Source organism: Camellia sinensis, chromosome 10 (genome assembly GCF_055761805.1).
Source record: "Camellia sinensis isolate YWXY chromosome 10, ASM5576180v1, whole genome shotgun sequence".
In the NCBI taxonomy this organism is placed as follows: Eukaryota; Viridiplantae; Streptophyta; class Magnoliopsida; order Ericales; family Theaceae; genus Camellia; species Camellia sinensis.
The window spans coordinates 153801407-153871615 of NC_138970.1; the positions used below are offsets into that span (position 1 = coordinate 153801407).

Here is a 70209-nt window from a genome sequence, read left to right on the forward strand (position 1 = left end):
CACTAAATACAGTATAACCATCCGTACCTGAGGGTAAAGTCAAAACTGGTGCAGTCACAAGTCGAGTTTTCAACTCCTGGAAAGCAGATTCTCGTTGGTCGGTCCAGTCAAATGATGTCCCCTTTTGAGTTAACTGAGTCAATGGTAGGGCAATTTTGGAGAAATCTTTGACAAATCTTCTGTAATATCCAGCCAATCCCAAAAAGCTTCGGACTTCAGTCACATTTGTTGGTCTAGGCCAGTTCACCACAGCTTCAATTTTCTGCGGATCAACAGAAATTCCATCTTTGCTAACAACATGCCCCAAAAACATAACATGGTCAAGCCAAAATTCACATTTAGACAGTTTAGCATACAGTTTCTGTTCCCTTAAGGTTTGTAGGGCAAGTCTCAGATGATGTTCATGCTGTTCTATACTTTTGGAGTAAATCAATATGTCATCGATAAATACAACAATAAAGTCATCAAGGTACGGTTTAAAAACTCTGTTCATGAGGTCCATAAAAGCAGCTGGTGCGTTCGTGACTCCAAAAGGCATAACTAGAAATTCATAATGTCCATACCTTGTTCTAAAAGCAGTTTTATCAATGTCTTCCGGTTTAACCTTCAGTTGATGATACCCCGATCTGAGATCAATCTTAGAAAACACTTGTGCACCCTGTAACTGATCAAATAAATCATCAATGCGTGGTAATGGGTATTTGTTCTTTACAGTTACCTTATTCAGTTCACGGTAGTCGATGCACAGTCTCAGTGAGCCATCTTTCTTCTTGACAAACAAAACAGGAGCACCCCATGGCGAAGTGCTAGGTCTGATGAACTTTTTATCTAACAGTTCTTGCAATTTCACTTTCAGTTCCTTCAGTTCAGTTGGAGCCATTCTGTAAGGAGCTTTAGAAACTGGTTGTGTTCCGGGAATCACATCAACGGTAAATTCAATCTCCCTATCAGTCAAATCTCCTGGAAGATTATCTGGAAAAACATCTGGAAATTCCCTGACTATAGGAATACAATTCACATCAGTTTTAACACTATCATCAGTAGACACAGTCAGTACAGAACACAGATATCCTTTACACCCCTTTCTAATTAATTTAACAGCTTTCACTGACGAAATCAAGTACGGAGGAGGTACTACTCCACTCCCATTAAACACAAATTCAGGCAAACCAGGTGGACGGAAAACAACTTGCTTGGTCACACAGTCAATAGTGGCATGATATTTTTGTAACCAATCCATCCCCAATATTACGTCAAAATGATCAATGTTCAATGGCAGTAAATCAATAAACAGATGCATATCCCCAACAATAATTTCACATGCGGGGTACATATAAGCACATGTCATGGATCCCCCTACGGGTGATGATACGGCTAGCAGATAGTTCATGGGTTCTAAGGGTCTATCCAATTTCCGTGAAAAAGCATATGATACATAAGAATGCGTAGACCCCGAATCAATCAGTACATATGCATTTTGAGTACAGATAGAGAGAATACCTGACACAACGGTCTCGGTATTCTGCACATCTCCCGGTACTAGTGCGAACACTCGGCCTTGCCTCATAGGCTCTTTCCCGATAGCTTTAGGGTTAGGCTTTGGTGGAGCATTTGATACTGCTGCGCTTGGTGCAGCTTTACCACTGGCTTGTGGAGCAGAGGGGCAGTCTTTAACCATGTGGCCCACCTTGCCACACCTGTAACAGGCTCCAGATATTCTGTAGCAAACCCCTTTGTGCTTCTTGCCACATTCAGAACAGGGTGGTATGAAACCACTCCCTTGGCTGGGGCTAGTTGTCAACCCCGTATTCTGTTTCTTGTTGGCTGGGTTGTGCTTGCCTTTCTTAAATTTGAAACCCTGCCTTTTACCATGCCATTCAGTTGTTGGTGTCTCAGATTGTTTCACTGCTGCAATGTTCGACTCGGCCATCAATGCCCGGTCGAGAACACCCACAAAAGTCGGTAATTTCAAAACATTTATCCGGTCAAGTATTGCCACATTAAGGCCACCTTCAAATTTTCTGGCCTTCTTATATTCAGTATCCACCATGTGCGGTGCATAACGGGCAAGTTCAGTAAATTTGGTTTCATATTCTGCAACGGACATTATGCCCTGCTTCAGCTGTTCAAATTCGGTCACTTTTCTATCCCTGACACACTGAGGGAAGTACTTTTCAAAGAAGGACTCCTTGAACTGAGCCCAAGTCATAACAGTGTTTGTTTCACGGATTAACATCCACCACCTTCTAGCTTCTTCTTGTAAGGTGAAGGTAGCTAACAGTACTTTATTCGCTTCAGAGCACGGGAACACTTCAAATAATTTCTCTGTCTCAAGCACCCACGCTTCAGCTTTTAACGGTTCAAGGCCTCCCTGGAAGGATGGCGGTTTCATCTTACTGAATTTATGGGTGAGGGCAATAATATCCCCATCATCCGCATTCGCATTAGGTTCCGGCTGTACCGGAGGAGGAGGAGGTGGGGGCTGTTGGTTCTGTTGTTGTTCCAGTCTAGCAGTTATCAGTTCTATCATTCTTTCCATTCTTTCCATTCTTGCCTCAGTAGATGAGGACTCAGGTTCATTTGCATTGTCCATTTCACTATAAGCAGTTATAACAGTTTTAAACATAAGCAGTCATTTGTTTACCAGTTTAACACATTAACAGATATTCAGTCATAACATAACCACACACTTATCATGCTCATGAGATGCCCTAATCACTTTTCTAGGACACCCTATAGCTCATTTGGACACGTGTGTGCGGTATAACTCGTGGTAAGCCTGGCTCTGATACCACTCTGTCACGACCCAAACCCGGCCCTATGGGTTTAGCACCGTAACCGGCCAGTAATCCGAGATTACCGAAGGCCTGCTGAACAGTAATACAGTGAAACAGAGTACAAGGCCTGGCGGAAGCCAATACAGTAAATAAATAGTGTCCATTGAGCTGTGACAGTCTGTATGCAAAAAGGCTTTTCATACATTTTACAAAAACAGTACAGAACAGTATACACAATATTCACATCCACTTAACTAGGGACTCAATCCCACATAACAGTACAGAAAACATTCCGTCTGTAGAACACAGTATACAAAATTAACAGTCACACAGTACAGGGACCTAATCCCTGTATAACAGTACAGTAAACAGTCAGTCTATACAAAACAGTGAAACAGTACAAAAAAGGGGGAAATTCTAAAACACCCCTAAGCCTTAACAGTAGGCTCGGAACCTCGCAGTGAGGCACAAAGGCTGGCTTGACAAAACTGGAGTAACCCTGACGCCTCTAGCTGCGGTCTGGTGCCTGTACACCTACATATATATATGAGCAGTGAGCTAAAGCCCAGTGAATAACATAAAGCGTAAAGGGGTTTAGAATGAGTGTCCTTACAGTAATGAAAACAGTTCATTTCAATCAGTAATTCAGTTGCTCAGTACAGTAAACAGTCATATGTGGTACATCCATTAGCATAACAGTAACAGTAGGTCTTAAAAGACCGAACAGTAATGATGGCCATCAGTCAGCAAACAGTAGTGGTTCCACAAGGAAACCGACAGAGATCTCTGTGACAGTAACAGTAACAGTAAACCGTAGATACTAAGGATGCCACAGTACAGTTCAGAAATAAAGGACATACATTCATTCAGTAAATAATACCAGTTCAGTAAACAGTTCAGTTCAGTATTCAGAAGATAATCAGTTGAACATATCTTTACACAATTGTTACTCACTGAGTTCTGGGCTACAGTATGCTAGAGCGTGTCTCCCCAGTTGCCAACCCTACACAGTTCACAGGTTGAACACACTAAGCTACACAGTTGGGAAATCTCATAACTTAATCCCTAATTTGCCTTGGTGTGTTCTACAATGATATCCTCATCAAGGTGCCTTAAACTAGGCCTAAGAATGCCTAGGATGGGATGAGGATGCAAAAATACACTTAGAAAACATTTCGCAAAGTTTGCTGAAAATAGGAGCCTCGCTCGAGCGAGACTTTCTACGCTCGAGCGTAAGTCCAAAATCAAAGGCTTCGCTCAAGCGAGGAATCCTTCGCTCGAGCGGTCTGCAAAACAGTAAAAGTACTGGATGCTGAAATTTTACGCGCGATGGTCGCTCGATGGTCGCTCGAGCGGAGCCCTGGACAAAGGTGCTCGCTCGAGCGGGGAATCCTTCGCTCGAGCGAGGAAGCCAAATCTGGAATTTCCAGATTTGCCTCCCAAGCTCAAACCAAGCATTCAACCACTCCAAACTCGACCTCTTGGGCCCAAATTCTGGAAAACATCATTAAATTCAATGTATAACAAGTTCCAAAGCTCAATTTATGAATTCAAGCCCCAAAGGTGAGTCAATTAGAACCATATTCAAACCCATTTTCAAGAATATGAAGAACATGCAAACATGCAAGGATTTAAACCAAATCAAAGCTTCAAAGCTTGTTCAAATGAGCTCATTCTTTTCAAAACAAGATGAAAACATGGTCTACTCTTACAACATGGACATGCATGTAACCATTTACCATGAATTCAACTCAAAACTCATTAATTCAACCATGCATGCAAGAAATGAGCTTCAATTCACCATTAATGACCCAAATCATGACTTAGTTCTACAATGAAGCATGAACCATGCAAGAACTAGTTCAATAGCATCAATAAGAAGATAAGATCCTTACCTAGAGCTTGAATTAGAAGACTAGGAGCTCAAATATGCAATCTATACTTCAATTCCTTCAATTCTCCAAGCAAAACCCAAGGTAGAATTCAATTCCTCTCACTCTCTCTCCTCTCTTCCCTCTTGGTCGGCAATGAGAAGGAAAATGGCTGAGGAAATGTTGTTCTTGGCTCAAGTATGTGTGTGAGATAGTGGCCCACTCAATGGCAAAACGGTAATTAAGTCCAACTCTTCAATTGGCTTATTTTAATCTAATTTAATCACACCTAATCAGTTTTCAGATACTTATACCATAAAATCACATTAAATATGAGGGTCACGTAACATCAATCGGTTTCTAGTTCGGCCGCCGATAAGGCCTTCAAATAGCAGTTTAAACATATAAACATGAACAGATAATCAGACAATCAAACAGATAGAATGCAATTAACTAACATATACTCAGTCAATTCAGTTTCAACTTCAGTCAGTCGGTTCAGTATTTCATTCAGTTCGATTATCAGTTAGTTATCAGTCATTATCAGCTTCGTTTAACAGTAATCGGTGATTAAAGGTAATCAATCGGTCATAAATCAGTAAACAGTACGAGGGTTGTTACAAGAATGGCTAGAACACCCCATTCTGATTGAGCATCTGCCAACATGGCTTGGGCTTGGTCCAACTCAGCTTTAGTTGTCTGAATTAATGCAGAACGATGTCTAATTTGGGAGAGCATCATCCTTGCTTCTTGATTAAGCTGGTCATGTTGCTGCTGCAGATGAGCCTTTCTTTGTTGGACAGAGGCAAGTTCTGCCATGAGTTTGGTTTCCTCAAGTTCAAGTGTTGAGTGTTGCTCAAGAATGACTGCAGAGGTTTGCTGGCTGAGTTTGAGTGAATTAGATATGGTGTGGGCTTCGTTTAGGAATCTTTTTTGGTTTGAATATCCTTCGAGCAAGTCTGAACCATCTCTGAAAGGGTTGGCCATTCCGTGATGATCTTGGCCAATTGCTTTAGTTGAATGGGGTTGAAAGGATTAGGGGAGAGGTTTAGAACAGCAGAAAGACAGACCAAGGTTTCATTAGGTTTGTGGAGAATGATTTCTTCAATTGGGGTGTTAATGAGCTTGATGAAGGTGGTTAAGGTTTGTTGAGTTTCAACATGAAAGAGATGTAGCCTTTGAGGCAATGGGGATATTTCGTCTAGATGTTATTGAAGAATAGAAAGTTCGGCCCAAATACCCTGACATGGAATGATGGCCTGTGAACATTAATAGTTTGGTGAGAATATATGCTTGCAAGTAATAAAGATTAAATAGGATGAGGTTGGAAATAGTAGTACCTGTCTTGATAACGTGCGCGCAGACGGTTGGCCTTATTCGGCTGTGGCTGTGGCAGCAGGAGGAGTTGTTTCGGGTACTGATGAAATGGCAACATTAGCGCCTTCAGGCTCTTTTTCTGGTTCTGCTAACAGGGGAAAGTCATGAGGACCTTCAAGTTCTTTCTCAGACATTGGTTGTGGAGATGAGTCGTGTATTATGTCCATCCCTATAAATTGGAGAGCAATACCAGTTACTTAAAGAGAGATTTTTTTTTCAAACGAACAGTCACATTTGTATTTCTATTTACCTTGGTTGTTGTGAACTTCTGGTTGAGGGGAATTTGTATTGTCATCTGTTAGAGAGGATTGGCTGTTGATTGAAATGTCAAAATCAATCCTCTCTGATTCTTTGTTTGAAGTTTGGAAATTGGAGGGATTGGATGGTGATGGTTGAGGGCTAAAGACAGAAGGGACAATAATAGGCTCAGTACCCCCTGGGTAATCAACCTCCATTGGGACAGCCCCAACTGTGACATCTCTGAGAGCAATAGGAGGAGGTTCTAGCTATGAAGGATTGTGTGTTGCAGATTGTGTAGATTGCTGTGGCGAAGACTGTGAAGGAGGTTGTAAGGAAATTTGTTGAGATGCTTAAGGTGGTGGTGGAGTTGGTTCTACAGTGGGTTCTCTAGGTACATTGGTGATGGTGATGGGACTAGGAATTGGATCAATGTGTTAAGGAGAAGTAGAAGGATGTTGTGCTGCAAATTGGGTAGATTGCTGTGGCGAAGACTGTGAAGCAGGTTGTAAGGAAGTTTGTTGAGATGCTTCAGGTGGTGGTGGAGTTGGTTGTACAGTGGGTTCTCTGGGTACATTGCTGATGGGACTGGGAATTGGATGAACGTGTTGAGGAGAAGTGGAAGTATCCTCATCATCAGCAGTAGTAAGAAGTAATCTCCTTCTTTTTCTCTACACAAAAGTAAGCGATCAGTCGGGCGTGAATGGAAATTGAGATGATGTAAATATGTGAAGTGAAGGCATACTTGGTAGAGCTACCCTGAAGGATTTGATGTTGTTTGGCCAAACATTTGGCTGAGAGGGATATCCCAATCACTTAGGTCTGTACTTAGAGTAGGAGCAGTGGAAGGCTCTTCTCTCTTCTTCGCCGTGACCTTTGTCTCGGCAGGGGTACGGGTGGTAGTTCCTCTCTGTGCTTGTCTCTGCCAGGCTGCGAAAGAGTCTACCATCAATTTCGGAACTGAATGGGTGTTTGTCTGAGTAGTTGGATCCATTGGAGCCTTGCCTTTATGTTGGTCCCTAACCAATGGTTCAGCAGTAGGCCCAATTTTGGCTGTCAAAGGTCAAACAAGTTAGTGTTGTAGAGAAAAAAAAAATGCATGACACAGTCAGGGATATGAAGTATATGAAGAAAGGATACCTGTAGCCTTAAGCTTGGAAGGCAAGGATATGGCGCCCTGATTATGAATACAAGTATCGTGAAGGCAGGTTTCAAGTGGCTTGCAGAAAATAATGGCAGTCATAAGTCCCCACCAATGGCCAAAAGCAGTGGAGCAGTCCGAAGCAGATTTGAAGAAGAAGGAGCCAAAATCTTGGAAATTTTTGGTGTTCTCTGTCAGAATGGATTCAGCTTGCCTAGGATCTTTGAAGTAGATTCTGGACCCAATCTCCTCATGGATGGTTGGGTGGAAATAAGGATAAGGGATATCCTGGGAAAGACCTAATTGCTTGGACCATTGATTGGGACAGTATGTCTCAAAACTGCAGTTGGACATCTTGCTGGAGAATATGGAACAGCCAACCAAGACATATCTAGAGGTGAGAATGTGTCTCCAAGTCTCATTTTGTTCTTGGACTTGCTCATTGTGTAAATCAGAAGGGTTTGTGAAGAGGAAGCAAAGTCTACTGGAGGAGAATTGAAAGTTTTGAAATGGCATGTACAAGTTGGAAGGTCTCTTCGAAGGAAAGTTGTAAAACATGGTAAGATGATTTCTGAAAGTGAGGATGGGTTGACTGTTATAAGTGAGCAATTGCTCAGCATACGAGTGGAAAACTGGTTTCAAGGTGTTAGCTAGACGGGGTCATGCCTTAGGGAAATGGGCATACAACCAGGCCTGGAAGAGCCAAAAAGGGCCACCACTGTTGCCAGAAATCTTCTTGTCGACAAAGGAAAATAGGGCCTTGTAAAGGGTGGCAAGAAGATAAGGGGCTAAAGCCATAAGTTGGCCATCTTGCATACACAAGGCAAAGGGGAGGTATTCCTTCATGATCTTGTACCAAGGGACACAAAAAACAAACTCACAAAGCCAAAGTAAGTAAAAAGCAATTCTTTCTTTGTCTTGGACAGGGAAACCAAGCTCGCCTTTGTATTTTTTGGTGAAATCTGTATAGCACATGTCATTGTTTAAAGTAAAGGTCACTTTTGGAAGCTCAAGGAGAGCATGAATTAGATTGCCCAAGATTGGGAGACCAGTCAAGTGAGCTACATCTAAGATGGTAGGGAAAATCATACCAAAATTTAGGAATAGGGAGTTACAAGATTGCGACCAAAAGCATGCAGCAGCAGCAATCAGCCCTTTGTCCGTGTCATAATTTTTAGTCGACAATCTAATTGCTTCACTAATGTCCTGGTGCTTCCATACTTCAGCGTCGTGACCTTCAATTCTCCTGGCCCAGCTTCGCTAAACAGAGTCTGGTGACCTCCATGATCTGAGTGGGTTTTTGCTGACATTCCAGTTAATCCACATAAGTCCAGGTTGGTTAAGAAGAAGGTTCTCACCATTAGCAAGGAGATAGTATGGAGCTAGCTCGTCTGGGAAGTAAGACGCGAAGGTAGGGCCTAGAGTAGCCTTAGCGACAGAGCTTGTGCTGGGCAATAGGGTTACACCAAATCTTAGAGGAGCGATACGTGCTTTGATAGGGTCTGGGAAGCGGAGTAGGTCTTCATTGTTCTCCTCCGATGGAGATGGTGGAGATTTTTTCAGCGCCATGGCTTAGGGTTTTGTGGTGCTCTGGTTTTGAACGGCAATGCTTGAGAAGAAGGAGTACAGTTGGGAAGTTCGAATCAGAGGGAAATGAAGTGGTTTAAAGTTGAAAAGGTGGGTCTTTTATAGCTTATGATGAGGCCAATATATTTAAATACTCTTATATTGGGCTGTAGTTTATGTTTGTTTTGGGCCCGTATTAAGAAATTTGGTATTGGGCCCCCTTGTTGAAGTTTAATATCATATGACTTGGACCCCCACAAGGGAGGCACCCACATAACCCCATCTCTCTCTGATTGGCCAGTTTTTTAAAAAAAAAAAATTCTTCTTTTTTTTTTCCTTCTCACTGCAATCACCAACCCCCACGTGTGTGTGTGGGGGGGGTGGGGTGATGGTGCAGATAGTGATTGGAGGGGGTCTCAATAACTTCTGCAAGGTTAATTCATATGATATTTAACTTGAACAAGGGGGCCATTGTTTGCACCAAGTTTTGCCAGTCTCTGTCAACAGATGGTCCACTTAATCGAGGACACGTGGCCAAGTCTGAAGGAATGTCCACCACTTGAAAGTGGGCTCTCTGCATGTGGGTCACCTAGAAGTGATGGGGGAAGCTTTTAGCACCAGTCATGGAGTTAGTGGGCACACTTTCAGGAGAAAGCATGAGACAAAGCAGGAGCCTTGCTCTGTCGACAGAAATTTCAAACAGTTGGGGGCCATGAAGTAAACACAAGAAAAGGGAGATCGACAGATAGAAGTGGAGATTTAGTATACTTGGAAAGCCTAGAAGGGAGATCGTTGGTTTCGATATCCGTATCCTGTTTTTGTGGCCCATCATTGCATGATCCCACACGTCTACACCATAACTGCCCCCTGACTTCGAATCTTCAAGTCCCCTCTGCCAAATATTGACTCTTCCTTGTCGACCTTTCTTTTCACCATTGTGGGGCATGTCTCTCATCATTATGAGTTAGTGGGCACACTTTCAGGAGGAAGCATGAGACAAAGCAGGAGCCTTGCTCTGTCGACAGAAGTTTGAAACAGTTGGTGGCCATAAAATAAACACAAGAAAAGGGAGATCGACAGACAGAAGTGGAGGTTTAGTATACTTGGAAAGCTTAGAATGGAGATCGTTGGTTTCGATATCCGTATACTGTTTTTGTGGCCCATCATTACATGATCCCACACGTCTACACCATAACTGCCACTGTAACTGCCCCTTGACTTCGAATCTTCAAGTCCACTCTGCCAAATATTGAATCTTCCCTGTTGACCTTCCTTTTCACCATTGTGGGGCATGTCCCTCATCATTATGAGACAAAAATCGACAGAATATTGTCCACTAAACACAACCACAATCCTTGCAAACTGGGCCATTGAACCACAACACTTGGCCACTCACTGTCACTACCCCTGACTTTAAATCATCAAACTCTGGCAAATATTGAATTTTCCTTGTAATTTAATCAAAATATATTCAATGTCGGTAAACTTGAAAATATGTTTGAAATAACCTTTTTCTGTATTGTAATGACTTAAACACAATTATTGTCCTACATTTTACGTAACCAAAATACACAACTTATTTATATCAAAAACAAAATATACATCTCGGGTTTATAATCAAAAAAATGGAAACTACTTTTTTTTTTAAAAAAGTCCACTCATATTTTCAGCTAAATTATGATTGGTTATTTTTAAAAAATTCTTCTTTGCACCTATTTTTCCCACATCCTGCCAGCAGCTGCTCCATTCAATTGAGGACATATGGCAAGTCCAACTGAAGACAAGGGTTATCAACTAACATTGAATCTCGCATGCCACCTGACTTACACGCTGGAGCAGTTACTGGCAGTGCTCATGGATGTAGTGGCCAGCCTCCAAGAGGAAACATGAACGAATTGGGAGTCTGTATCTGTCGAGGAAAGGCTAAAAGGACTTGGGCACAGGTGGCAACTTCAATTATATGCACTTCGACAGGTACAAGTGAAGGTTTTATGTGGTTTCAAGACACGAAAATGACCGTGCAGTTATAGAAGTTGCACAAAAGCAGTTGCAGAATCGGCAGATCATGGGGTCGTGGGAAATAATAGCCATAAAGGGCAGAATGTTTGCAGAGAGAGAGAACATGAACAACAGCACGACAACTTACTTTCTACATTGTAACTTCTGAGTAGTTTTTTCCCTTCTACTTTCTACTTTGTTACAAACAACACAACAGCACAACAACTTACTTTCTACTTTCTACTTTCTATTTTCTACTTTGTTACTTTCTACTTTGTTACCATCAGTTCATCGAAAGAAGTCTTCATCCTTTTCAGGCATTCGAACCAATAACACAATTGCTTGATTTTCTTCTTCAACTTGTCAACTTTAAATTACTGCTTCATTGCTATCGATATAGGCCGACCATAATTTTACTAACAATAAACCCAACACTTTCATAGTTAACATGAAATAATTTCATAACTCCTGTTCGTTACTCGTAATTCATTTAGCAATCGGCATGGAGATAAAGTAACGAGTTCGTTGGGTTACTTTCTCCAAGTAACACCCAAAATTAACTGTCATTTGGATTATATACAAAATGCATGTGCTGGTATGTAATTTTGCAAACCCACAGGGACAAAATTCGTATTTTACTCGAAATATAATACTAATTTACCGAAACAAGTCATAACAAATCAATACGAAGCCAAACACATCGTTAGTTGATAAACCACACCGCAAAAAACCCTTCAATTAGATCTAACCAAATATGGAACAAAAACAAGCAACCTGCAATAGGAATCTTGGAATACAGACATAAGCCAATTTCTCACCCAAAACAATAAACAGACAACCCATATATATCTCACCTTCAATTAGTTTTCAAATCACAAGTCACTGCAAACACAAATGACAACATCACTCTAAACAATATGGGAAATTTACAACTCGTGGCCTTGTACATAAGTAACGTTGTGCCATTTCCTGGCATTGTACGTAACCAATTATTTACACGTTACGTACAGCAATCCGTGCAAAATGAAAACTACATACATTATTTACATGTGTTTTCAATAGCTAGTACTGTCTACCTAATAAATTAAGGAAATAAGTAAATCATACAGATTATACAACTACCTGATTCACCTCATCAATTGTGGTCGAATCATTTTTGCACACTGCTGCTTCAACACTAACGTATTGGCCCACGGGCTGCTTGGAATTAGGAGAAGCATCGAAAAATAGTCGCCGTTGCTTAATGTGCGGTGTACTTGGATCCACCAACCCAGTTTTGCAGCGAACGGGCAATGACTCCGCATTGTACTCACGGTCAATTATGTGGGTTGTATCTGCATCTGAGTTACTACCCACTGTTCGGCTAAACAAAACCTTAGGACACGTTCTCTTTGTGTGCCCAATGCATTTTTAATTTTCACATTTTCTTGGTCTTCGACAGTTGGACGAGGCCCGTCCCGGGTTTCCTTTTGTCTTCACAACATCAGGATCTTCTACTCCAAATTGTCAAGGGAATGAATGTTTCCCTTTGTCTCCATTCTCATCGTTCAGATTCCTCTCATATAACTCCTTCATCCGGCTCGTCATCGGAAGACGTGCATCCCTAGCCTCTTTGAAACCTTCTGTTGATTGTGAGGCATAGAAACACATTTCATTGTAGGAATAACTCAATATCCCATACCGGGCCGTCTGTGTTATAGTGCTATCAATTGAGGGTTGAGGCCATTGCTGGCCATCCTTGCTTGCAGCCCTTGTCCATCTATGTAGCACACAAGTTGGGGGAATTTGCGTTAAATTTTCGGCTTTCATAACACATATCATGTGACAGCAAGGTAGCCCCAACGACTCAAACATCATGCAAGAACATCTCATTGCAGCATCCACTAGACTGTGTGATACTATCCATTAGGGGTGTACACGGTCCGGATTGGTTCGGTTCTGAGAAAATCCAAGAACCGAACCGATCCTAACGGTTCTGTGATTTTGAGAACCTGACCAGACCGTTACACTTGTAAAACCGGACCAGAACCAAACCGAAAAAACGGTTCGGTTTCGGTTTGGTTTACGGTTCCAAAAATTTCTATTTACAAGAATAAATTGTTAATATTAGCAAAATAATTACTCAAACTAATTACATTTAACTCATGTTAAAAACTAATAATATTAAGGCATTACTTAATACTATATATCTATACTATCATAATATCATTAAAATTATAAAAAACCAATTAATAAAAATAAAACTTGATATTATATATATATATATATCTTTTAAAATTCGATTCGGTTCGGTTCGAACCACGGTTTTTTCATAAAATTCATTAACCGAACCACTTTTACGGTTTTCATATTTCTTAATCCGAAACCGAACCAATTCTTAATAGAACCGAACCAAACCGTATGATTCGGTCTGGTTCGGTCTGGATTACCGGTTTGAACAAATTTTTGAACAGCCCTACTATCCGTGATCTATCCTTCAATTTGTACTTATGAATATAGTAGCATTTCTGACCATCCGGTAAAAGGAACACGTCCTTGACATTTAACTTCCCCTCTTCTAAGATTTCATCACGGAACATCCTAAATATATTTCGGGTGAATAGCTTAGCTCCATGTCTCTCTATATCTCGCAATGGAGTAATCAATACCGGAAAAGTGTTATTTGTTTCAGCATCATCTCCAACCTCGTTATACCTTATCCTTGCAAGAGCCCGATCATAGTGCCTAACAAATTCATATAGCTTCAATTTGTGTTGGAGGAAGGGATTGAAATAACCATTCATACACTCCGAGCACTGAGTGCTCTTCATCCCAGCAAAGAAATGTCCAAGCATATATGCCTCAGCCCACATATGACGCTTCTCATATGTCTCCAACACCCAATTGTTGGTTTGAAGTCCAAATTTTTCGACCATTGTCGTCCAGCCATGCTCAAACTTTGCCTCATCCATTTCCATGTCCATGCACTGCTTGAAAGCATGTGCAAAGCCACTTATGTGAACATTTGAAATAGCATTTTTCCCAAGATGCCAATTACATAATCGATGTCTTGCGTCTGGAAATACTCTTCTGATTACCTCTCGCATCGCCTTATCCCCGTCTGTCAGTACGGACACAGGTGCTTTATTGCCCATCGCCTCCATAAATGTTCCAAAACCCATGTGTATGTCTCACTTGTCTCATTAGCTAGCAAAACACATGCAAATATCATGGTCCTAAAGTGGCTAGTCACACCAACCAACATGACAAAAGGTTTATTGTATGCATTGGTTCTGTTAGTTGAGTCAAATATCAACACATCACCAAACTTTGCGTAGTCGGCCCGTGATTTCGAATCTGCCCATAACAAATTTTGTAACTTGTTATCGTTACACACATCATACTTGTAAAAAAAACGTGCATCAACATCAAGTTTTGCACATAGGTAAACCAACGCACCCTGCGCATCACCATCCTCAACTTCTGCTCTACGTTCGGCTTGAATATGGTTGTGCAGATCCATACGGATGAAACCAACATTCTCATAAGACCCAGATTGATTTACCAGATAGTCCATGATTTGGCTAGTCTTCACACCGACGTTGCGCATAGCCATTGCTTGAGCTTTGTCAGCGCTGTTTAAACTGCGATGTGACCTCAGATACATCACGCAATGTTGTTCCGCCAATTCATGGTTGTGGTCTGCGACAAAGTGAGTCACAACATACTTTCCCCCTTCATCAGCATCAGCATCGTACCGTATGCGAAATTGGGCTTTGCAACCTACTCTTGTTAGTGCCTTAGGAGCTCTACTCTTCTCAGCAACATGGTTCAAGTATTTTGGTAATCTCTGACCTTCCCTTGAACACAACCACAGCCTACTAACGACCTTTCCCTCTTTATTTGTGTTAAATCTGGATTTTCGTATACTAAATCCCTTGGCTTTAGCATACGCATTGTAGAAAGTTTCTCCATCTTCGACCGAATCAAATTTCTATTCCAGAATAGCACGTTCAACATCACCAACCATGTCATTGCGATGAGTATCGTCAACCATTTCTTTTTTCACATCAGCTCTACCATCTTCAATGTGGTTGCTTCTTCATTGGTCGGACCACCTTCACAACCATGGTAAGGTTCCGCCCGACTTTCATTCATCAAACGAATGTCATCTGCTTCATTTGGAATGCCATAATCATCACCTTCCTTTTTAACTTCCGTTGGGGCCATACTGTACATGACATTAGTACAAACAATTACTTGATGACCGAAAAATGTTAACACAAACACAAACATGACATTTTCACACGGTTTAGTCGTTTGTGCAAACACAAACACTCGCTTGAGAAAGAGAAAGGTTAGTTGCCAATAGAGGGGTTTCCGTTTGAGCGAAGCATAGAGCGGTTGAAGTTAGGATGGGGTGTTTAGTTGAGGGAAAATAGCTGAAGTGAAGAGGCCAGAGAGACAGAGAGGGATACAGAGAGAGGGAGACAACTCCATACCTTATATCTAGTTGGAGAGAAGGGCGTCACTTCAGCAATGGAACCAACACAGGCTTGTAGTTCCGTTGTTGTTGGAAATCGCCCGTTATACTGTTCCCTACAGAGCTTCGTCAATGGAACCAACCTAGCAGGGGCTTCTCGCTGTTAATGGAAATCAAGGGTTACACTGACTCAACCTTATACAGAGAGAGATAGAGACGAAATTCAGAGAGTGAATGGGATGCAATCATGCAAATACAAGCATTAACCGGTTGCCCCAGTTTCAACTTTTTAACGATTAAACAATTCAATGGTCTTGATCAATTATTGTAATCTAACGGCTAACAATTGGGTTGCATATGGTGTGCAACCTTAAAGGGGTTGTACACTTAAACAGAACCCTATTTATTCATGTGTTTATATATCAGTTGTATTAATTTCGATCACTTTAACTTTACAGATATGATACAGACCTTTTTTTTTTTTACCCCCACAACCACCCACAGACACATGTCAGCCAGAGATAGGAGGACAAAACAAAACAAAACAAAAAATTAACTAATCACAATGCATTAGGGGTGGTGGGGTTCCCCAAAAAGGGTCCAACCTTTTTCCTTAACTCTAATACAAGGGAGATCAGCACAATTAAATCAAATTTATGGAGCTTATTCTATTTTGGGTGAATTACATTTTTGGTCTCCAAAATATTAAATTTGTGTCAATTTTTTAGTCTCCAATATTTAAATTGTAACAAATTTCTCCAATATTTTATAAGTGTTTTAATTTGATCCCCTAACCAAATCATGTCAATAAATGCCCTTAAAATCGGGGATAAGTGTGAACCCTCATTTGAAAAAAATTATATTTTTACTCTAAAAGATATTTGATTTGGGGCCATTAATGTTGAAACTCATTTAAAAAATTAAACTTCCAATTATAAAAGGAAAATATTGTAGATCTCAATTTTTTTACCAAATAAATAACTATATATCTCACATATGTGAGGTTCATAGAATTAAGAGCTTCACACTCATCTGAGACATTTGGTCATTTATTTAGTAAAAAATTTAGTATCCCTAATATTACCTATTCTAAAAATATGAGATACCCTTGAATTTAACAGCATCTATTGATGGAATTTGGTTGGGGTTCAAATTGAAACAATTTTTTTATACATTGAGAATTAAATTAACACAATTTAAATATTATGTGATTATGGGTAAAGTTTTGAAAAAAAAATACAATTACTTTCATACTTTGATATAATTATATTGACATCTCTTTTAATAAGATTAAAGCAATTAAAAATAATACAGAGGGTGTGTAGATATTGAAATAAACAAAAATAAATATACATTTCAATTAAAAAGATATAATAACATTATTTTTTTTATTCATACCACTAACAAATTAAAATCTCAAAGAGAAATTAATATAATTATATCAAAAGTACAAGACTAATAATATTTTTTTAATTGAAAAATATTTAATAGCTTGAAGTTGTGTGACTCAAATATATCAAAATGATATTTTTTTGAAGACATTCGACCTATTTGAATTATAAAAATTTGAACTACCTAAGTATTGTTGTTGTTTTTAATTTTCAGTTGAGGGTAATTTATCATAATTTAATTGTTGCAAGGCTACCAGTCTCAAACTTCCAACGGCCTTTCAAACCTTCCAATTCAACCACTCCTGTCAGTTCACCTTCATCTCCCAGTTTTTTTTTTTTTTTTGGTTACATCGGAAATACCTTTATCTCCCATCACATATACATAAATATACATATACATCACAACTACATCTTCATAGTTTCTTTTCTTTTCCTCTTTCGAAAATAAAATCTGGTACACTTTCATAACTGTTGTCTTTGGCTTTCCTATTTATCTTCTCATTTACATTTGTTAGGAAAGTGGCATACCTACTTTCCGTTTTTATACTTTTGTGATTTATATATTTTATATTTCGACCGTGCTAGGGAGCTTTTCGAGCTCCCCCGAATCCCCCTAATCTTGATTTTTTTTTTCAAAAGCAGAGAAGGAGAAGAGAAGGGAGGAGGAGGAAGGAGGAAGGAGGAGTGGATGGAGGGGGCCATAACAGTGGGAGGAGGCGGAGGCGGGGCCGGAGGCGACGGCGGAGCTGTTGCAACGATCGGAGCTGGGCGACGGGCTGGGCGACGGCGGCGACGGGCTGGGCGATCGGCGGCGACGTGTTGGGCGACGATCTCTTCTCTCTTCCCCTCTTCTTCTCTCTTTCTCTCCCTCTCCCTCCGAGCTGTTGCAGAGTCGAACATGGAAAAAAAAAAAAAAAAATCCCCAAAACGATGTCGTTTTGGGGATTAGGGGATTAGGGGGGCTAAATTCGAGCTCTCAAACATTATTCTTTATATTTATTCAATTTCAATGTATACTTTCAATAAAATCCAGCAATTTAATTGAAGGACCTATTTCATAGATTGTGGGCTCACTCTCAATCAATCTAGGTGATCTAACTTGTTTATAAAAAAAATTAAGTTGATCAAATATTTATAATTATATAATTAGATTATATATTTTTTTAATAAAAAAATTGGTCGTCTTTTTTCGAAATCATACATAATATTATTTTTTAAAAAATAAATGTAATACAATCATATGGTTATTAATGTCTAATCAAATTTTTTTTTTATTTTATTTTTGAAATGATTGAACCACTCAACAAATATAAAATGAACAATTGAGATTATTAAAATTAGCATGAGTCAACCCACAACCCACGAGCATGGAATGCCGATCCCCTTGAAAAAGAGCAATGCCAGGGTTAGGGATACAAAAAATTCAATGCTAGGGAGTGTTTAGTAAAAATTTTGGTGAAAATTTTGAAATCTCTAACATTTTTGCTTGAAAAAAGTACTTCAGAAACAAAATATATACTACAAATTTAAATATAATTTATCTATTTATTATTTAGGTATATTTTAAAATAATTTTCTAAGCATCATTTATTCAGTAGCAATATAAAATTTTAGTCCAAGTAATAAAAAAATTTCAATCAAAACTAACTCATTGATAGCACCTAAAGATATTAAACACCATTATTAAAATATAATGTTTGGTTTGTGTTTGAGAGATGTGTTTTAGAGATAAAAAGTACGAAAAGTTGTTTGGTTTGGTTTTTTTCAAAAGATGTTTTGGAAAATTATTTTGAGAGAGAGTTTTGGAAAAAGTGATTGATTTGATGTGTGTGAGAGAGAGATTTGTTTGGAAAACTTGTTTGGTTTATAAGTTTTGAGAAATTTTTTTGGGAAAATTTGTTTAGTTTGATTACTTTTAAAAACTTATTTGTAGAGAAAATTTCTCAAAAATTTTTCAGAAATACAAACCAAACGAACCCAAAATAACTAATGTTAAAATCATCATATTTATATATTATATTTGATTATCATAATATGATATATTATCACTGTAGTAGTTACAAACATGAGTGGTGAGATTTATGTTGGAAAATTTGAATTTAAATTTACTCCAATGGTTGTGTCTCTTGAGATGAAAGGGTGTGTCCTTTTAAAGGATCACAACCTTTCTAAAGAGTCACATAGATGTCTTTATATTCCATCTTCCCCACTTCATTTAGTAGGGGGAATTGCCATTCTTCTTCACTTTGCATTTATTCTTCATATTGCCTGAGTCTAATTTTCCTATAAAGTGAGTTCATGCATAGCAAAGTTCGCTAGGCTTGCAATAGTAGTGCTGCTAGTGCAAGACATTGATCGTTGTATCCTGGGAGATAGACGTCCATTGAATCCTAAGCACCGGTGGGAGGACGAATCTGTCTTAAGGAAAGAGTGTCACACACTCGACTCGATCAGGTTTTATCTGTTTACGTACTGTAAGTTTTATCACGTTATTATGTTGATATATTTGAGTTTTTGGTTTTGCCCAAAAAGCATTTATATAATTTTACATTATATTTTCCTTATAGTTTGATATGATTTATCCAACAATCTTAAGACAGATCATGTATATAATTTTTGGGCAAATATTGCTTTGTGTAGAAAAACTGTTGTTAAACAGATTTATCATTGTTAAAACTGTTCCGGTTATAACTTATAAGTAGTTTGAATCTACTAGAAATCAATTTATTTTTGGTTGGTTGCTTTAGTAACTACTTTCATACAGATTTGGAATTTTTTGAAACGGTGTTTATGAACAACAGAACATTGTTCTGGTTGTAGTTTCTGTTTTTGATAAAACTCTTATAGTACTTTGTTATGAGAACCTGTTAAAGATAGAAATTGTTTATGTTCCTTGACAAATATTATTTGCTCAATTTCTATCTGAATAAATAATTCACTTTATTTCATGTTATTTGTTTGCTACGTCGATTTTCGAACTATTTTGATTTTGTATCGAAACTCGAACAGTTCTGGTTTTAGTTCTTATGCATGTATTTTGTACAATCGCAAATGTATGAAAGTCACATCTATATATACGGTTTTGTATGTATTTATCCCATAGTTGTAATTGGAGAATCATCTTTGATATATTTGGGGTGAATCTTAAGAATTGATATGAATCTATGTATATCAAAATATGGGTTTGCAAATTTCAATTTTTGGTTAAATACACAGTAATTTCATCTCTGAAAATTTGAATTTAGATTTACTCAGGTTTTGAATTTGGGGCGTCTTCATAAACGCTTCCATATTTCTATCTCTTTCTTCTTCGTCTTTCTCAATCAATTCTTATATATTTTGGGTTTCTCTTAAAACTCAAATAAAAAAATGAGAGAGTGCGTTTCGATCCACATCGGTCAGGTCGGTATTTAGGTCGGCAATGCCTTTTGGGAACTTTACCGCCTCGAGCATGGTATTCAGAGAGGGAAAAACTGGAAAAACTCGAGTTCCGAAGAAAATGAGGGACTGAGTGTGTGATTGAATCACAACGTTGGAAATCTTGAAGAATTGTTTTTTGTTCTGATATAATATCAATTGGTTCTCAGTAGCCAAGCAGAGCTTTCAAGATTAATGCCACGAACTGGGTTTTTTTTTTGTGTCTATTGCTTGTATGTAGATATCTTTATTGCAGTATTGGAAGTTCCAGGGTCAGTTGGGTGTTTGTTTTTTAAGGCTTCGAAGGTCTTTTTGGAAGAGGATTTGGAATTTTTTGTTTCAAATTTCTTTTGTTTCTTTACCCAAATCTTTGAATGACTTGACTTCTTTTTTGTCCTCTTCCATTTTTAAACATCTAATCTCTTCTAGAGCGGTGTGGCCGAGCGCCGTTGGTGGAGCGGTATCGCTGTCAGGGAGAGAGAGAGAGGCCGATTGGTTAAAGGGTTTGACCATTTATGCACTTTTTATAATACTTTGATCAACATGTATTGCAAGTTTGGAAAACAAACCTGCCCAGTACTTGTTTGATCGAATGCCTGAAAGGAATGGAGTTTTTTGAAACACCATGTGTCTGGGTATGTTCTAGTGGGTTTATACCATATGCAGTTAGTTTGTTTTCCCGAATGTGCAGTCAAGGAATTGAGCCAAGTGGGTATGGCAATAATGATCTATGTAGAAAACCTTTTATATATAGAAGTTTTTATTTATTTTTATTTAGTTTATTTATTAGAAAGTTGGTTTTTTGGTTAAATAAGATCAATCTGTATAACAGTTTTTCTGTTTATCCAAAACTTGTTTTGTTTATATAAACTATGCTGAAAAAGTTTATTTAAAACTGGTTTTTTTTTTTTTTTTAACAAAAAAAAATAAAAAAAAAAACTGGTTTTTTATTTTTTTTTAAATCCATGCACCATCTATAATAAACCTATGAAAGAGTGGGCATAGGAGGCACTCAGTGCACTGATAGAAATAAATTGACTTCAATGATACATTATCATTAGTAGTAGTTATATGTGGTTGCTTTAAGTTGGTAATTTGTTTGCTGCAATTCCATTTTAAATAATTAATTGCAAAAATGTTTCTATGCATGTGTATATATATATATATATATATATGTAATTTGTTATATCTATCATGTTTATGATTGGTGAGGTGAGGGAATTAAAGGCAAATTGTAAGTGTTGTGATTGCCGTTGTGTATAACGTCTCGTTCAACGTTTCGTTGTAATTCCGTTTGGTTCTGTTCGCCGTATGTTGGTCGTATAGAATTTGTTAAAGACAGATTTCCCTTCGATCTTTGGTTATGTTTTCTAGAAAATGTTTATTCTGTATTAAATTTCCATCCATATATGACTTTTTGGTTTTGTTTTATTATAAAAAAAAAAAAAGGAAAAAAAAACAGATTGTGTTATTCAGAAATTACAAATTGATGAGGAACTGTTGATTTGATTAATGTTCATGTATGGATATGATGAAGAGATGTCATTTATAGGCATTATTGATTTTATAATTGTTAGAATTTCAATTATGTATTTTTGTTTATAAGTGGGTATCTCAAGTTCCTTTTAAGGAAAGACACAAATATTTGACAACTATTTTGTGGAAATGTGTTTTTAAAATCAAGATATGATTTTAATTACTAAAATCTGATATGATTTTTGGTTTGTAAATTCTTCAAAATTGAGAAAATATAGAGTATATGTTATATACTTGGGTAAATTTTCTGAATAAATAAATTAGAATTTCTAATTTATGTAATTTGTATTTGAATGGAAATTCTATATTGATTGGTCAATCTATGATTCAAAACAAATACAATCACAATTTAATTGGAAGTAGTTTGAGACATCTTTTGTGTTGATTATTATTTTTTAATAATTAATTGAAAGTTATTTTTCAAGTAACTTTAAATTTTGTGAGATAGGATGTCTTCAATCTTTATTTCCCTTGTGTAGTAGATTTGGTTAGCCTTGTATCATGTTCTTACTGTGGGAATTTGTCTTTTGAATTAAAAGAGATAATTCCATTTTTGTCCCATATATATATATATATATATATTTTATGAGTTATTTTTTGTGACTGTGTCACTTGTCTGGGAATGAATCATATTGTTTGTGCTAATTTATGTATTATCACAAATGTGGGGGAAGAGAGTTTCCATGTCTACATATGTTGTAGAGATTCCATGTCTACATATGTTGTAGAGTTGACAATCAATTTATGATGTCATTAATATCAATTTGGTATGCGGTGTATTATAAATGGATTATTTATCAAAGTATTGATATATTATAAATGGATGTTAATTATTTATCAAAGTATTGATAAAAATGTGAACTTATGTGTTTTTACATAAGAGGAATTCTAATTATTCTTTGGAATAAAGACTAAAATTGGTGTGGTGACTGATAACTCCATAATGAAATATTATAAGTTAAAATATTTCATGGGTGAAAGACACTTTGGTAATTGTTGACGTAGTCACCAATACTGGATAAGACAAATAAGATGTAAATGTATTTATTCAGTGATATTTATATTCCATGTTGAGATTGGAATTAAGGGTTGCAGTAAACAAAAAGAAATTAATCATAGCTAAAGAAATGTTATTTGACAAAGTGTTGTGGCCACAACCGGGTTTAGTGGTTTCTTCTTTGTACTGCAAAAGCAAGTTATGAAGTCTAATTGTTTTTAGACAAATTAGTATTGTGATTATATTCACAAAATAGTTTACATCATGTTATTTAGTTCAAGCACGTCAATTAATGATATATTCTGATTTATCTCAGAATTGTGGGGGTGTATTAATATTTTGTATAATTATACATCAACAAGAGGAATTAAGTTTCCTTAGAATGCTTAAAATGTGGGGGTGCTTGGAGGATTTTACCAAAGTAACGGTTCCGATAATAGGTCCCCAAAGAATCTCAATTCTTTATATAGGACAAAGTTGGAGTAAAAACAAACAATGGTTTCATTAACTCCGAAGGAACAACTCTATGTTTATTATTTAAATGGGAGTAACATAGAGTAACGATAAGTCTCAATGTAATCAAAGACTTGACAACGTATGACATTTGCTTTTAGTTGTGAATATTGTCTAATGATAATATAATGGATTCACTAACAACTCAATGATATCTAACTGAGAAGGTCAAACGGAAAAATAGCGGCCGCTAAACAAAAAGTTTGACCAAAAAGCAAATGAGGGAAAGTTTATCGAGGGGAATGTGATTAAAGCCTATTATATCAGAGTCATCATAATGGTAACCCTACTTAGATGACTGGAGATCCCAAGAACTAAGTTCAAAGGGACAACTAAGTTATGTGTGGCTCGCCAGAAATCACTAAAGGAGTCTAACTCCTATCCATTCCTATGATGAGAGTGATATCTGCAACATGTGTTGTATGCAGGGAACTTAGGGTAAGCTATGCTTTTAATGATTACTTATATCTTGGAAATCCTAGAGGGGTATCTTTCAAGAAGAGTATTTAAGAGACTCGAAATAAGGATCACCTATATGAGTGTGAAGGGGCCGCTTCTATGAGAATTAATAAGGCTAAATTCTCTAAAGCACTCAAGAAACACCAGGACTTGCCCAAGGCCAAAACGGGCACAACCGTGAGAACTAAGCTATGTTTGAAGATATTCTGTGTGAATTCTATTGTCTTGGCTTACACAAACGGCTGAACAGTTCAAGGCATCACGTCCACTGATTAGCTAGTAAGTCCGATAGGCTTTTACTAGGGAAGGTTCAAAGCCGAAAGCTACCTATCCCAATGCAGGATATTTCCATAATGTACTCTCTCTTTGTCTGCATGTTGTTGCATGTCCTTTCCGTAAATTTCATTCATGTGGGGGATTGTTGGAAAATTTGAATTTAAATTTACTCCAATGGTTGTGTCTCTTGAGATGAAAGGGTGTGTCCTTTTAAAGGATCACAACCTTTCTAAAGAGTCACATAGATGTCTTTATATTCCATCTTCCCCACTTCATTTAGTAGGGGGAATTGCCATTCTTCTTCACTTTGCATTTATTCTTCATATTGTCTGAGTCTAATTTTCCTATAAAGTGAGTTCATGCATAGCAAAGTTCGCTAGGCTTGCAATAGTAGTGCTGCTAGTGCAAGACATTGATCGTTGTATCTTGGGAGATAGACGTCCATTGAATCCTAAGCACCGGTGGGAGGACGAATCTGTCTTAAGGAAAGAGTGTCACACACTCGACTCGATCAGGTTTTATCTGTTTACGTACTGTAAGTTTTATCACGTTATTATGTTGATATATTTGAGTTTTTGGTTTTGCCCAAAAAGCATTTATATAATTTTACATTATATTTTCCTTATAGTTTGATACGATTTATCCAACAATTTATTCGACCAATATAATTATAGCAAATAAGATGATAAATTTAATATAATATATAAATATGATCATTGTAATATTATTCATATAAAATTAGTCAATTTTATATGTTAAGGTATCACAATGATTCTACGAAATTCACAAATAGTTCATTTCTAATATTATTTTATTTAAAATTTTATCAAAATAACATCTCGTGTATAAATTTTCTATAAATAGATATCTTTAGAAAATTGTGTCATTTTTCATTTGAATTCCCTCTATATGTGCATATTATATAGAGCACATAGGTTTTGATTAATATAAATGATTGTAATATCAATTTTTTAACTAATTAATCCATCACCTTTTGGGATGAGATTTTAAGCTAGAGACATGGCCCACGAAACTTGACCTTACATAGTTTTATCAAACATAAATAAATCTAATATTCATTTAATCCATACTATGTATATTTTAGGTAAAATATTATTTTACTGAAGGGTTAATCATTTTTATTTTCATCATAAAATATAGAAAAATATATTTGCCAATTTTACAAATATAAATACAAAAGTTTGTCAAGTGGCTCAGGATTGTACATACATAATGAGGCAATTATTCAGAGACTATAAGCATAGTAATGATATTATTGAATTTTTTTTATTATTTTATTTTTTTGATTTGATAGAAATTGACCCGATTTAATTTTTATGTCGTTTTTAATGTTTAATTTAATTCTAACTTACTCGAACAACCAATATGTATTTCTATCAAAAAACTATAATATAATTTAAATATAAAGTTTAAAATGATAATTACCAAATGTTTTGCTATTTGAGCAATCACTTTTTAGGCTAAAGTCATAGGCACTCAATTTAACATTGGATAATTTTTTTAGACACTAATATTCTTTAGCAAAAAAATTTCCTTCTTAAATGTTCCTAAATGAATCATTATAGTATATTAAATATGATGCATGTATGCGTGTACAATTATTTTCAAGTGAAAAAAAATAGAAAAGATTGAAAGTGATGTGGTGTGAAAGAATTTGAGAAATACTATTGTTAAAAAATAAAAATGTAATGAATAAAAAAAATTGAATATTGACTAACTTTTAACATCCTTGGAAAAAAAAGATAATAAAAGTGTTGTGGTGTTTTGTTACACAATATAACCTCTTTAGGGGTAAGCAAGTTGCACATGACATTAAAAAAAATTGGTTTTGTGTAAGGGAGTTAGATTTTTTTGATTAGAGAGATAGTTTTTGATTAGAGAGATAGTGTGGAGAGACAGCACAAAGGAAAGGGAGTTAGGATTTTTTTTATTAGAGAGACAGTTTCGGAAGAGAGAAGAAATGTGGATTTTAATATTTTCTTTTAAAAATCGATAGGAGAGATTAGGACGAAGAGATTATAGAATATTTTTGTTATATTTTCATTTGAAATCCATAAATTAAGGAATAATTATTATTTCTAAAATAATTATTATTTCTAAAATAATTAAATAAATAAATCAACTAATATTTTTTTATTCCATTTTGTAAATTGAAAAATTAATAATTTTATAATGAGAATTTGAAATTCTTAAAAGGTTTTTCATTAAAAATCTCATTTTTCTTAATATATAATACAGACGACATTTGGTTCAAGGATTAATGAAATTATTTGATAAGAATAATAAACTATTTGTTTTGATTTTATTTTTTTATTTTTACTTTTATTCTACTATCGCTATATCACCATTGGATTACCATTGGTGCCGGGAAAGTCACCGGCAGTGATAACGGGTGGTGATGTGACAGATAGATAGATTATAAGGATAGATAGATGACTCGTGAAAACATAAGAAAATGACACAAAGACATATAAATAATATAAATGACATAGACAAACAGGAATTTCGGGTGGTTGTTGTGCATCTCACACAGCGGCCACTGTTGTGCATTTCAATGGGTTCATTTCGGGGTCCATTTCGATAATCCGAACCGTTTATATTTTAGAATACATCAAGCAGAACATATCTGTAAAAAATCAAGTTAATCGAATATCGTTTACCCTTTCATCCACTCACATTTGTATCTACAAAAATAAATAACAATTTGATTTAAAGTATTAAAATGAATATAAATGTGAATGGATGAAAGGGTAAACGATATTCGATTAACTTGATTTTTTACAAGTATGTTCTGTTTAATGTATTTTAAAATGTGAACGGTTCAGCTTATGGAAATGAGCCCTGAAATGGGCCAATTTAGGTGCACAACAGTAGCTGCTGTGCGGGGTGCACATCAGCCGCCCCAAATCGGACAAATAGATGGATAGATAGATATAAATAATATGATATTGTCAAATTATTTTACCCTTTTTAACATCAAAAGAATAGACTTTGAGCCTATTGTTTTAAAAAAAATAAAATTAAACTTATGTCCCAAACATCTTATAAATATTACCAAATAAAGTCATAATTATTTCTGAAGATATATATAATTTTCGTGACTTGAAAAAAAAAAAAAAAAAAAAAAAGAGAGAGAGAGAGAAAGAAAGTTACCAAAATTGCGCACTAACTGCCAAATGGAAATGTCACAGTTACGGTTGTGCTTCGTGAAAATTTTCCAGTTGCGACAAGCATTGAATTTAGCATTTCTTTTTCAAAGTAAGCGTTCACGCAAAACCCACATTTTTCTCGAAACTCCTTTACAACCCAGAAGCATCTTCATCCATCCAAACAGAGATGTCGCTTTTTCATTAAAGTTTTAAGGCCATGCTTGTTTCGCGGGTTGTGTGGTCAGATTGAATTATTATGGCTGTAGATTTCAGACATAGCATATTTAGGGTTTGTTTGGAATGATCTAAATAAGTGTATTTTTTGTCTTTTTACGAAAAGATGTGCAGAAAAGTAGAGAAATAATGTGATGGAAAAAAGATAAAAAATGTGTACTTATTTAGGATAGCCAAACTTGGCCTTAGTAGTAAAATAGGAGGATAGATTGATAGTTTAAGAGGCTTAATAATCCTTTTTAGTAAGGAGATTAGCTTGATTGAATTTTGGATAGGATTAGAAAAATAGTGAAAGAAAAATAATTGAATCTATCTTATATAAAAAAAAAAAAAAATTTTACCAAGTGCACCTGTTTGTTTTAAAATTTGTTTTAGTTTTTTTTAATATAAAAATATTTTTTTTTATTTATTTATTTTATATAAAAATAATTTAATAATTCCATCATTAACTATCACCTATACCATCATCAAAACAAATGCACTTTTACTTAATCTTTCACTAACAATCCCTACATGAACAATATTTTTACTAACCATCCTATCACTAACAATCGCATCCAACTTAATTCACCAAACAAACGTGACCTAAGAGTAAATTATAAATATATCTTGAAATTTGCTAAAATATTAATCACTCAGTTTGGTTTTGATTTCCAGAATTTACCTTTCATAAAATTCTACTTTTTGTTTTTCGTATTTTTTTTTATTTTCACTGAATTTTTTTAATATTTTAAGTATTTTTTTAATTTTTAGATACACGTAACATAAATACACTTAAAAAGTATAATATTTGTGAAAAAAATCACTAAATACCAAAAATATAAAATATTATAAAAAATAAATACATTTTTCATATTTTGTGTATTTATTAATTTTTTAAAATATTTTTTTACAAACATTTTACTTTTTATATACATCTAAGTAAGGTGAATATAAAAAAGTAAAAAAAATTGCTTAAAATTTTAAAAATATTCAGTAAAAACAAAAAAAAGGCTAAAAATAAATATAAAAAAAAAAACTCAATTTCTAGAAAATTGAATTCAGAAAATTGAAATCAAACACACTGAATTATTTTCTTATAATTTAAAAAATTACATCTCATTTTTAAAAAAAAAATTAATTTCATAACAAATGATTTATTTTATTAATAAATTATTAAGTCAATTGATAATATTTAATGATGTTAGAAATATATTTTAATTAATAATTCAAGTAATTTTATTAGAAAGATTTGGTCAAAACACCCTCATAATAAACTTTAATGCATTAAGGATAAACACAAAAAAAAAAAAAAATCTTAAAAAGTCCAGCACATATCATTATTGTCAAAATATCATTAGTGACTAATTTAATATTTTAAACTTTAAAATGATATAACTTTCGATCTGGATGTCGGTTTTTAAGAAAATTTATGGTAGTGTTTGGTAGAGTTTTGTAAGCCTTCGTTTGGGAAGTGGGTTAGTTTTTTGACTTTTTGGTTTTTTTGGCTATTTTAGCTTGGGCTAAAAAACTTAGTTTGGGAAAGGCTTTTTGACTTTTTGGTTTTTTTTTTTTTTTTTTTGTGAGAGAAGAGTGTAATAATTATGGGTTGGATGTGATATTTTGTTTGTTATGACTAAAATAGCATGTTTTGTCTTTTGTGGCTAAAATAGCCACAAAAGCCCTTGCCAAACGGAGCCTAAATGTGATTTGAGAGTATGAGTTGTATTTTGAATTTGTGTGTTGTGGAATTATGATTTGAGTATAAAAAAATTGTTTAGTTATGATTTTTAAATAGAGTGTTGAAATATGTTTTTAAGATGTATTTTGAATTAAGTTTTGAAAGTTTGATGTGACATGTGAAATAAGAAAATTTGTTTGGTGATGTGTTTTGAAAATAGTTTTCAAAACTTAATTCAATCAATAATTTATAATCAAACACACAACTCATATATCGATATCCGTATTTTTTATCAGCAGTAATAACCAAACTATTTTTAAAATACTGAAATTAAAAATTAATTTTTTTTCAATTAATTTTTTTTGAATAATTTTTTTTTCCAAATTTTTTTTTCATTTTAAAATAAATCTATGTCAATTATTTTGTGTCAATTAAATTTTCTATCAATTCATTTTTTACGCCTGTACAAACATCTTCTACAATACGTTTTTTTATTTTTTTTCTAAAATTTATTTAAAGTCAACAACTTTTGAGAATACATATTAATAAAAATTAGCATAAATACACTAAGTTTAATATTTTAAAATAGAAATCATAACGTAAACCTTATAAAACATTATCAATTTTTTTCTCATTTATCACACGTTATTAATTTAGTAATAAAGTCGTAACAGATTGTTCAATATTTGTTCAGTATACGGATTTAATATTATTAAAAAATTATTAATATTATAAAAAAATAATAGATAAGAAATAAAAAGTAAAATAAAAAATAAAAAACAACCTGAACCTTCTGAACCTCAGATAGTCGAACACCAAGAAGTCGGATCGGGACAACCGGGGGTCAATCGGCCGGTCATCCCATCTCACACCAATTCCCACTTAGTGGAAGCTTTTCAGAGAAGAAATATGAGGTTCACGTGATACAGAGAAGAAATATGAGATTCACGTGAAATTTCCAGAGACGATGGAGAAGGACATGGAAGCTTTTCAAATCAAAAGACAAAGAAAGATGAGGTTCATGTGAAATTTTCAAAGACGATGGAGAAGGACATAGAAACTTTTCAGATCAAAAGAGGAAGAAGACAGAAACGTTAAAAGTGAAGAACTGAAGTACAAGCTGCCAAACAGGTTTTCAAACTGTAATTTGAATTAACACGCGGAATTGTATTTTGAATGTCCTATCCAAACGTGAAGCGGGAGTTCACGTGTTGAAAGTTAATTTGAAAATACAAACAAACAGAGCCTATATTTTTTGAATTCTTTCATTAAGATATATCAAACAAAATCTAGGTTGAGTATAAAATTTTTTACAAAAAAAAAAATACCATTGAAATTGACATAGACAGCAAAATTTTAGTCTGTCATTACTAGAATAGGCAAAATCGCAGCATCATTCAGAGTAAAATTTTACTATGTTTCATAGTAAAATTTATTATCATTAAGCATATCAGCAATCATAGTTTATTGTTATTAACCAGAATAAAACTTTACTTTACAAAAAACAAAGTACATATATTAAATGAACGACGGAAAACACAGATACACAATATTTCTAAACTTGTAAAATAAAATAAAAGTGGAAAATTATTGAATTGATAAACAAGAATGTTAGCACAAGCCTAGTTTAAGGGACATTAGGAGAAACAAACAATGATTACCTTCTCTTCTTACATATTTCTTCAAACCCAAACAATTAAATTATGGCTTACGAGCTTCGCCTTCGGTAATTGATGAATGAAGACGACCATAGATTTAGAGACTTTCAAAAGTAATTCGATGATCCCAAACATAGAAGGATTTCTCAGATAATTACAAACTAAGGAATCCTGCAAAAAATAAATTGGGCTGTATTTTTCACCAAAGAAGGGCTCAATGGAGGGATTTTGGCCAAATTTTCCGTTTTATTACTATATAGAAGAGCAGTTAAGAATTTCATTTTTTTAGTTAATTTTATTAAATAAAAAATTCTGATAATGAATTATTTTCAATTTTTCAAACTATGAGAAACAATTCATATTTTAAGCAAATCTCAAAAGCTGTATTTGTAATTTGCACAAAATATAAATAATTTTATAATTTTGATATAATGATATTGACTTTTCTTTTACTAAAGTTAAAATGATCGAAACTATTATAAATAGTATAAAATCACAAGGATAAAAAAGAAAGATGGTAAATTTACACTAACCTCCTTCGAAGTTTAAAAAAAATATAGTAAGTCAATACTTTTGACACAATTGCATAGACTCAGTAAGGCTAAAATGATCGAAATTAATATAAATGGTAGGTAGACATTAACATAAATAAAGATAAGTATATATATTTTAATAAAAAAGACACGACAATATAATTTTTTCATTTATATAACTAATGAATTATTAATGAAAAATAGCCTAAATTGTCACGTGAATTAAAATTCAAAGGGATAATAGTGTAATTATGTCAAAAGTGTGGGATTAACTGTATTTTTTTTAAAATCTCAAGGGAGATGAGTGTAATGTAAAAAAAAAATATGCATTTCAATGACAATATCATTTTTTTCATTCACATGATTAACAAATTATTAATAAAAATGAGTTAAATGTTGCGTGAATTAAAATCTTAAAGAAGTCTAAGGTGGTAGTTCATCTAAACTACATGCATTAATGGTGTAATTTGCTCTTTTAATTACTTTGGATTCTTTCAAAGTTTGTAATTTACATTACACTTTCTATTTCATAAATAATTTATTAATCATATGGATAACAAAATAATATTGTCATCTATTTTAGCATATATATATATATATATATCCTTATTTATTCATGTATTTATATATTATTTGTATTAATTTCAATCACTTTAACTTTACAGAAATGATACAGATCCTTTTTTTTATACCTCCACAACCACTCACAGACACATGTTAGCCAGAGATAGGAAAAAATAAAATAAAACAAAACAAAAAATTAGCCAATCACAATGTATTAGGGGGTGGTAGGGGTTCCCAAAAAGGGGGTCCAACCTTTTTCTTTAACCCTAATATGAGGGAGATCAGCACAATTAAATCAAATTATGGAGCTTATTCTATTTTGGATTAATTACATTTTTGGTCTCCAAAATATTAAATTTGTGTCAATTTAGTCTTCAATATTTAAATTATAACAAATTTTCCCCAATATTTTAAAAGTGTTTTAATTTTATCCCCTAACCAAATCATGTCAATAAATGCCCTTAAAATCGGGGATAAGTGTGAACCTCATTTTAAAAAAATATATATTTTTAGTCTAAAAGATATGTGATTTGGGGCCATTAATGTTGAAACTCATTTAAAAAATTAAACTTTTAATTATAACAGGAAAATATTATAGATTTCAATTTGTTTACTAAATAAATGATCAAATGTTTCATAGGTGTGAGGTTCATAGAATTAAGGACTCCACGCCCATGTGAGACATTTGATAATTTATTTGATAAAAAATTTAGTATCCCTAACATTACCTATTCTAAAAATATGAGATACCCTTGAATTTAACAGCATCTATTGATGGAATTTGGTTGGGGTTCAAATTGAAAAAAAAAATTATATATTGAGAATTAAATTAACACAATTTAAATATTATGTGATTATGGGTAAAGTTTTGAAAAAAAAAATACAATTAATTTCACATTCTGATATAATTACATTAACCTATCTTTTAGTAAGATTAAAGCAATTAAAAATAATGCGGAGGGTGTGTAGATATTGAAATAAACAAAAATAAATAGACATTTCAATTAAAAAGTTATAATAACATTATTTTTTTCATTCATACCATTCATTAACAAATTAAAATCTCAAAAAGAAATTAATATAATTATATCAAAAGTACAAGATTAATAATATTTTTTTAATTAAAAAATATTTAATAACTCTAATTTATGTAGCTCAAATATATCAAAATGATATTATTTTGAGTCATCTAAATTATTCAAATCATAAAAATTTGAACTATCTAGGATTGTTGTTTTTAATTTTCAGTTGAGTGTAATTTATCATAATTTAATTGTTGCAAGGCTCTGTATCAAAAAAAAAAAAATTGTTGCAAGGCTACCAGTCTCAAACTTCCAACGGCCTTTCAAATCAAACCTTCCAATTCAACCACTCCTGTCAATTCAACTTTATCTCCCATCACATATACATAAATTACAACTACATCTTCAGGTCTCTTTTGTTTTCCGACATTGAAGGGAAGGAATTAAGGAAAATGAGTTGGACCCTCCGCGGGGCGGGCGCGGGGGGGGGGGGGGGTTTTGTTGGGGTCATCTCTGATTTGGCTGAAAAATTGATTTTGTTTTTTTTTGTTTTTTTAACCAGTGGACAGTTGTCAATTGTCACTCAGGTGCTGGGGGTCGCCCCCAGGAGTTCCCAGCATTGCCTAGGAATTAATAGTGAGAAAATTGGTAGAGAAGGAATTAAGTAAAATTATATTTATTTTGATAATAGTTGTTAGTATGGAGATTGTTAAATTATTTTTATATAAAATAATTAAACAAATAAAAAAAATACAAAAACATTAAACATTAATGTTTTAAAAAAAATGCCTAACATGTAAAAAAATTTTAAAAAATAAAAATAAAATTCAAAAAATTCAAAAAAATAAAATAAATAAAATAATGATTTTTACTTAACAAAAAAATACAAAAAATTAAACATTAATGTTCAAAAAAAATACCCGACAGGTAAAAAATAAAATAATAAATAAACAAAAATGAAAAATTTTTAGTCGGCCGGACTATTTTTCTAATACCAAGTCCTACAGGCCTATCCTAATCCCCTCCCCAAGGGGATTCGTAGTCCGGAGGAGATTACAAATTCCCTCTCCATCCCTCAAAACAAACATAATATTAATGAATTTTACTTCATTATAAATTTCAATTCCCTCCCTATAATCCAAAACAAACAGGCCTCATAGTTTCTTTTCTTTTCCCCTTTCGAAAAATAAAATCTGGTATACTTTCATAACTGTTATCTTTGGCTTTCCTATTTATCTTCTCATTTAAATTTGTTAGAAAAGTGGCATTCCCACTTTCCTTTTTTATACTTTTATGATTTATAAATTTTATATTTATTCAATTTCAATGTATACTTTCAATAAATTCCAGCAATTTAATTGGAGGACCTATTTCATAGGTTGTGGGCTTATTCTCAATCAATCTAGGTGATCTAACTTGTTTATAAAAAAATTAAGTTGATTAAGTATTTATAATTATATAATTAGATAAATATTTTTTTAATAAAAAAATTAATGGTCTTTTTTCGAAATCATACATAATATTATTTTTAAAAAAATAAATGTAATACAATCATATAGTTATTAATGTTTAATCAATTTTTTTTTATTTTTTTTATTTTTGAAATGATTGAACCACTCAACAAATATAAAGTGAAGAATTAAAATTATTAAAATTAGCATGAGTCAACCCACAACCCATGAGCATGGAATGTCGATTCCCTTGAAAAAGAGCAATGCTAGGGTTTGGGATACAAAAAATTTTGCCAAAAATTCTACTATCCATTCGAGTGCTTAGGAAAAATTTTGATAGAAAATTTGAAAACTCTATGGTGTGTTTGGTTGGGGGATTTGGGAAGGGAATTGGAAAGGAAAAGGAAAAATGTGTGTGAAATTATGTGAAATGTAAGTATATTTTATTTATATTTCACCTAACTTTTCTTTTTCTCTTTCCAAATCTCTCCTCAAATCCCCTAACCAAAAACAGCGTAACATTTTTACTTGAAAAAAGTACTCTAAAAACAAAATATATACAACAAATTCAAATTTAATATGGTGTCAGTTATATTTAGAATAAATATGATTTATCTATTTATTATTTAGGTATATTTTAAAATAATTTTCTAAGCATATAATATTATTTTTTTTGGTGAGTATATAAGATTATGAGTGCTATATATAAATTTCTTATTTTGTTGCGTTTTTAATTGTTTCTTGGTAAATTATACATCACCATCAAGATAAATAAAGCACAAAAAAATTATAAATTTGGTATAATTATATTGATTAATCTTTTATTAAGGTTAAAATAATCAAAATGAATGTAAATAGTTTTAAAATATAAATATAAAGACGGATAGAATACACGTCTCAGTGTAAAGATATGCTAATCTAATTTTTTTTCATTCATACAATTAATGGTTATTAATATATGAATTAAAATTATAAAGGAGGGTAATGTAATTATGTCAAATTTGTAAGACACGATACATTTTTTCTAATTTTTTTTTTTTTTCATGCAGTTTGTTTGTATCTTTGAAATATGTAGATCTGTTGTGGAACTAGCTCATAAACTAATCAAATCTGTACATACTCTTCGCTAATATCTATATATATAAGAACCGCTTAGTTGCTTGAGGTTTGCCTTTTCTTTTCGATTTTGCCTTTTATTTTGAATAATTTACTAATGGTGACCTATATGTTGAGAGAATGTTTTTTTTTGTAATTACGCAAACATTCTTAGTCAATTATGCAATAGGTTTTTTCGTAATTACACGAACGTTCTTGGTCAATCATGAAACAGATTTTTTTGTAATTATGCAAACATTCTTGGTCAATTATGAAACATAAATTTTTATTTTTTAACAAATTACAGATACATCCATAAGATTTGTTTAAAAAATGAATCGATCTTATAATACTAGAAATTACAACTACCATTTGTTATAAATTTTCATTTAACGCAATATTTAGGAGAAAAAAAAAATTAATTCTCCTATGCAATAATAAATTATCAAAATTGTTTATTAAAAAATATTTATCATATCATTAAAAATTGTTAATTGACTTAATGATTTATTTATTAAGAAAATGGTTAATTGAAAAATAATTTTCATATCATTAAAAATTGTTAATTTACTTAATGATTTACTTTTTAATAAAATTGGTCATTTGTTATGCGAGTATAATTAATGTATTAATAAAATTAGTTGTTTGTATATATATGTATTTTCTTTTACTTTTTTATTAGTCCAGTGAATTATCTTAATAATTTCTTTTAAATGAGAGAATTATCTTAGTATTTATTTTATATTTATTTGTTGAGAAAAGCTACACACCACAATTTCTTTTTCACAAATTCGGAAGAAATGTTAAAGACTCTTAAATTCATCCAAAATGATATAGTAATAGAATTGGAGTCTACATCATTGGTGTATAATAAATCAAAAAAAGATACATATCATACCACATAATTCTATTATATTTTTAATGATTTATTCTATTCAATTGAATAATATTTTAATTTTTAAAAAATTATCAAAAAACTGTTATATACATATCTAAGGTTTTGTTGTTGCACAAAAAAATGTAATTCATCATTCTTTCTTGGGGTTTTTTTTTAAGGTCCCTCGTATTAAGATTTTATAACATAAAGAACATCTAATATTTTCATAATGTCTAAGGTCCCTCAAGTTGATCCAGAGAAAATTGGTCCAGAGAAAATTACTCCAGAGAAAATTCACGTCACAGAGAAAATTGGTCCAGAGAAATTTTGAAAATTTCTCCAGACAACGTAGCAATCCTTTCTTCAAGCAACCTACTGGAAATCCAGAGAAAGTTGGAAAAGAAGAGGTTGCCAAACTTCTCTGGACAACATTGAGGACTAGTTCAATCCAAACCAGAGAATTTCTCTGGATCAACCCAGAGAAATTTTAGTTCAAACCATAGAATTTCTCTGGACCAATAGAGAAAAAATTCAGTTTAAACCCGAGAATTTTTCTGGACCAACCCAGAGAAATTTCAGTTCAAACAAAAAAATTTCTCTTCACCAATCCAAAAAAATTTCAGTTCAAAGCAGAGAGAGAAGATCATTTCATTGAGTGAATAAGCAACAAATAGCAACCTATATATATATATATTAAACAAATTTCTCTGAGTTTGTTTTTTTGAAATTTCACTGACTTGTCAAGATATTTCCATGGCATCATTAAAGACATCAAACCCTAACCCTACACTTGATGATCCTCTTTCATGATGTAACCCAGGCAACACCCCTGTGTATCTCTCATTTATTAAGCCAATCTTAATCCCAAAATGAAAATATACTTATGAACCTCCATTTTCATTCACCTCCAAAACCCTTTAACCCAATAACGAGAACGAGGAAAAGAAGCAAGAAAATAGTCAAAACAAGGCTTCATTGAAATCAGTGAAAGTCTTAGATTTTTCATTGAAATCAAATCTACCCTTTGATTTCAGGTACTTATTCTCTAAGACTAACCCTTCGATTGAACCCATTGGGTATTGTGAACCACCGAGATTCTCTCCCTTTGGACCTGAATAGCTCGACCGGAAATGGACTGGCACTTATGCTTTGGCTGAAGAAGCAGTTGATTTGCTATAGGTAGGAGAACAATGACGCGAGGTTCTTGGTGGACCACTCTCCGAAGAAGAAGTTGTTGTGCTTGTGGAATGGTTTCGTCATAATGATTGTTCTCAACAGATTAATTTGGGTACTCTATGTCTCTCTCTCTCCTCTATATTCCCTCTCTCTCTCTATATATATGTATATATATCACTCACTCATCAGATTTGAGAGTGAGTGCTATAGTGTAATGGTAATCTCAAACACACACAGATCGATTGACTGTGTATTTTTGGTGTTTGATTTGGCATTTTGTTGAGGATCTGGGAGAGAAGGAAAAAAAATGGGCTTGTGAAATCAACAGATAGATAGAGAAAGAGATGAGGAAGAGAGAGAGGAAATACAGCGGAGAGAGAGAGAGAGAAAGAGAGAGAGGAAGTGCTGCTTTGCCATTTCTTCTCTCTAGGGTTTCGGAGAGAATGAGGGGAAGTGCTGCTCTGTAGTAGAGGAGGGGAGACAAAGAGTCAAATTTCTCTGATACATGTTTAGGGACCTTAGACATCAAAAAATAATTTTGTAGATCTCTTCCATTACGAAAAGTGGGAAAGGAACCCTAGACTAATTTTCCTTTGTTTCTTTCATTGGGCTGGTTTAGTACAACTAAAATTTAATAATAAGAAAGCATCTCTCTCCGACTTTCAACTAATTAACTTTTTTTATTTTTCTTTATTATTTAAGTTATTTCTATCTAATAAATAATAAACAGAAGATACACTAAATAATTTAAGACAAATTTTTTAAAAAATAATATATAAATAAGGTAATTATTGATAAAACTGAAAATTAAATATTGAAAGTTGAATATTTAATTTTTTAAGTTGAAAAGTTATTTAATATGTATAATATTAAAGTTGAAAATTACTATTTTTTAATTTTATATTGTGATAGTGAATTGATTGTGGTGGTAGAGGCAACAATGGTGCCTATAACCCAATGGCAATGGTGATTGAGATAAATATAAAGTAGTTGTGAGTGCTCATTTGGGAAGTTGAGGTTTGAGACTTTTTGGCTAAAATAGTCACACACAAAAAAAGAAAAAAAAGGTTTTTTAGTCCAATAATACAAAACATCATGTCCAACTCATAATCATTACATTCTTTCTCTCACAAAAGTCAAGAAAGCCAAAAAGCTCATCCCAAACGAGACTTTTTAGCCCTAGACTAAAATAGCAAAAAAATCAAAAAGCCAACCCATTTCCCAAACGAACAGTGAGTGTGCTGACGGTGGAGTGATAATGGTTATGGAAGTGAATGATTATAGTAGTTTTTTATGGTGACGGTAATATGGTATTAAAATGATAGTGATGTTTATAAAACAATGACAATAATGATGAAGGTGATGGTAGTTGTGGAAGGTTGGTGGTAGTATCAATGGCGATAATGGTAGTAGTAGTGGTGATGGCGGCGATTGTGAGGTTATAATTGTGTACGTTGATACTTATGTATAAGTATTTATAAATTTAGTCAAAATTAAATAAATTTTTTATCATTTGCAATTTTTTTTAAAAAAATTTTAACCTATATTTTAATAGCTACTTAAATTTTTTTTTGAACGAATTATCAATTGGTTTAATTAATTTTCACTTCATACATTTAATTTTAAGTATGCTGAATTAGATTATTAAATTGAGTAATGTCAGAGATATCAAATTTTCTACCAAATAAATGACTAAATATCTTACATAAGTATGGGATCCGCAATTTTGTGGACCTCACAACCATATAAGACATTTGATCATTTATTTGGTAATATATAGTATAGATTAAAGTGTAATATTTTGATAATAATCATATGTGTTGGACTTTCAAGAAATTCATATGTGTTGTACTTTTCAAGAAATTTTTTTTATGATTGTTCTTAATGTATTAAAGTGTTATTATGAGGGATAATAATCGTGTGTGTTGGGACTTTTCAAGGAATTTATATGTGTTGGACTTTTTAAAGAATTTTTTTTATACTTGGGGGTTAAGAGAAGTTAATAAATGCTAAGGTTTTTTTTTTTTTTAAATAAAAAATCAAGAAATTTAGATTGGGATATTGGAGCTCCCATAAGACTTAGGGGGTTAGAAACCCCATTTTTCTTAATATATATAGATAAATAGATAGATAGATAGATATATCTTTTTATTTTTATTTTTATTTTTATTTTTGTGTGGTTTCTATTCGGGTATTTTTTTTTTCAATTTATTTAAGATGGAGTTGTGGGTATCTTTTTTTTTCAATTTAATTTATCTGTGGTTTCCATTTGTTTCTAATTATTATTATTTAGGTAAGTTATGATGTGAGTTAGGTATGTGATAGACATGTGAGTTTTATTGATTTAAAGTTTATTTAGATAAACTTTTAATAAAAAAAATTTTAGTTTTTTAGTTTTTTTTGTTATGTTATAATATAATATATAAAATATAGGTAGATATCTACAACTTTAATAAAAAATATTATCTGATTTTTTTGGGAAGAGAAAAATAATGCAAGCTTTAATATTTTTTTTTGAAAATTTGTGAGAGAGATTAGGAGGGAGAGATTATGAAATATTTTTGTTATTAAATAAATAAATCAGTCAATAGTTTTTTTTAATCTATTTTGTAAATTAAAAATCAATAATTTTGGAAAATTGATTAATTTTTCCCATTAAGTGATTTTAAATTTTGATAGATATACATAAAAAAAAATACATAATTATATTATTAAATCATAATTCAAATTTAGATGTTATATCGTTTTGAGATTTATAGCTAAATTCTTATCTTTTTTATTTTTATTTTTGTGTGTAACTATAGTGTATAGGAGAAATTAAAAATGATGTTGCAATAATTATGAGAGAAGTGAAAAGGGATTATGGGTTGGGAGATGTCAATAAATGTTGAGGTTGGATTGGGAGAAGTCAATAAATGCTGAGGTTTTTTTTTTAAATTAAAAAATTAGAAAATTAAGATTAAGAAATTGGAACTCCCACATGCCTTGGGATTAAAAATTCCCTTTTGCTTAATATATAGTATTTTAAAGTGTAATATTTTGATAATAATCATATGTGTTGGACTTTCAAGAAATTCATAAGTGTCGGACTTTTCAAGGAATTTTTTTTATGATTGTTCTTAATGTATTAAAGTGTTATTATGAGGGATAATAATCGTGTGTGTTGGGACTTTTCAAGGAATTTATATGTGTTGGACTTTTTAAAGAATTTTTTTTATACTTGGGGGTTAAGAGGGTTGGTTTGGCAAGGGCTCATTGGGCTTTTTTGGCTCAATGAGCCATAAAAGACAGAATAGGCTCATGAGCCACAACAGACAAAACATCCCATCCAACCCCATAGTCATTACACTCTTCTCTCACAAAAAAATCAAAAAAGCCAAAAAGCCAAAAGCCCTTCCCAAACTAAGCTTTTGAGCCTAGGCTCATATAGTCAAAAAAGCCAAAAAGCCGAAAAGCCAACCCACTTCCCAAACGGAGGCTTAAATGCTAAGGTTTTTTTTTTTAAAAAAAATAAAAAATCAAGAAATTTAGATTGGGATATTGGAGCTCCCATAAGACTTGGGGGGTTAGAAACCCCATTTTTCTTAATATAGATAGATAGATAGATAGATAGATAGATAGATATATCTTTTTATTTTTATTTTTATTTTTGTGTGGTTTCTATTCGGGTATTTTTTTTTCAATTTATTTAAGATGAAGTTGTGGGTATCTTTTTTTTAAAATTTAATTTATCTGTGGTTTCTATTTTTTTCTAATTATTATTATTTAGGTAAGTTATGATGTGAATTAAATATGTGATAGACATGTGAGTTTTATTGATTTAAAGTTTATTTAGATAAACTTTAAAAAAAAAAAATTAGTTTTTTAGTTTTTTTTGTTATGTTATAACATAATATATAAAATATAGGTAGATATCTACAACTTTAATAAAAAAATATTATCTGATTTTTTGGGAAAGAGAAAAGAATGCAAGTTTTAATATTTTTTTTTGAAAATTTGTGAGACAGATTAGGATGGAGAGATTATAAAATATTTTTGTTATTAAATAAATAAATCAGTCAATAGTTTTTTTTAATCTATTTTGTAAATTAAAAATCAATAATTTTGAAAAATTAATTAATTTTTCCCATTAAGTGATTTTAAATTTTGATAGATATACATAAAAAAAATACATAATTATATTAATAAATCATAATTCAAATTTAGATGTTATATCGTTTTGAGATTTATAGCTAAATTTTTATCTTCTTTTTTGTTTTTATTTTTGTGTGTAATTATAGTGTATAAGAGAAATTAAAAATGGTGTTGCAATAATTATGAGAGAAGTCAAAAGGGATTGTGGGTTGGGAGATGTCAATAAATATTGAGATTGAATTGGAAAAAATTAATAAATACTGAGATTTTTTTTTTAAATTAAAAAATTAAAATTAAGAAATTTGAGTTTCCATAGGTCTTTGGATTAAAAATTCACTTTTACTTAGGCCTCGTTTGGGAACATGCTAATTTAGTAACTTTTTGGCTATTTGGCTAAAATATGAGTTAAAAAAAACTAGTATGTTTGGGATGACTTTTTAACTTTTTATGAAAAAATGTGCAAAAAGTAGAGAGAAAAGAGAATCTTTGACTTTTTGGTATGAGTTGTTGACTTTTTGGCTAATTTAGTAACTTTTTGACTTTTTAACTAAAAATGATGGTTCCCAAACGAGGCCTTAATATAGTGTATAGATAGAAGAGTGAGAATATAACACTCCCAATTTTCATCCATCATTTAAAATATTTTTTGGGTTTCCAAAACTTCAAATTTTCAATCTAAAACCAAACTACACGATAAAATGAAATGAATCAATCAACATCTTGGATTGGGTTTTTCTGATCATCATCAAATCGTCACTTGCTTTCTGTTTCTTTTGAAGAATCAAATGGCAACAAAAATTGGTTCATTCAGACACAGCTTCGCAGAGAGGAGCAAAGAAAGGCTTCTCTCTCGAAAAGGCTACTCAGAGCTCGGCTACGGAAGCTCTGATGGCGACGAAGAAAAAGTTCGGTTCCAGTGCTTCCATTCGATCATCGAAGGGATTAGAAGTTTCTGGAATGGTTCCAAAGACACTGCAATCAAGGTCTATGAAATGGGTCGATCTGATCCACAGAAAGTTTTCTTTGCAGCCAAGATGGGTCTAGCTCTAGCACTCGTATCTCTGCTCATCTTCTTCAAAGAACCGCTTCAGAGTGCTAGCCAATACTCTGTTTGGGCAATCCTCACTGTGGTTGTGGTTTTTGAATACAGTGTTGGTAGGTACTATTTTAGTATCAATCACACCACCACATCTTTCACTTCCAAATCAATTTTGTTTGTATTGTTGTCAATGCTGGGACTGAATTCATACACCAGATTTGTGGGTGATTTCGAGTAGTTTTGTGTTTGAAACCCGAACGAGCTGTAAGTCAGTGGTAATTTGTGGGTGATTATTGTATGAGATACTTGATTTGTGGGTGGGTATCAGATTAGTCTCGTTTTTGAAACCCAGGTTAAATTGATACACATGATTTGTGGGTGGGTGATTACTCTGAGATTTTGTATGACATTAGGCCTTTGACATGAATTAGTTTAATAATTTTTTACTTTTTTCGAAAAGATTTGTGGGTGGGTGATTACTCTATGAGATTTTGTATGACATTAGGCCTTTGAAATATATTATTTTAATAATTTTTTATTTTTTACGAAAAAAATGTGTTAGGCCTTTGAAATATATTATTTTAATAATTTTTTATTTTTTACCAAAAAAATGTGTAGAAAAATAAAAATTTAATGATTAGTCTCACCCTTCAAACCCAAACCTGGGCTAAATTGATACACATGGTTTGCGGATGATTATTTGAGATTAGTCTCGCCGTTGAAACGCGAGCTGCGAGTAGAGACAATGGCCACCCACAGCACAGGTAGCTTGGTGGTTGAGCTCGGTCAAAGCCTGGGCTAAATCGATACACATGATTAATGGGTGTTTAAGGGTTGGTTTGGGAAGTGTGTTGGCTTTTTGAATTTTTGGCTATTTTAGTCTGGGCTAAAAAGCTTAGTTTGGGAATGATTTTTTGATTTTTTGGCTTTTTTGATTTTTTTTGTGAGAGAAGAGTGTAATAATTATGGAATAGATGTGATGTTTTGTTTTTGTGGCTAAAATAGCCTATTTTGTCTTTTGTGACTAAAATAGCCAAAAAAGTCCCATATTCTTTTTCCCAAACTGTGCTAAGTGTTTTTTATTAGACTAGTCTTGCCTCTGAAACCCGTGCTGCGAGTAGGGGCCATGGCCACCCACCGCACGGTTTGGTCAATAGTTGAGCACAGTCAAAGCCCCGTGCTAAATTGATACACTTGATTTGTGAGTGATTATGTGTATCTAATGAGAATAATCTCACATTTGAAATCCCGAGTTGCGAGTAGGGGCGATGGACACATACCATTAAACAAACGCTGTCTAATTCAGTTCTGATCAGATTAGTAGTTTCAATTGTGTATTTCACTATTGCAGGTGCTACCCTTAACAAGGGATTTAATAGGGCATTGGGAACATTATCTGCTGGAGGGCTTGCTATGGGGCTTGCAGAGCTCTTTCTAATGGCTGGGAAGATGACAGAAGTTTATATTGTCATTAGTATTTTTATCGCAGGTTAGAGTTTCATGATTTTATTGGTTCATATCGTATTGACTGATTTGTATTGGAATTTTGAGCCTCTGAGTCGGATATTTTGTGCCCGTATCAGCTCAGCTGATACACGCTGTTTTTGTATCTGTATCACCCGATATGTATTGATATATTTTTTAATCAATCTTTTGTCAATACTATTTACAAAAAAACAAAATGTCAATACTATTTGAAGGTCTCTTTTATTACTTTTAATAGTAATTCATTTTATTAATAGGGAAAAATAAAAGATAAGATATTTTGTACTCTATTTATCTAAGTAAAACATGATTTTAAATGTCACGATATTGATTAAAATGTTGCAATTAAGTTTAAGAGTCAAAATATGTCTATCATTGAGTTTTATGGCATTTGTTGATGATTTTAAAAGAAAAATCACAATTCCTATTAGTAACTGTTACCACGATTTTGAACCTTGATACATATCTTGCCCCATATAGCTCCCAATTTTATTTTATTTTTTTAGATTGGCATGATAAATGTTTTTTTTTTTTTTTTGATGTCTGTTTGTTTTGGTTTTAGGATTTTGTGCTAGTTATGCCAAATTGTACCCGCCAATGAAGCCATACGAGTATGGGTTTCGTGTATTCTTGTTGACGTATTGTATTGTAATGGTGTCTGCGAGTTCATCCTCAGAGCCATTCACGACGGCTTTCTATCGGTTATTGCTTATTGCTGTTGGTGCGGCCGTTGCTTTGATCATCAACACATGTTTTTTCCCAATTTGGGCAGGTGAAGACCTACACAAATCTGTGGTGAAAAATTTTAAAGGTGTTGCCAGTTCTTTGGAAGGTTAGACTAAGCTTGACTATACTAAGAGATTTAAAATGTATGTAAATTGTCTTTTTTTCATGATTCTCTAATATGATATGGAGGTTTTGTCTAGGTTGTGTGAATGGGTACCTTCAATGTGTTGAATATGTGAGGGTCCCTTCAAAGATCCTCACATACCAGGCTTCTGATGACCCGGTGTACAATGGCTACAGATCGGCCGTGCAATCTTCAACCAAAGAGGAATCCCTTGTATGCTCCATCATGTTGTACTATTTGTCCACTTCAATGTGTTCGTAAAGACCGGAGCAGTTTGTTTTATGCCATTTCTTGTTTATGCAGCTAGAGTTTGCGATATGGGAACCACCTCATGGCCCCTATAGAACATTTAGTTATCCTTGGAGAAACTATGTCAAAGTAGGCGGTGCATTGAGGCATTGTGCTTTCATGGTAATGGCAATGCATGGTTGTATGCTATCTGAAATACAGGTAAATATATACACATTCTATTCTCATATATTACCATGTCATGTTGAAGCTCGCTACACTTGAGATGTTTATATTTCTTGAGATCTTAGATGTTAATGCTCTATTTGTTTTGTTGGAATGAGATGGAATGGAATGGCGATTTCTTAGACTTTCTTATGGAATGATCATTATCTTAATATGGTAAAAGATAATTCTATTTATAATGCATTTGTCATTATTTCTTCAGTCTAACTAAACATGGGAATGAATATTTTAATGGAATGATAATTCCATTCCTCTTTATTCCAGTGAACCAAACACTACCTAATAGTTTGCAATTATATAGTTTTGTAGCTTTCCCTTTCTTGTTTGGTTGACACGAAACTTTTGAAGAAAAGTATTTGTCAAATGTCCATCAATTAGTGATGGATATATCAGGATACAATTGCTTGGATAAGTTAATTTTAGTTGCTACAAAAAATTTAGGGGTTTTAATTCTAGTTTTTTTACTTTGGCTCCTTCTGGTGGAAGTAAGCAATAAATCCTTTCTTTTGTGTGAAAGGGGTCCTACCACACTAATAGGAAAATAAAAGGAAAGGGGAAAGTGAAATGAAATAGAAGGTTTTTTTTTTTTTCCCAGACAGCCAATTTAAAAAATTACGATGATTTATGAAGATAATCACATGCTTCCTTTTTCTTTTTTTTTGTTGTGCAATTTGCATTTGTAGGCACCGCCAGAAAAGAGACGGGTTTTTGATAGTGAGCTTCAAAGGGTAGGTACCGAAGGAGCTAAAGTATTACGAGAACTTGGAAACAAGGTAGAAAAGATGGAGAAACTAAGCCCCGTAGACTTGCTTCAAGAAGTGCACGATGCAGCTGAAGAGTTGCAAATGAAGATAGACCAAAAATCCTATCTTCTAGTCAATTCAGAGAGCTGGGAATCTGGAGAACTTCCCAAAGAATATGAAGAAGCTCAGAATTCTTTTGATGTGAACACTAATGAAGACAGGGTCTTGGTGATCAAGTCCCTCAGCGAAACAGGACTATATGTCAGATCAGTCCCCTTGTTGAGAACGTGGGAGACTCCTAGCCCAAACATGGGAATCAATTCTTCCCTTTCAGAATTGGCTTCCTCAGAAAATTTGTTTAGGAGAGAGACAGCGTGGCCATCGCAAATCTCACTTACTACCGATGTGGTGTTTAATGAGAAAGAAGTGAAAACATACGAAAGTGCGAGCTCATTGTCATTGGCAACATTTGCTTCACTTTTGATTGAGTTTGTTGCGAGGCTTCAAAATCTTGTGGATTCATTCAACGAGCTTAGCGTGACGGCAAATTTTAAGGAACCAGTGGATATTGCACCGGGAGAGAAAGAGCTGCTTGGATTTTGGACCAGACTTGTTAAGTGTTTTTGGTTCAATGATTGACACATTGGTTATATATTCAATAATTCAAGAGATAAGTTTGATCCAATGATTGTGTTCATCTAACATTTTCTTACATTACTTAAAATACTGAAATGCAATGGCAACTGAGGACTGTGTGAGGCACTATGGAGTGTGATAGTAGTGTACACCGAGCCATGTTTGTTGCGAAACTTTGATAAATTTCTCACATTTACAACTTGTAACCCTAGCTATATATATGTATTTTAGCAATGGGGCAACTCTGTTGTGTCTTGTAATTCGTTCTTTTACATAGTGAAATAGCCGCAACTACTGTGGATGTAACCCATTTATCAGTAAACCACATAAATATTGTATTGTGTGCTTGATATCTAATTTATTTATTTATTATTTATTTTGTGACTTTGTATTGAGTAGATCTCATGCTAGGGTTCTGAAATTCTTTGAGAGACTGAAGGAGTGCATCCACTGAAGAGGGTATCAGTATTCTCTCTTCAAATTGTTTGATATGATTTGTTTGGAAGGAAACAAATTAAGGTGGGTGGGAACTGCAAAGCCCAAATTTCTGAGGCTTCTGTAATCCATAAAATGTATAGATGATCAAAATAAAACTTTAATACTAAATGGAGGTGTCTGCTGCAACTTGGGTAACAAATCTTCATTTTTAAATATTTGAATATAGAATTTGTGGATAAAAAAGAAACGGGAAAAGAAAAATCAATGAAATAAAAACTAATATATATATATATATATATTTCTTTCTCTCCATAAATTTATGATCTAAATACATGGTAACCAACTAAAATAAAATAAAATCTATGGAACCTCGGTGTTGGGCAAAATTAGCTCTTCTTGTGGAAAAGCTTACTTGAGGAAATGGATTCCAGTTGATCTATACTATCCTCAATGTAAGGATGAGTTTAATTACGCTTATCATCTTTGTAATTTTATTAAAATTTTTACTTTAGTCCCTTTTTTTTAATTGTACCAATCAACTCTTTACACGTTAAGTTAAATTGCAATCACACCTTTTCATCCATCTATTATTAACAAAGTGGAAAAATTTGTCATTTGAAATATATGTGGCATTTTTATTGTCTCATTAATACCATTATTATGATGTCCAAATCCTTTAAAGCTTAGGTCTCGTTTGGAAACAGGCTAATTTAGTAACTTTTTGGCTATTTGGCTAAAATATGAGCTAAAAAAAACTAGTGTGTTTGGGATGACTTTTTGACTTTTTACGAAAAGATGTGAAAAAAGTAGAGAGAAAAGAGAATCTTTGACTTTTTAGTATGGATTGTTGGCTTTTTGGCTAATTTAGTAACTTTTTGGCTTTTTGACTAAAAGGGAGGGTTCCCAAACGAGGCCAGTACATTAATTGATAATTTTTGTCCCTTTGTGTTGTCTCCGTTATTGTTGAACCTTTTGAGTCTTGTGTTATTATTTATTTCTTCTTGTGGTTGTTTTGGTAGGTACATCTTAGTGTGTTTCGAGATGTCATTTGTGCGTTTGGGTGTAAGAGAGAAACTGGGAAGGTTGGTTAGTGTTTTGTAATTTCTTTGTTTTACCTTCAGGTTGAGACCGCTTGAGTGGTCTTTTAGTCGTTCAAGCAGTGAAATCGACCTTCTAGTATCTCGCTTTGCAGTCTGAACTTTTAGGAGCATACTTTCTTCGCTCGAGCAAATCTTTCATTGCTCGAGCAATCTTTTACAGAAGGGAGTGGAGATTTTGGAAGTGGGTATTTTTCGCTCAATTGATCACTCAAGCAGTCTCTCAAATTTGAATTGTTCGCTCAAGTGCAAGTTTGGTCGCTCAAGCTTGTCCACAGTGTGCTCTGAAAATTGTGTCAAATCATTTCAAAAGTTGAGCCATTGTAGACACCTCATTTTTGACCGTCCTCAAGACTTAGACGTCACCGCTTGAGCACTCGGTGATCATCCGTGTTTGTGCTCGTCCTGAGTTCCTGGAGGTCTCGGCCACGCGCGCCGTACCTCAGGATCTCTCGACTCGACTATTTTGTGTCTGGTTTTGCACCAAACACTTGTGTTTTGCCTGTGAAGGACAGGGGATGGCTTGTTTGCCATCCCCACACATCACCGGCCATGGCTTGAGGCCACCGGCCATTGGTTTGTTGCCACCGGCCAAATGTTTGGCCGACCGGCACTTTTTGTGGCCGGCCGACCATCTATTTTGGTCAAATTGCATTTTTTGCCGGCCGACCACTGTTCATCTGCTTTTGCAGATATTTTTGTGCCAGCTGTGATAGCTAGCACCCACCTTTGCTCCCCTCCATACACGTGTATGGAGGGATTTCAACCTTGTTAGCTTGCCTTGGAAGCTTTACAAGGTTGAATCTTCTATAAGAGGAAGCTTTTTCTCCCTCTTTGAGGAGAAATAAGATTTTTTCCAGAGCTTTGAGTTCTAGGGTTAGGGTTTGCATATCCTCCATCTCTATATCTCTCTCGCTCTTGTGTGTTAGTGTGTGTTTTGTCTTACTTTTGCACAAAAACACCTAGTCTTACACTTTTTCTTGGTTGCTAAGGGGCCAGAGGTCTGTTCTTGGTGTTCTTGGGTGGTTTTGAGCTCAAAGAAGCAGCTAGTCCACCATTTGTGAAGAGGGTCTTCAAGGGTAATATTCTTGCTTTTTTACCCCATTTTTGCATAGTTTTTTTAACTACCTTGCAACTGTTTTTAGACTTGGTGTATAACATATAAAAGTCTTGTTTTTGTCTACTCTAAATAGTTGTTTAAGAGTGTTTTGAGCTTTGAGATTGTTTGACCCCTCTTAAGCCTTGTTAGGCTTCATTTTTGTGTATTTTTGGTGAGCTCCGGGACCATCGTATTTGGGCCTCCTCACCACTGAAATCTTAAGGGATTTCAGTGGTGAGGATGGTGCCTTGAGGTCCTAAGAAGGAGAGGGCTACCCCCTCTCCTTGTTGTCCTTGAAAAGGACCATTTTTGCCTCATGTGTAAGCATGTAATTTAGGTTCATGTTGGCCATGTCCTAACTGATTTTTGTGCTTATTATGTCATAATATAGCTCTGTTTTTACTTGGTTTAGACACATCTTGCATGCCTTGCATACATGTCTTGTAATGCCATGTTTAGGCCTTAACATGCTTTAGGTGTTGACCCTTGTTCTAGCATAATTTTGGCCAAGCTTTGTGAAACTTTTGTGTATGTTTCAATGTGCTTTAGCTCTGTTTTCAGTCATTTTGGTCATGCTTAACATATTTTGTATAGTTTCTTTGCATTCTAGCTTATAGGCTTTGAATATGTGAGTATGTGGCATGCTTTACTTGCCTTGTTCTAGTGGTTTGGCACCACTTCGAGCATCATTTCAGTCCTCATAGCATGCTTGTATGCTCGCATTTGATGCCCCTTTAATGCTTTATAAGGTTGTTATCTTATGCCCCTTACTTAGGCCCTTGTGTACACTTGCATATTTAGGCCACTTAGATGCCATCTAGGTGCACCCTTAGCATTGCTTAGGTCTGCCTTGGACCTGTTTTAATCCCTCTTAACCTTGTGAAGCTTGGTTGACTTAGCCATGGTTTAAGCCTCATTGGCTTGCCTTAAGTGCTTGGATCATTATTGCATGCTTTGCTTGTTTTGATTATTTGGTTTGGCACCTCTCTTTCATGATTTTCAGAGCTTACATTGCATGCTAATTGTCCATGGTCATCTCTTTTAAGTGTGCTTAAAAGTTGCCTTTTGATGCTTAGGAAGTGGATCATGTATGCATGCATGCTTGTATGTGCATTTGGCCCCATTTCCATAGTTTATGGCCACTGTTTTAGGCTTGTTTGAGGGCTGCCTAAATTAGTTTAAGTCCATCCTTCATGTGTTATAGCATGCTTGCCTCGTGCATTGTTGCATACTTGGCCTATTACATGTTGTTGCTTGCTTGAAATCATGATGTATTTGGCATGTATTTTATTGGTCAAGTTGCTTTGCATTGTTCCTATGCTTAGTCCACTTTACATGTTGTTGCATGTTTGCCACTAGCATAGTTGTCACATGCCTTGCATGCTCATTTTGCATACTTAGCCTCCACGTCTAGGTTGCATTCCATTTGTATGCATGCTTCACCTCTTGGGTTGAGTATGATAGAGGTCGAGCCCCTTTGTTTGATTATGTGCATTGCATTCCATATCAAAATGCATACTTGGTTTCTTGGGCCATCACGCATCGAAATGCGCGATTGATGGTCCGAGAATCGAAACCCATCCTCCTTTGAGTCATGAATATGATAAGGAGTGTGGTTGGTGCATACATTGCTTGAAATGCATTGCCATGCTATGTTTTGTCCTCTGCTGCTGTCAAAAACAGATTCTGCAGGAAGCTTTGGCCGGCCGGCCATCTCCAGTACCGACCGGCCATCCATCAATGGCCGATAGCTTGAACAAGTGGCCGGTGATCATTCCCTTTGGCTAGTGACCAATTCCATTAGCCGGTGGTGTTCCACAGCACTCAAAGAAGCAACCCTGGGACTTGTACAGTTTTCAGAGGAGGATAACAGTCAAAGCAGAGGCAACTTGTGCATGGCAATGGCTTTCCGAGCGGAGCCGAACACGCATTGCATTGGGCCCTCTTCCCGAAGCTGTTTATTGTTTTATTAGATTAATTAATTTGATAACTAGTTTAATTGGTCTGTAATATTTAATTAGCTTGTAGGTTAGCTAATTGTATTATTCTTTCGGCCCCTCCGAGCGAGGGCAAATTTGTAATAAGTGTGGGTGCGTATGTGTATGTCTTCTAACCCCCACTTCTTTCTCCCTTTTACTTACCTGCTTTTGATAGTTAGTATTAGGGCATATTTAAATTAGCATACCTTATGCTATGCATGCGTGCATCCATACATTTGTCTTGCATGCACCGGGCTCGGCGCATCATACTAACTGCATTGTATTTCAATTCCAAGTTGAATACGTGTTAGCTGTTGCATTTCACATGCCATCCATAGATTAGCCGAGCCTATTGTAGTTGCATCTTGTATGTGTTACATTAGCCATCTTAACATGAGCTAGGATCATGCATTGATTACTAACTAGCTTTTGTTTTACCTCGGAGTACTAGGTAAGTTTTTATGCTTTAGCATCTTGCATGAGTGTGAGTGTTTGCCATGACAACATGCTTACCATGAGGCTATGTGCTTACGTGTTATAACTGCCTGAATGCCTGTGGGTGAAGGTTGGGTTACTTAAATTGGAACAATGCATTGGATGCGAATTTTAAGCCCACTTGAGAGTGACAAAACCATATTTTCTAAAGCCCACTTGAGGGTGGCAAAACCTGCATTTTAGCCTACTTGCGAGTAGCAAACCATTTTCAAAACAAACATGCAATGTTTTGTTCCAATTTAGGCGATTTGGTCTATACTTGTTTGCTGTGCGCATAACATAGTAATTCTAGGCTAATAATCGGAATAGGAACACATAATGCTTTCAAAACAAGATATCACGGTTAGTAGAGGCCGATCTTTGATCGGGCGAGAGGGGGTGCTCATAGCTGACCTTCCCCAATCGTACTCAAGTTCCCGAGCCGAGGCAACTTTGGTGATGACGGACACGTGTCCTTTAGCACTGAGTCAGGGTTTCCTAAATTTTCCAAAATAAAATATTTAGGTGGCGACTCTGTATCTGACAAAGCAGTCCATGTTTGGCACTTCTTTTCTAAAAATCTGTTTTTCTCAAAATGATTTGCCGGATTTGGACTCTTTGGTTCAGATTAAGAACCGTGACAATTTGAGAGTCCTGAACTGTGGTGAACCCAATATGAACAAAACGGGACTCATCCTCCCGGGGCGTTCGGGGACGTCTACAGCCATACACACTTTTCTATCACTTTTAACTTAACACTCTCTCTCTACATTAACTCTCACTCTTTTTACAATTTTTGCATCATATTTTAATATAAATTAATTAAAAATAATTAAAATTCATAAATAAAGTCAAAAAAAATGTTCCAATTATTTGTTATTTTGATAAATTCATCAATATTACTATTAATACAGAATGATCATTTCACAATGGAAAACATATATCTAAAGTCACAAAAAAATTTCATTATCAAAATGAGGGATAAATTAAAAAATAAAAATAAAAATTCACTGATTGATAATTTATTAGCAATAAATTTATCACCAACTAATTTATAAAAAAAAAAAAATTACAAATGACAAACTTGATTCATTTACTGTTACTCACAAACACCTACCCTCTCCCACACATAGAAAACAAGAGAGGTTGATAAATTTATTACCGAAAAATAAATTTGAATTTGAATCTAAATATGATTAGCAATAGATATAGTTTGAGAGAGAGATATTCAGAAAATTACCATTGTTTAGAGTTATGTAGAGTCGATTTTTATCTCTAGAACAACTAGTTTGTAGATTTAAACGAGATTGTCAAAAAACAGTAGCTAATGAGAACGATGATGGTAGAAAATGGTTCGAGCAACAAAGAAAGCGATTGGGTGGTTGTGTAAATTGGCGGCAATAAAGTGTAGATCAACGATGGTAGAGTATAGACCTACAAAGGTAGTAGTGGATCTATGACGGTGGAAGTGGTTAGTGAATAATGGTAGTGGTGAGTAAATCGGCGATGATGGAGATAGTTGGTGAATGATGGTGATAGTCAAACAATGATGGTGATGGTGATGGTGATAGTGGTGGTAGATGGACGATGACAACGACGACGATGGTGATAGTGGCAAGTGGATAGTGACGATGACAGTAGTGGTGGATAATGGTGGTGTTAAAATTTTGAAAAAATGGTGGAGACAAAAATAAAAGGAGAAAAAAAGAGAAGAGAAGATAGAAGTATTTAATAGATAATAATTTAATGACGGTAATATATATATAAGTATTATAAGATTTATTGGTGTATTCAAAAAAGTATTAAGAGGACTTATAGTTAAAAGTCTACATAGAGCTCGTTTAGAAAGTGACTATTTTAGTTGGTATTTTGTTTTTTTGCTTTTTTTATGAAAAAATATGTAGAAAATTAGAAAGAGTGATATGATTGAGAATGTGATTTGATAAAAGGACTATTGATATCTAATTAATGTAATTTTTTATAAATATATTTTAATTTAGGGAAAATTAGTCTAATGTCACGACCCAAACCCGTCCCTATGGGTTTAGCACCGTAACCGGCCAGTAATCCGTGATTACCGAAGGCCTGCTTAACAGTAATAACAGTAATACAAAGTACAGGGGCTGACGGAAGCCAAAACAGTAAATGAAAGATGTCCAATGAGCTGTGACAGTCTGAATGCAAAAAGACTTTTCATAACATTTTCACATTCGGAACAAAAGAAGTATGTACATACATCATATACAAGCATTCAGGTTAGGGACCAAATTCCTACCATAACAGTACAGTAAAAGTCTATACAGTATTACAAACAGCGACAGAAGGGTGAACTGAGACACCCCAAAAAGCCTAAGCTTGAGCACACTTGGAACCTCGCAGTGAGGCACAGTGGTTGGCTTGACAAAAAAGGAGTCAAACCCAACGCTCCTAGCTCTGATCCAGTGCCTAAACACCTACATATATATATATATATATATATATAAACAGTGAGTTAAAGCCCAGTGAATAACATATGCGTAAAGAGGTTAGGAACGAATGTCCTTTCAGTATTTAAAACAGTCATTTAAACAGTATATCAGTTATTCGATCATAGTAGTCATAAGTGGTACATCCAATAGCAAACAGTACAGCAGGTCTTAACAGACTGAACAGTCAGTTGATGGCCATCATATCAGTAAACAGTAGTGGTTCCAAACATGGGAACCGATAGAGATCTCTGTGACAGTAACAGTAATAGTATAGCAACAGTAAGTTTGTCATGGATGCCACGGATACAGTTCGGAAATAGGACAAGCATTCATTCAGTAAGAAATATCATTTCAGAAAGCAGTACAATTGATCATTCAGAAAATATTCATGATTGAATATATCTTTACAACATTGTTAACTCACAGAGTTCTGGGCTATAGATAGGCTAGTGAGCGTCCTCGGATGCCAACCCTACACAGTTACAGGATGAATACACACTAAGTTGCACGTTTGGGAAACAATAACTTAGTCCCTATCTTGACTCGGTGTGGTTCTATAGCATTATCCTCATTAAGATGCCTTAAACTAGGCCTAGGAATGCCTAGGATGGAATGAGGATGCAAAGATGCATTTTAAAACACTTTTCAAATTTTTGCTGAAACAGGGGTCCCACTAGAGTGTGGCTTTCTCTACTCGAGCGAACATGCAGACAAAAGAGCTACACTCGAGCGTGAATTTCCTCGCTCGAGCGGACTGTAAAAGTACTGGATGCACGAAATTCATGCTTGACGGGCGCTCGACCTCCGCTCGAGCGTGACACACAAGTCCTCGCTCGAGCGTGCATTCCCTCGCTCGAGCGGACTGTAAATACATGCAAAGTACTGGATACACGCATTTCACACTCGAGCGTTACTTTCTCCGCTCGAGCGGACTGCATGAACTCAGAATGTACGCTCAAGCGTGGAGTTCCCCGCTTAAGCGTGGATCCAAAATCTAGAATTTTCAGATTTGTCTCCAAGCATGAAACTCAACATTAAAAGCATCAAATTCGATCCTTTTGGGCTAATTTTCTGGAAAACACTTTAAAACTCATAATATGACATGTTTCAAAGATCAATTTGCAAAATCAAAGCCCAAAGGTAGTTCAATTGAACCCATTTCCAAACAAAACTTCAAGAACATGATGTACATGCAATATGCATGAATTTAATCAACTTCAAAGCTTCTAATACAAGAACAAATGAGTCAATCCTTCCAAAAACATGCTGAATTCATGGACCAAAGCTAGAATATGGACATGCATGTGAGGATTTCCATGAAATCAATCTCAAAACTCAACAATGTATACATGCATGCATGATTTAAGCTTCAATTCAACATTTTGAACCAATTCTAGACTCTAATCACTAAAGACTCATTAACCATGCAAGGTACAACTAGAATTCACAATCAATAAGATGAATATCCTACCTTATGTCCTTAATTTCAAGAATGGAAGCTCAAGTATACAAATTCCCTTCAAATCTTCTAATTTTTCAAGCCAATTTTGAAGAACTCAAGTTGTCACCTATCTCTCTCTCTCCCTTTTTCGGTTGGGTCTAAGGAAATGGAAGAGATGATGAAATGGTATGTCTAAGTGTATGAATTGAGCCTCAAGATGTTAATAAAAGTGGCCTACTAGATGGCATTTTGGTAATTAATGCAACTAATGTAATTCAACACTATTTAATCCAATTTAATCATACCAAATCAAATTTCAACTAAATTTACCATAAAATCACATTAATTCTAATTAACACAAAACACTAATCAGTTCCGGATTCGACCGCCGATAAGGCCTTCAATTTGCAGTTTAAAACATAAAACATGAACAGATCATTAGCAGTCAAACAGATAGACATGCATTCAAACTAACACACTCAATCAATCAGTCAGAATTTTAGTCAATCAGTCACTTAACATGCTTAATCATAGATTAACACTAATTAGTGGTGATGGTTGTCACAGTCTCCCCTCCTTACAAAGAGTTTGGTCCTCCAAACTCAAATTACCTTCTTTTTGGAAGAACACTGGATCCAGAGGGAACAGTTCAGGATATCTCTTGATCATATCGTCTTCCCTTTCCCAAGTAGCATATACGCCACCATGGTTTTGCCAATCAACTTTCACTAACGGAATTTCTTTGTTCCTTAATTTCTTGATCCGTTGGTTTACAATCTGAATAGGTCGTTCTTCATAAGTGTAGTCATCACTTAGCACTACACGGGTAGGCTCAATCACATGGAAGGGATCCCGGAGGTAATCCCTCAACATTGAAAAATGGAACACGTTATGCATATGCTCCATTTCAGGAGGAAACGCTACTTGATACGCCACCGGATTAATCTTTTCAATAATCTCGTACGGTCCGACATATCTCGACGCTAACTTGCCTTTAACCCCAAAACGGGTTTGCCCTTTCATCGGTGTCACTTTAACAAAAACATGATCACCTACTTCGTACTCTCTGTCTCGCCTTCGGACATCCACATAACTTTTCTGTTGGCTTTGTGCGGTTTTCAATCTTTGCTGAATCAGTTTCACCTTTTCTGTGGTTTCCTGTACAATTTCGAGCCCAAGCAAAGGCCCATCTCCAACTTCTACCCAGCAAATCGGAGATCGACATTTCCTGCCATACAAAGCCTCGAAAGGCGCCATACCAATGCTTGAATGAAAACTGTTATTGTAGGCAAGTTCAGCCAATGGTAAGTGGCTTTCCCAATTTCCCTGAAAATCAAGGACATACATTCTCAGTAAATCCTCCAGAGTCTGGATGGTTCTTTCTGACTGGCCATCTGTCTGAGGATGATATGCACTACTCAGTCTCAGTTCAGTACCCAATGCTATCTATAGGCTTTGCCATAATCTCGATGTAAACTTCGAGTCCCTATCAGAAACAATGGACACAGGCACTCCATACAATCTAATAATCTTATCGATATAGAGTATAGCCAATTTGTCTGCATTATAAATTGTTTTGATAGGTAAGAAGTGAGCAGATTTAGTCAGTCTATCAACAATAACCCAAATTGAGTCCATACCTTTATTGGAACGAGGTAAACCAACAATGGAATCCATAATGATATGTTCCCATTTCCATTCCGGTATTGGTAAGGGTTGCAGTAAGCCTGCGGGTCGTTGATGTTTGACTTTAACTTCTTTAACTTGTTGGCAATGAAGACATTTTGACACAAAGTCAGCAATCTCTTTCTTCATTCCCGGCCATTATAAATTCAGTTTCAAGTCTTGGTACATTTTCGTATTTCCGGGATGGAGAGACAATTTTGAATTGTGGCCTTCTTGCAGAATTCTTCTTTTCAGTTCAGAATCACTTGGTACACATAACCTTCCCTGAAATTTCAGTACATTGTTTTCAAATTTGAAACCCGGCCTCGGTCTAGATTCCCGTTCCTCGATGACATTTTTCAAAAATTCATCATGTTGCTGTTTCTCTTTAATCTCTTTGATAAGTGCCGGTTGAGCAGAAATAGCAGCTAAGGTTCCACCTTGTTCTCGCAAAACGATCTTAACTTCAAGTCTTTCATGGTCACAAAGCAACTCTTTTTGTCCGGTGAGTAAACAGGCTAAGTTTCCGATCGATTTCCGACTCAATGCATCGGCAACGGTTTTAGCTTTTCTCGGATGGTACAAAATTTGCAAATCATAATCCTTTATCAGTTCTAACCATCTCCGCTGCCTCATGTTTAGTTCTTTCTATGTTAAGAAGTACTTCAAACTCTTGTGGTCTGTATACACCTCACACGTTGCCCCATAAAGGTAGTAACGCAAGATTTTCAATACAAACACTACTGCAGCAAGTTCCAAATCATAGGTCGAGTAGTTCTTTTCATGCTGTCGCAGTTGTCGGGAAGTATACGCAATAACTTTACCATTCTGCATTAAAACACATCCCAAACCCTTATAAGAAGCATCACTAAATATGGTAAAACCATCCGTACCTGAGGGTAGAGTAAGAATCGGTGCAGTCACAAGTCGAGTCTTTAACTCTTGAAAGGCTGATTCTCTCTGATCGGTCCAGTCAAATGATATCCCCCTTTGAGTCAATTGAGTCAGTGGTAGGGCAATTTTGGAGAAGTCTTTGACAAACCTTCTGTAATACCCGGCTAAGCCTAAGAAACTTCGAACTTCTGTAACATTAGACGGTTTGGGCCAATTCACTACTGCATCAATTTTTTGCGGATCAACTGTAATACCATTTTTACTGATCACATGCTCCAAAAACATTACATTATCAAGCCAAAATTCACATTTTGTCAGTTTAGCATACAGTTTTTATTCTCTTAGGGTTTGTAGGGCAGTTCTCAAATGATGTTCGTGTTCTTTTGTGCTTTTGGAATAAATTAAAATGTCATCTATGAAAACAACTACAAATTCATCAAGGTATGGTTTAAAAATTCTGTTCATAAGGTCCATTAATGCAGTAAGTGCATTGGTAACTCCGAAAGGCATAACTAAGAATTCATAATGCCCGTACCTTGTTCGAAATGCAGTCTTTTCAATGTCCCCTGTCTTGACTTTCAACTGGTGGTATCCAAATCTAAGGTCAATTTTGGAGAACACTTGGGCACCCTGTAACTGGTCAAATAAATCATCAATACGAGGCAATGGATATTTATTTTTCACTGTTACTTTGTTCAGTTCACGGTAGTCAATGCAGAGTCTCAATGAGCCGTCTTTCTTTTTCACAAATAAGACCGGCGCGCCCCACGGTGAAATACTAGGCCTAATGAACTTCTTATCTAATAGTTCTTGTAGCTGAACTTTCAACTCTTTCAATTCAGTCGGTGCCATTCTGTAAGGAGCTTTAGATACTGGCTGTGTACCCGGAATCACATCAATGGTGAATTCAATCTCCCTATCAATCAAATCCTCTGGAAAATCATTTGAAAAAACATCTGGGAATTCTCTGACTATAGGAATACTGTTCACATCAGTTTTAGCTTCAGTAGGTACAGTCAATACACAACACAGATACCCTTTACACCCATTTTTAATTAGTTTAAAAGCTTTCATGGATGAAATCAGATATGGGGGAGGTACTACTCCAACTCCGTTAAACACAAATTCAGGCAATCCAGGTGGATGGAAAACAACTTGTTTTGTTACACAGTCTATGGTAGCATGATATTTCGTTAACCAGTCCATTCCCAATATCACATCAAAGTGATCAATATTCAGAGGCAGTAAATCAACATACAAATGAACATCCCCAACAATAATTTCACATGCAGGGTACATATAAGCACAAGTCATAGATCCTCCAACAGGTGAAGATACAGCTAACAGATAGTTTATAGGTTCCAGCGGTCTATTTAATTTTTGCGAAAAAGCATGCGATACATATGAATGTGTAGACCCCGAATCAATCAGAACATAAGCATTTTGAGTACAGATTGAGAGTATACCTGACACAACGGTCTCGGTATTCTACACATCTCCCGGTACGAGTGCAAACACTCGACCTTGCCTCATAGGCTCTTTTCCAGTAGCTTTGGGGTTGGGTTTCGGTGGAGCAGTTGATGCTGCTGCGCTTGGTACAGCATTATTATTGCCCTGAGGAGCAGAAGGGCAATCTTTCACCATGTGGCCCACCTTGCCACACCTGTAATAAGCACCTGAAATTTTATAACAAACCCCTTTATGTTTCTTACCACATTCAAAACAGGGCGGTATGGAACCACTTCCTTGACTGGAACTGGTTGTTGACCCTGTATTTTGTTTTTTATTCAATGAATTGTTCCGGCCTTTCTTAAACTTAAAGCCTCGTCTTACCGCGCCATTCAGTTCCCGGTGTTTCAGTCTGTTTCAATGCTTCGATATTTGACTCGGCCATTATTGCTCGGTTAAGAACATCCACATATTTCAGTATCTTCAGAACATTTATTCTGTCAAGTATTTCAACATTAAGGCCGCCTTCAAACTTCCTGACCTTTTTGTAATCAGTATCAACCATGTGTGGTGCATATCTGGCGAGTTCAGTGAATTTAGATTCATACTCTGCTACCGACATGGGGCCTTGTTTCAGTTGTTCAAACTCAGTCACTTTGCGGTCCCTGACACACTGAGGGAAGTATTTCTCAAAGAAGGCTCCCTTAAACTAAGCCCAATTCATGGCAGTATTGGTGTCGCGGACCAGCATCCACCACCTTCTGGCCTCCTCTTGCAAAGTAAAAGTGGCCAATAGGACCTTGTGTGCTTTAGAACACGAAAACACTTCAAATAATTTCTCTGTTTCAAGAACCCAGGCTTCGGCCTTTGATGGTTCAAGGCTTCCTTGGAATGATGGCGGTTTCATTTTACTAAACTTTTGTGTTAGAGCAATTATGTCATCATTCACATTCGGTTCCGGCTGTACCGGAGGAGGTGGGGGCTGTTGGTTCTGTTGTAGCCTTAAGGCCTCAGTCAACAATTCAACTGTTCTTTTCAATCTTGCTATTCTGGCGTCAGATGATTCAGTTTCATCAGTAGTTCTTGCATTCTCCATTTCACTATAGACAATTATGGCAATTATAAACATAGACAGTTGCATACTTAACATATTGACACATTAACACATATATTCATGTCATGGCCACACATACTTTCTTATGCTCATGCAATGCCCTAATCACTTTTCTAGGACATCCTATAGCTCATTTGGACACGTGTGTGCGGTATAACTCGTGGTTTGATATCGCTCTGATACCACTCTGTCACGACCTAAACCCACCCCTATGGGTTTAGCACCGTAATCGGCCAGTAATCCGTGATTACCGAAGGCCTGCTTAACAGTAATAACAGTAATACATAGTATAGGGGTTGACAGAAGCCAAAATAGTAAATGAAAAATGTCCAATGAGCTGTAACAGTCTGAATGCAAAAAGACTTTTCATAACATTTTCACATTCGGAACAAAAGCAGTATGTACATACATCATATACAAGTATTCAGGTTAGGGACCAAATCCCTACCATAACAGTACAGTACAAGTCTATATAGTATTACAAACAGAGACAGAAGGGTGAACTGAGACACCCCAAAAAGCCAAAGCTTGAGCACACTTGGAACCTCACAGTGAGGCACGATGGCTGACTTGACAAAAAGGGAGTTAAACCCAACGCTCCTAGCTTCGATCCGGTGCCTGGACACCTACATATATATATAAACAGTGAGCTAAAGCCCAGTGAATGACATATGCGTAAAGAGGTTAGGAATGAATGTCCTTTCAGTATTTAAAACAGTCATTTGAACAGTATATCAGTTATTCGATCATAGCAGTCATAAGTGGTCATCCAATAACAAACAGTACAGTAGGTCTTAACAGACCGAACAGTCAGTTGATGGCCATCATATCAGTAAACAGTGGTGGTTCCAAACATGGGAACCGACAAAGATCTTTGTGACAGTAGCAGTAACAGTATAATAACAGTAAGTTTGTCATGGATGCCACGAATACAGTTCGGAAATAAGACAAGCATTCATTCAGTAAGAAATATCATTTCAGAAAGCAGTACAGTTGATCATTCAAAAAATATTCATGATTGAATATATCTTTACAACATTATTACTTACAGAGTCCTGGGCTACAGATAGGCTAATGAGCGTCCTCGGATGCCAACCCTACACACTTACAAGATGAACACACACTAAGTTGCACGTTTGGGAAACAATAACTTAGTCCCTATCTTGACTCGGTGTGGTTCTATAGCATTATCCTCATTAAGATGCCTTAAACTAGGCCTAGGAATGCCTAGGATGGAATGAGGATGCAAAGATGCACTTTAAAACACTTTTCAAATTTTTGCTGAAATAGGGGTCTCGCTCGAGCGTGGCTTTCTCCGCTCGAGCGGACATGCAGACAAAAGAGCTACGCTCGAGCGTGAATTTCCTCGCTCGAGCGGACTGCAAAAGTACTGGATGCACGAAATTCACACTCGACGGGCGCTCGACCTTCGCTCGAGCGTGAGACACAAGTCCTCGCTCGAGCATGCATTCCCTCGCTCGAGCGGACTGTAAACACATGTAAAGTACTGGATACACGCATTTCATGCTCGAGCGTTACTTTCCTCGCTCGAGCGGACTACATGAACTCAGAGTGTACGCTCGAGCGTGGAGTTCCCCGCTCGAGCGTGGATTCAAAATCTGGAATTTTCAGATTTGTCTCCAAGCATGAAACTCAACATTAAAAGCATCAAATTCGATCCTTTTTGGCTAATTTTCTGGAAAACACTTTAAAACTCATAATATGACATGTTTCAAAGATCAATTTGCAAAATCAAAGCTCAAAGGTAGTTCAATTGAACCCATTTCCAAACAAAACTTCAAGAACATGATGTACATGCAACATGCATGAATTTAATCAACTTCAAAGCTTCTAATACAAGAACAAATGAGTCAATCCTTCCAAAAACATGCTGAATTTATGGACCAAAGCTAGAATATGGACATGCATGTGAGGATTTCCATGAAATCAACCTCAAAACTCAACAATGTATACATGCATGCATGATTTAAGCTTCAATTCAACATTTTGAACCAATTCTAGACTCTAATCACTAAAGACTCATTAACCATGCAAGGTACAACTAGAATTCACAATCAAGAAGATTAATATCCTACCTTATGTCCTCAATTTCAAGAATGGAAGCTCAAGTATACAAATTCCCTTCAAATCTTCTAATTTTTCAAGCCAATTTTGAAGAACTCAAGTTGTCGCCTATCTCTCTCTCTCTTTTTCGGTTGGGTCTAAGGAAATGGAAGAGATGATGAAATGGTATGTCTAAGTGTATGAATTGAGCCTCAAGATGTTAATAAAAGTGGCCCACTAGATGGCATTTTGGTAATTAATGCAACTAATGTAATTCAACACTATTTAATCCAATTTAATCATACCAAATCAAATTTCAACTAAATTTACCATAAAATCACATTAATTCTAATTAACACAAAACACTAATCAGTTCCGGATTCGACCGCCGATAAGGCCTTCAATTTGCAGTTTAAAACATAAAATATGAACAGATCATTAGCAGTCAAACAGATAGACATGCATTCAAACTAACACACTCAATCAATCAGTCAGAATTTCAGTCAATCAGTCACTTAACATGTTTAATCATAGATTAACACTAATCAGTGGTGAGGGTTGTCACATCTAAGGTCCCTCTCCCATATTTAGTTATGGAAGAGATCCACAATTTTATTTTATAATGTCTAAGGTCCCTCAACTCCCACACCCATATATCACAGAGAAATTTGACTTTCTCGAATCAAACCTCTTTCTTTTCTTTTTTTTTCTTTCTCTACCTTCCCTATTTCGCGAGGGTAAAGATTTCAAGGTGAAAAATGTTTGTACGAATTTGGGACAATTGATCCAAAAGTCGATCGAAAACCAGACACTCCAAGATCCAACTCTCTTCTCTCTCTTCGCGCACCAAAGACCCCTCTCTCATTCTCACCCAAAAATGGCTTCTAAAACCCTAGTTTGGATCGAAGCTTCTCTGATGAACCGATTGTTGAATCCATTGCATCAGCAACAGTAGAAGAACACAAGCTCAAACCATCTGATTTCATCAATGATTTTCCCACATTCTCTCTCCAAGTTCCAGATCTCTCTCAATTTCCTCCACTGCGACTTCGATTCCTTCAAAAGACTTTCTTCCAATGGATTTTTTATCCCTCCGGCCTTCCTTCTCTCCGATTCTTCTTTCCCAACAGTACTCTCTCTCTCTATATTTTTTTTATTTATTTTAGTGGATTGTTTGTCTATATTACAAATTACAATGTCAAAGATTCAAATTGTGTTGTTAAAACAAGCGAAAAAAAGTATAATTTGACATTTGTGAGCTCTATAGTTGTGGAATCTGATTATTTCTTGGCATGAATGCAGTGATCAATGTTACTGAAGCGTTAGCTATAGGAATTTTCAATTTCTACCTTGTAAAATATGTGAATTGAAATTTTCTATCTTGGGATATTTCTCTGGAGAGTGGGAAGTCTATGGGAAGTATATGCAAGGTAGAGAAATTTGAAATTTCTCTGGAGAGTCCATGAAAGGCTAGGGAGGCCAGAGAAATTTAAAATTTCTCTAGAGAGGTAATTTTGTGAGAAGGCCGGTGAAGTCAGAGAAATTTTCAAATTTCTCTGGAGTGTTGAGTCCAGGAGTGTTGATTTCAATATTTAGCTGTTAATTGTTATTTAACACAGAGATGAGGGATGATGGCCAGAGAAAATCACAGGGGTGGGTGTCACGACCCAAACCCGCCCCTAAGGGTTTAGCATTGTAACCGGCCAGTAATCCGTGATTACCAAAGGCCTGCTTAACAGTAATAACAATTATACAATAGGATGGGCTGGTGGAAGCCTGTAAATATTAAAACATAATGTCCAAAGAGCTGTGAGGACTTAAATGCACAAACCACTTATATATACATATACTAATACAGACATAAGTCCAAGTCCATATTCAATATATATGTAAAAACTGAAGTCCCAAAACACGTCTAAGTACAAAATAAAAGACATGTTGGGGAATTAAATCCCAAAGCCAAAACAGCTTATGAAACATTCACTTGACTCCACATGACATTCATTCAAAAGAAGTGGGGTTAGACCACCCAAAACAAAGCCTTGACAATAACGGACTGTAAAATTTTGAAAAACTTATGTGATCTTGATTTTCACGCTCGAGCGAGACTTTCCTCGCTCGAGCGGACAACATAAATTCTAGGATTTCCATAATTGCAATTGAAGTTTAAATTTGATATTCAAAGCCTCAAAACTTGTATTTTTGGTACAAAAATATGGAGAACCATTGTAAAATTTAGTAAACACTCTCAATTAGAAATCATTTATTCAAAATCATGCTCAAATTGTCCAAATATAGTTTTAACTCATTTTCTTTATATCAAACGCACAATATTAAAATATGAATTAGACTTTCTAAACTCTTGAAATTACATTACATGTATGGATTAAAAATCTAATTACAAAATCAGATCTTTAGGATTAATTCCAAATTTCCATAAACTTGATTTTCTTAAAACATTTCCTCTGTCTCTTCAAAATATGAACTTGAACGACTCAATTTTCTTAAAACTCATGTATCATAAGAAAATACTACAAAATCAAATCAAAACAATTAATTTTTCAAATTAATTTCTACAACTATGAGTCTACTTAATTTCTTACTTAAAACCTTATTCTTGCAAAGTCTATAAGAACAATTCCATAACTTTCTTAATCCATGATGCATGGAGGATCATCTAAAACATGAAATTAAAGTTATAAAACTCTTAGAAAAATATTTGCACGCGTGAAATTATGATCAAAATTCAAACCAATTACATCCAAAATTCCTTTAATTCAATATTAAGTTCAAAATGTTCATGAATTAATAATTTCCCAAAACTTGCTCTTCTTATACCCAAACATGAAATTAATTTTTCAAATCTCTTAAAAATTCATTGATGCATGTAAAGATGAAGTCCAAATTTATGAGGAATAACACAAGTTAATTTACTTGATAAATTTTCCCAAACTTATTTCCTTAATCTCAAGTTTAACTCAATTTATTTTAACCTCAATTTAATTCACAATCATAGATGTTCCAAAATATGTTTAATTTGAGTCAAACTCTTAGATTACATTACATGCGTGGGTTAATAATTAAAATTAAAACCCATATTTATTCTTTAATTCTTCCAAATTACATGCATGTAGCAATAAGGCCCAAATTCATGCAAGATATTCAACATCAAACCAAAAATGATTAATTTCCATGTTTATTTTCATAACTATGAATCCTAGCTTTGTTTCCTTGTTCAAACCCATTTCCTTACAAATTCCATGGGATTAATCTTAAACTCTTCTTAATTTCAAGTGTAATGTAGAGATTCTACAAAAAATTAAGTTTGATTCCATACCTTAAACTTTAATCTCAAGAAGTTTAGTTGATTCCCTTCTAATTCCCTTGTTCCTCCTAGCTTTTCTTCCCTTAGTTTTCCTTCTTCTTGAGCTGAAATTCCTTCATTCCCTCTCTTGGTTCTCTCTAACTCTCTTTTTCTCTCTCTCTCTCTCTCTCTCTCATGGGTTTGTACAGAACAAATATGAAGCCATACCTTTTTTTTTTTTTTTTGATCAGTAGAAGATTTCATTAATGAAAGCCAAAGCGGCACTTACAGGAATCCATCCAAACCAAAACTTACACCAAACAAAGTAAAAATTTTGCAAGAAACACAAATGAGAGATCCTAAGAAAATATTCAGACGCACCTCTCGTGCACGTGCTCGTACTGCGAAGTAGAACCGATCATAAGAATCGCTAATAGAGCATATCTGGAATAAATCATGGATCTCAACCACAAAGTGAGTAAGCCTAAGAAGCACGCATTGATGGACTCCCAATAAAGCATACAAGCAAACAGAGCACATCACAAATGAAATCAAAAACACAAAATAAAGAAAACATAAACCCACACACCAAATAACTTCCAACAGCAATGGCTACAGCAGATCCGGCGAGGAAGAAGGAGACAGATCCGGTGAGGCCACGACCGGAGTTGAAGCGGATGGAGGAAACACCCCACAAAAGAGGGAGATGATGGAAGTACAGAGCTTCTGGGTTATTAAACAAGAAAAAGAAAGAGAAAAATGGGGGTAGGAGAAGGGAAGAGGAGGCCGGAAGCCGCCGGAATCTCCTCCCCCACCCCGACTGCCGCAACCCTTAAAAACCCTAGAAGAAGAAAAGTGTAGAGTGAGAAGCTCTCAAAATAGAGAGAGAAATAGGGTATTTTAAGCCATACCTTTTTGGTTCTCAATCTCTTTTCAATGCAAGAACTCATATATTAATATATTTATGTATATATCATATGCTGCCTTCACATTACACGTACACACACACACACACACAAATCACAACCAGATTTCTCAATACACCCACCTAAATTTCTCAGTGCACCCACACCCCTAATTCTAGTTTGTTCCTTAAGGCAATTTATGCTTAGGATAAATTTTAATTAAGCAACACTTAGTCTTAATAAATCTTGGTTAACACGTAATTAATTAATTAATCATAACTAATCACAAATCTCACATAATTTAATCAGTCTAATTTGACTTCTATTAGAGCCCAATTAATTATAATTATATTTATCAATTTGAATCAGATTTTTAATCGAACTCCTAAAAGGCTCCAAATATTAAGTTAAACTTATTTTCATCCTCAATTTTGATTTCCCAAATCATTTAGGCCTTCAATTTCTGACTAGACACCAAATCTTTGTCAATAAGTTACATATTCAAATTGGACCTCCCATAAATGAATTCAATTCATAATAATCACAATTCTCAATCCTCATAATTTAATTAACTTAATTAACTCCAATTCGGATCTAATTAATCGGATCTCTATTTTACTAAATTGAATCGAATATTTAATTAAACTTCTATATGGTCCGATACTTGAAATTAAACTGAATCTACTCATTAATTTTCCCTTCTTGAGCCACTTAAGCTCTTAATTCTAATTCCAAAATAAATTCTCAATAGAATCATATATGAATCAATCTCCATAATTTTTATAAATCCCAAATTAAATTAGAATGATTACTTAATTAAAAAATTCAAATCTCCTTGATTAATTAAGTGCTAATCATTATACGTGGTAGGGTCGTCACAGTAAGTATGTGATTTGGTCAGAGAAATCTGGGAATTTCTCTGATTTGGAGAGAATTTCTCTTTGAAGTCACCAGAGAAATTCTCTGTGAACTAGAATTCTCTGTGAAGTTCAGAGAAAATTCGACCAAAGTGAATTTCTCTTAATTGAATTTTCTCTGGTTTGGACCAGAGAATTTCTCTGGATTAAATTGAATTTTTTCTGGTTTTGGACCAAAGAATTTCACTAGATTGAATTTTCTCTGGTTTGACTTGAAGGGCCTTAGACATTATGAAAATATTAGATGTCCTTTATGCTTTAAAGTCTTAATATCAAGGATCTTAAAAAAAAATCTCCTTTAATTTATGCTTAATATCTTCTAAAATATGAATAGTTCACATCATTGAATTGGATCTTAAAATGAGCTATGTAACGTGCACAACCCTGAACCCGAGTAAAGCTGGTCAAGGATTTGTTTATTTGATGATTTTTTTAGGTTTTGTTTTTATTGATTTTTTTTTAAGTATTTTAAAAGTCTTAAACTTCTAGATTTAATTTGATTAGACGAATTAAAAAATTTAAAAACTTGAAAAAAAGTTCAAAAAAGTCCAGAAAGATAAAAATAAGCAAATATATAAGTGAACCTTTGATTTTTTCATCTTTTTTCAATTTTTTTAATTTTTAAATTCACCTACATAAGTCCAGAGAGTGACCCCAGCACCCAGCTCCACGTGTCCTCCTGTGCTCTCAAGATTAAAAAAAAAAGAAAAAGAAAATAAAATTTCAACCAATCAAAAACAGTGGGGTGGTGGGTCACCCCACTGGTCCAAGGCATTTCTCTTTAATTATTAACTAGAATATCACTCGTGCTATGCACGGATTGTGTTTATAATTATCTATATATATGAATTTTGATTTTTAAATATCTTTTTTTTTTCGCTTTTTATATTATATTAAAATTTATTATTTTGATAATAATATGTGTTAGACTTTTCAAGGAATTAAATGTCTTTTTTTTATTATATTATATTAAAGTTTAATATTTTGATAATAATCATATGTGGTGGATTTTTCAAGAATTTTTTTTATACTTGTTCTTAATGTATTAAAATGTTATTATGAGAGATAATAATCATATGTGTTGGGACTTTTCAAAGAATTCATATGTGTTAGATTTCAAATAATTTTTTTTATGCGTGTTCTTAATGCATTAAAGTGTTATTATGAGGGTAAGACTTGGGGGTTGGGAGGAGTTAATAAATGCTAAGGTTTTTTTTTTTTAAATCAAGAAATCAAGAAATTTAGATTGGGAGATTGGAGCTCCCACAATGTTTGGGGTTAAAAACCCCCTTCATCAACTCACATTTGTATTCAATTTAATACTTATATATTTATTTTTTATATACACAGATTCGAGTTGATGAAGGGTTTATAAATATCTGATCAACTTGATTTTTTACAGGTATGTTCTACTCGACGTTCTTTAAAAATTGAACGGTTCGGATGATGAAAATAAAGTCTGAAATAATTCTCAAAAACTGCACAACTTCTTATATATTCTCCTCAGACAATATCAAATTCAAACAATCAGCCTAAGATCTCATGCCAAGGAACAACACCACCATCAAATTCAATAAAACCTCCTAGTGCCAGCCATAGCTATCCACTGAACCAAAAAGATTGACCTCTATCTATCAAAAGGTTTCAAATGGGCACGTGGTCCCAAAAAAAACAGTGGAAATAGAAACCCAAAATAGGGGCACCATATATGGTCCTTGGCCATTTTGCTTTGGTTTGAATTGTGAAAGAAAACCAACACCCATACCTCTAGTCTTTATGAATCTTCTTTACTGTTTAGTTTCTTTAGTCTTATCATTTTCTTTTTTTGGTGAAAATTAGTTTTAACATTTTCAAAAATGGGCCTTGCAGTGTTGTTGTGTAGTGTATGGTATCTAATAAATTAATTAAAAACTTAGTACCAAAAAATTAAATCCATACTATATATTAAGCAAAAGGGAAGTTTTTAACACCAAGGCCTGTGGAAGCTTCAATATGTCAATCTTAATTTTATAATTTTTTGTTTTTTTTTTTTAAAAATTAACCTCAGCATTTATTAACTTCTCTCAACCTGTAAGACCTTTT

The 70209-nt window shown here is 34.5% G+C and overlaps 1 protein-coding gene across 1 annotated transcript; it reads left to right on the top strand.

The window, feature by feature from the left end:
* Positions 1 to 42169: 42169 nt before the first annotated feature.
* LOC114286025 (aluminum-activated malate transporter 4) lies at positions 42170 to 47195 on the top strand. The gene is made up of 6 exons (XM_028229114.2): positions 42170 to 42747; positions 43983 to 44120; positions 44679 to 44948; positions 45043 to 45179; positions 45270 to 45416; positions 46124 to 47195. The coding sequence occupies exons 1-6, from the start codon at positions 42378 to 42380 to the stop codon at positions 46820 to 46822; spliced, it is 1761 nt and encodes a 586-aa protein (XP_028084915.1). The 5' UTR covers positions 42170 to 42377; the 3' UTR covers positions 46823 to 47195.
* Positions 47196 to 70209: the final 23014 nt, after the last annotated feature.

Excerpts from the sequence above, each read along its gene's own strand:
- LOC114286025 (XM_028229114.2), top strand. The coding sequence starts at position 42,378 with ATGGCAACAAAAATTGGTTCATTCAGACACAGCTTCGCAGAGAGGAGC. Across the intron at positions 42,748-43,982 it reads GGTTTTTGAATACAGTGTTG|GTGCTACCCTTAACAAGGGA; the intron begins GTAGGTACTATT and ends TCACTATTGCAG. Across the intron at positions 45,180-45,269 it reads CAACCAAAGAGGAATCCCTT|CTAGAGTTTGCGATATGGGA; the intron begins GTATGCTCCATC and ends TTGTTTATGCAG.